We start from the raw sequence: 72,089 nt of genomic DNA, 5'->3' as shown, positions 1-72,089 counted from the left end.
GGAGACACACAAGCTGTCTTGGGTGATGACAAGCTTGAAGATTTGATCAACATGACCATTGCTTCACTGTCAGACACTTTACAGTATCTGAGGAGTTGGAAACCTTTAACGTATATATTGTGATATTAGCTGACACCTCTCCTTCCAGTTTCAATGCTGAGACCCTGAGAACATTTAAAGAGCTTGCACTCTAGGTTCGTTGTCTCAGAGCTCTCTGGGCCTTCTCTGATGAAGGGACCTTTCTGTCCTCATGAGAGACTTTTGTTTCATTTTGCCTTTGTTGTGCAATGGGCTTTACAGCATCCTTTCCCACAGGTTAGAAATGTTTCCCCAAGTTACAGGGAAGTGGGGATCCTAGCCTGGGGCCTGAGGAAATCTTGGAGTCCTGGCTTCTGAACTTGTTCCCTGTCCGAGTGGCACTTGAGGCCACCCATCTTATAATCTCTTCTCAAGGCAGATGTAAGGCACCTCAGAAGGGAGAACTGTACCGCTTCCTCTTTTCCATGAAGCTCTCATCTCAATCTTTGACTGATGAGTGTGAAATTCTACCGGAACTATGCAAACACGTCCACCTTGGGCATCTCCAAGGAACTTGTGGGGTCTGCAGCATACTTGGCTACCTACCAGCCTGCCATGAGTCATATTTCTTTTCCAGAAGGTGGACTTGCTTCCTGGTATGTTTTAAAGGAGCCTGCAGGAGCTCTGCTTAGCCAATCATGATGGATTTTTGCCCCAGCTGGACTCTGCATGTCCAAGGAGAATCCAGGTACAGCCTCCATTCCGGGAAAGACATCCAGCCCAGCAGTTGTCATGTGGGTAACCTCAGGAACCCCTAACCCTGTCCTGGAAAAAGGACAAGCCCCTCCAGAACTCTGCCCAAAATAGCAGGTACTTGATGGTTCTGAATTTGGAAAGGGATGGGGGGTGATAAGTACTATCTGTGGCTCTGGAAAACCAGCTGCTACATTCAAATCTATTTTCCTTAATGATTTCTTTCTGAGGTTGCTTCGTGGCCTCAGAGAATCCCAGAGGATGTTTTGAAATAGCCTCTCTACCCTTCAGGAGCGTGGTAGTTTACAGGAACCAACTGACTTCTGGAACTGTCTATGGAGGGAGAACAGGCCAGGTGTAGGTTACTAATGTCCTACATGAATAGCTTGGTTTTATAAGCTGCTGTTTGGTATTATGTTGGGGCAGTCTTTTTAATATATTGTATTTTTGTACGCATTTTGCAAAGTGTTTAACTGTTTTGTAAAAGAAAAAAACGAAACCCTTGGGTGCTTCTTCTGTTTCAAGGGTCTGATTTATTTGGAAAGGCAAGTTTATCTGAAATTTTGTATTATTGATTGCCCAATTTTAAAATGTTGCCTTCTGGGACATCTTGACAAAAAATATTTCTCAAACATGAAGAAAATAAATATAATAAAAAAGAAATGTCTGTGGGATCAGATGACTGTTCTTGATTTTACCGTTTCCATTTCATAAGCCAAGCTTATTGACCCCTTCCTACCTGCTAGTCATTGAGTCTGAGTTGACCAACTCAAAGATGGAAATATCGAGCCAGATGGTAACAAATTCTCCATGAATCGATTGTTCAGTTTTGACAGAATCCCAATTGCAAGCCATTAGCTGCTTTTCAAAAGGGATGTACCCTGTAGCCATATCAGGGAGGCAACAAGTCCAGTTCCCCAAGGGATCTCTCTGGGTGTTGACTGCTTCCCCTTGCCAGGTGCCCCCATCGGCAAAATCATCAGTTACACAGATTTGTCCTGTATGTAATATTCAAGGAGTTGATTGAGGTTCTGAGCCTCTTTTTCGGTGGCAGGTTGTATGAAGAGACGTCAATTTTTTCCTGTTAGAGGGATCTAATGTTGTGAATTTGCCTGCTTAGTCCCAAGAGATTACTTGGCAAGCAGGCCCCTGTATTTGGGAGCATAAATCAGCCACCCTTGCTGACAGATATGTAATAACACTGCATTGAGGACCCTTGAGACTGAGACTTCTAGCCGGCCAGCTGACACAATTATTATGTATATAGTGAAAATATTGAACATTAGAAGGTAGAGACACTAATGCTAAATCCTGAGCCAACCACTGGTGACAAATCTCATTGGAGTTTGTTCCACTAACACTTCCCTCTACCTCTGTCTCTCTGTGTTGGGGATGACTTTATATGAGACCTGTAGAATGAGAAATTACAAGCATATGACCCATCAAATCCTGCCACTTATAAGTAGAAGCAACAAGAACAGTTTATTCAACTTTCCCAAAGGCGTCCCTGTACAAAGTCATATTGGCTTCCAAACCCCACTGTGAACCATGCCCAAACCCCAACAATTGCTTTTCTGGACTTTTTTCCCTTAAATGAACTCAGACCTAGAGTTCACTACAGGAATTTCAGGGGTTACAGCAAGAGCTGTTAGGGGATTTCCCTATGTCCAGGCCAGAATGTAGGGATTGCAGGGGAGTCTTGGGATGAGGCGGGGGGTGGGGACTGTAAGTCTTTTTTGTAATCCCTCTGGCTCTTTGCCCCAGCTTGTATGCTAAATCCTCTCCTGTGTACCTCCATTTGTGCAGAACTGTAAGGGCTCAGGGATTCTTCCATTCTGTCCCTTGATTTCCCCAGCAGCTCTGCTCCACAGTCTTGGTGCTTTCATCTACCTCATACCTATTACCCCTTCCCTCCACTCCCCAGAAAATCAGATAAGATAGTGTCATGGGAGTTTGTATGTAATAGTTCTGTGAACATGTGAGTCCCTCCCTTTCCTGAAGTACCCTACCATGCATATGCCTTTTAGTCTGTCTTGAGGACAGACAGACTTCTGGCTCACCACTAATCATCTTTCTTCTTATAGCACCTGAAGTGAGAAAAGGAAGAGAACCAGGAGTTAGGAAATGCAGAGAGAGAGAGAGAAAAGACTCTGTCTATACTAGTAAGCAAGGCATGTTTGCATTTGGTTTCCAGTAGCCAGCAGTGTGGTTCAACCAAACAAACTTCAGATGGTTTTTTTTCCACTGAAAACTCTATATCTTCACTGCTGACACCACTTATTCAGGTTTGGCAAGTCATTGACTCAGCACCATGACATCATCCCTTCTTCGTCCCATGCAGAGGAGAGTGAACAACAACCAAACCATGATTCAAACAGCTTGGTTTAATTCTGCATCCGGCCCCTCAGCTTCATTAATAGGTAGGAGAGTGAGTGGGGAAGGGCCTTTAATGCACTTAGTGCCAATCCATTCGGGAAAAAGCATTTGCTCTCCAATCCTGAGGAGTCTTCTCATATCCCCTAACCAGGCCAGTGAAGCACCCTTGTTTTATCACTTTCCAGAATGCTATGTTTCATCTTCATTACCAAAATTGGCAAGAAACGTGAAGAGTTTGAGACTGTACCCTACTTGCAAGCTCACAAACTAGCATACCTCAGTTTCACAGATGTTGGCAGAATATATGAGATTCTTGGGTCAGAGTTTGTTTTGGTTCATGTTTGCATTAATTCCCCTTGCCCTCTGCCCCAAATCACACAGGAGAAATGAGGAGCAGCCAGTCAAATGTTGACATACAAGTATTCTTCAAACTATAGTTAGAGACAAAAGCTGTTACAATAAATGTAGAAAGGCCATGGACAATTATCTCAACAATATCTGACCATTGTTTCTCCACTATCTTGACTTCTGACAAAGTTTGCCATTAAGTATGTGTGTTGATTTTCTGGATATCAGGGCTGAGCAAGGAAAAAGTCATGACCATTAGATGGCAGTAGCACACAACATGCTTTATTTGGGTGGCCCTTTGAAAGGTTTCAGGAGAGTGGAACTTCCCTCACAGCAGGAGACCTTCCAGAGGCAGCAGCAAGAGGCCACCACCCAGAAGAGGAAGAGTTCAAGGCAACTTCCAAAGGAGAGAAGAATTGGACAGGAGGCTTATGTGTCTATGGGATGTTACTCAGCAGCCAGGTGTGGAGTCTCTGTGTCAGAGAGTTCCCATGGGCATCAGAGGCTTGGGGCTTTTGTCCAGCCCCAGAGTATGTCCTATCTACGGCTAGCAGATGGTGTGTCTGGTTTTACAGAGGGTGCAATGTGGGTGGGTTCTAAAGGGCCAAAAATGTGCTTACTGGGGGCCATATTTAAAGCAATTGGATGTGTAAACATTTGATTTTAGTTCCAATGAGCTTTGAGCTAATGGTCTTAGCTGTCTCTGAATATAGGGAACAAGATACAAGGCACCATCTAAAGATATTAATCCACTTATTTAACAGTCCATGCCTTGGCCCCATGTTGTTTTACAATCTAAGTTGTATGCTATTTCATGGAGTCTCAGTTGGGAGCCAGCGATGAAGCATCCTCAAGACCCAGAATGCTATAAGGCTACAAATTAGGATTTTAAAAGCCAGTTCTCAGCCAATCTGCCCACTTGGGCAGCCAGTAGAATAAATATGAAAGGAGACAATTTTGTTTTGACCAGTCCGTTTAGTCAATAGAGTGGCATTTATATCCCCTTTGGTACATGACCCCAGCTATCTGTAAAACTTGGTGTTATCTACGCACATGCAGCAAGATAATTTTAGCAAGCACACAGCCCCTGTGCCCTGTGACCCCTCCAGCAGCCTGACCTAGGGCTATGCAGTTATCTCACACCATGGCCACTAAAGTACAGTGAGATTCAGCAAAGAGTTTCAGTCCTTGGGCTGTTTATCTAATTTCTGTGGGTAATTCCTGCAACATGGCTATGTGTTTCTCTTAATTGTGGTGTGCTGTTCAACACATATGCTGTTCCTACTGCCTCCAAAATTAGTGATCCTAGGGAAGTTAGTACCATGAGGAACTATTTGGAAAGCTCATTTGTGACATTGGGGAGTCGCAGCTAGTGTGGTTTGGTGGCAGCAAGTACTTGAGGGAGGGGGTTCCACTGTTGAATAAAATTCTACTGGAATTTTGCACCAATCCCAAGTGCAGGAAATATTCTTCAGGGTTGGATGAGAAGATTGTGATAGGGAAGCCATCTGATTCCTTTACAGGACCTCCAGGCTCCCTCTGCTGCCTGAATTCTCTGTTCCACTGAAGGGAAGTTCACATGGCTTCGTGAAGTTCCAGAAGTTTCAGGTTGTGTTAATAGGAGCAGAAAATGGTATAGTCAAACAAGCTTGTGTTATTCACCTTGCATTCAGCACCTGGGTTAACTAAATTTGTCGTGGGCTCAGCCCACCATTGTCTATACATTTACGTGAGATAAGCCTCTGGATAAGGTTATTGAATGTCAACGGTTAGGAGAATCGGCTCATCTAAATAAGTGAGGTATATGATGCAGCGTTGCCAGGGAAGAAGTATTACACTATATTTTCTAAAATCAGGTTGGCAGAAGCAAGCCCTGCATTAGGTTAGATTTACCATTTTATATGTTGCTGTGGCTAAGGCTATAGGCACGTTTGGTGTAGTCGGCAATTGCATGTTCCTCCTTGCTGTGACTGTTGTGCATTGTGCTTGAGTTTCCTGTTGATTGCCAATAATAAATAGCACTGATGTGTTCCCATGAGCGTGGGATAGGTTTTGCAGGTGTTATTGGCAGTCCAAGAAGAACGTTGTTAGTCTAGCCACACACCAAATTAGATTCTGAATTATGAGGCACTCGCATGTGAGTGAACAAAACAGGTAAACCAAGTATTTTTTAAAAAAATAGATATCAGCTGGGCACGGTGGCTCATGCCTGAAATCCCAGCACTTTGGGAGGCCGAAGTGGGCAGATCACGAGGTCAGGAGTTCCAGACCAGCCTGGCCAATATGGTGAAACCCCGTCTCTACTAAAAATACGAAAAAAAAAAAGATTACCCAGGTGTGGTGGCACGCTCCTGTAGTCCCAGCTACTTGGGGGCTGAGGCAGGAGAATCACTTGAACCCAGGAGGCAGAGGTTTCAGTGAGCCGAGATCACGTTACTGCACTCCAGCCTGGGCGACAGATCCAGACTCTGTCTCAAAAAAAAAAAAAAAAAAAAAAATATCAATTGTATCAAGGCATAGGTCCCTTTTATGTTCCCTTGTATTGCAACATTATTGTGTTTCAGTGGGGGACCAAAAGCTTTATGGACTCCATTTTAGCGGAAACTTTCATAGGGAAGAGGTTTGTATACCTTTAACAACCTCAGGAGTGGCCCCTTGGGAGGTGGCAGTGTGACTACACCAATAAATTTCCTCCCAAGTACTCATGGACATAAAGTGTCTACTGAGACACTGGAGACTACTAGAGGGGGACGGGGGAGGGGAGCAAGGGTTGAAAAACAAACTGTTGGGTACTATGCTCAATACCTGGGTGATGGGATCATTTGTACCCCAAACCTCAGCATCATGCAATATACCCAGGTAACAAACCTGCACATGTGCCCACTGAATCTAAAATAAAAGTTGAAAAAGAAATGACAAGGCATAAAAATGTTTTAATGAAGATGAAAACATTCCTCCCAAGTTAGTTTCATTACATGTCTTCTCATTATCGTTTATGTCTTCTGTAGGTTTGGAGTGTGTATGGATTTTTAAGTAGCCCTCAGAAAAGTAACATTGGGCAACAACTGCCCTCAAATAGTTTCTAAGTTTTTAATAACTGTGGTTTTGGACAAATTTCACAATAGCTATAAGCAAATAGTTATCAATGTGGGTGGAGAAACTCCCATGCAAACAGTAGTTAGATTTCTCCCTGAGATCAAATATGTTTCTTGTAAGAACTGTCTGTGCTGTGACACCACGAGCTATGAGTTGTTCACTGTGGGTAGCCAGCATTGCAATTGCTGTAGAGTTCACTTCCATTGAGTGTTATGTAAAACTTGCAGTTAGTATATTGAGATTAGGTTAGGGAAGAATTCCCAAGCTGGTTGTTTTGTGTGCGTGTGTGTGTGTGTGTGTGTGTGTGTGTGTGTGTGTGTGTGTGTGATTTTTTTTTTAAGAAATGTCTTGGCCCAGGTAATGTCATGTAGTATGCATTGCCTTAGAAGCCAATAATTGTAAAGGTATACACTGTGGGTGTCGATTGCACTTATTATAATTCCAGGGATAAGAAAAAGCTATCATTTTATCTATGCAATCCCGTAATGGCTTGTGGGTATTGTATCTGGATTATAGTATTAATAACAACACCAATCACAAGCATCCTGGTTGTAATATTTGGTGCATACTATCTCTGGGCATTCCTTAAACGAGGCTCAATAGATAGTGGCCCATTGCTCCATTTGTTTAATGGCACATGAGTTAATAATAGTGGGTTTCATCTGATGTGAAGGAAAAGGCGGCCCACAGAGCTTAGAAGGCATCTATGAGTCACAAGTGAAATTGTACAATCTGACTTAGCTGGAAGGATGTTACTAAGTGGTAGTAGAGAGAGGAGGAGAAGTGCTAACCTCAGTGCTGATGTCTGTGGACTGACCCAGTGAAATGGGAGCATGGTTCCCTTTGTTCCCAGTCTGACCTATGTTGGGTGTCCCTGTGGTGTGTATGAGGCATGCTGTTTCCATACATACTCTGCCAGCAGTAGGGTGTGGATTACCAGGGATAGGGTGATCCACCAATCGAGGTATAATTGACATTGGTGAAGGTAGGAACTTTCTCAGGTAAGGAAAGGGCAGAACAACAACATAGGCATAAATGTTGGAGGTCATTTGCAGCCAGCAGTAGGGAATCTGATTGTCCTCTGGGAGTCACCCAAATGGTGTTACCGGATACAAGGGTTGTTGGTTCAATCTCCTGGGTGTCTGGAGCAGGTCAAAGTTTGTTCCATAGTGCCCTTAGTGGAGCAAAGTACATGGGCAGAAAATGAGGTTGCTTCCCTCTCCAGATAGTGGTGGGTGGTTTACTAGGTTTATTCTGGGTAATGAACAGACTAAGACTGAGAATGCACCCAGAGTGAGTGGTCCATGCCAGATCCTTGTCAGGATTGAGGGGAAAAGAAATGACCAGGCTCTGGATTTTCTATGAGGAAGAAGCAAGAGGTGAAAGAGCCAAGTTCCTTTGCTGTGGGCAGTCACTTCAGGGCCCCCATGTTCGTGAATACTAGTAAATCATGTTGTGTCCAGTGGGTACATACATCACCAGAGGTTGCAGCATCTCTGTTGGTGGTCTCCTCATTTTCTGTGAATTAAAATACAGTGCGGTTATGCCAGAGAGGTATGGATTTAATGTAAGCATGACTATGGGCAGTATTTTTGGTTACTGGGAATGCTATTGTCCTACATGTTCTTTCAATATCCCTTGTTTTAAAAAGCCCATTCTGTCATTCTGTGACACCTGCTACTGTAGGACCAGAGAATAAATGAGAAATCCAAGCAGTGTTCTTTGGTAATGCCTATGGTTGAATCTTCTTTGCAGAGAAGTGAGAGTCTTGATCTGACTGGATAACTTTGTGTAACTTTTGTACTCCCAAAGGCCATACAAACTATTTTATCAGTTCCTCAATAACATTAGCAGAGCTTGGTGCCTTTCGTGGGTAAGCCAAGAGTAAGCCTGTGTAGGAATTACTACATTGTTGTGGCATATGTAATAGTTCCTGCTGCTTCAGAGAGAGGCCCAATGAAATTGACTGGATTTGCCAGCTCTGATATAGCCCTTCTCCTGTGCAGTAGGTCCAAGTCTCTAGATTTCTGGTCTATGGTACAGTCCCTAACGGCTTCATGTAAATGTCTCTCTGCTGGGTCTATTTCTCATTAACAGTTGATTTTCATGGTCTCATGATGCCCAAATGCCCTGACCTCTCCTTTATAGGGTGTAGGGTATCTCTTACCAAAGTTCTGCTGTCTCCCCTCTTTTCAAAAGGATTAACTACTTTGGTACTTTAGCTAGTTTGTCAGCTTCCAGGTTGTATTGTTTACTGTGAGCTGAGGTATGGTGTACAAAGATGCACAGAGTGGAGGCCAATGTGCTGATATTTTCCCCCACATCTCCTTACCCCAAATGTGTCAGCCTTGTATGTTCCAGCCCTGATTTTGTCCAAGTCCCAACCCAATAGCCTATTAGCCACTGACCAGGAGTTGCCAAAAATGTGAAGCTTAGTAAAATGTTTGTCGAAGGCCTTCTCTATTTCTAGGGGTGTTGCACACAGCCTGGCCCATTGGGCACTTTGGCCCGTCCCCATATGGAAGTTGGAGTATTTGAATAAGGGTAGTAGGCTGTTGCTGTCCTTTATCTGACTCCCTTATACCCTGTGCTCACTCCATTGGTAAAGAAAAACATTAATTTTCTTGTTATGAAAGTGCTGGCCATACTCCCTCCATTCCCCAATGAGCAAGAGCCAGGGGCATTTCCAGGGGTTTTGGCAAGTTAACCTCACTGACAGAATATGTGGCCGTTTCCTCACACAGTAGTGACACTCCAGGAGGGCCAGGTGTAGTTCAATCCTGTAGATACCATTTTCATTTTAATAAAGAAGCTTCTGTTGCTGATCCAATTTTATGGGCAGCTCTGTCCATTACCCAGGGCATAACAGGAATCTCGGTCCATAGAGTAATTTTCTCTGCCCCACCAGGGCTTCAGTTTTGATAAGTGCCCCATATGCTGCCAGTGGGTGTCTGTCTAGTGAATACTTTAGGCTGAGGCTGAGAGCTACTTACACCAAAAGCCCATGGGTAGGCATTTACCTGTCCATTTGGTCTAGAGGCTCCAGGAAGCAAATTTGGGAGCAGTGGAAACTTATAATTGCAAGTCTTGTCCTTGGGAGCACTAGAGGGAGAGCCAAAGTATTAGCCTCCTTTAGCTCACCCAGTGACTGTAGATGTTCAGGTCCCTACTGAAAAAAAGAAGCTTTACAGGTGTCTCGATAGACAATTCAGCAAGGGTCAGCAAATATTGGAGGTGAGGAAGGCATTGTGCTATAATTCCTAATGAATGTTGGGGGTTCTTTACTGATGTGAGCGGTTTAAGCATGAGGAGCTTGTCTTTTATCAGATTGGAAATAGTCTGAACACTATTTCTGTCCTGTCAAAGTGTAGAGATCTTATTCCTAGATTTAGACTGCCCTTAGGAATCGGCTCAGATAATGGGCCAGCGTTTGTGGCTGACTTGGTACAGAAAACAGCAAAGGTATTGAGGATCACATGGAAACTGCATGCTGCCTACCGACCGCAAAGTTCTGGAAAGGTGACCGAATGTGGATCAAAGACTGAAACATAGCCCCTTTGCATGCACGGTGGGAAGGACCCCAGCCCATCATCCTGACCACTCTCACTGCTGTGAAGGTAGAAGGAATCCCAGCCTGGATCCACCACAGCCGTGTAAAACCTGCAGCGCCTGAAACTTAGGAGGCAAGACCAAGACCGGATAACTCAGGCCGTGCTCCCCCTGTCAGATAGTAAATCCCAGGTGATGTACCTGCTGTCAGCAGATCTAGGCTTTCTTCTTGGACATCTTATACCCACAGTCCTCCAGGTGCCAAAGTAGGGCATCCGTTCCCTTGGCAAACCCGACTGCTGTGGGGTGTCCTAGCAGAAGGTCCTCGACGTACTGGAGCAACACGCACCCTGGGTCTCTGGCAGGAAACTTCTGGAAGTCCCGAACCAATGTTTCCTCGAAGAGATGGTGGGGGAGTTCTTGAACCTTTGGGGAAGGCAGGTTCAACTGTACTGAGTGGTGACACCCGACCCCAGATCTTCCCACTGAAAGGCAAACAGTTTCTGGCTCTCAGGGGCTAGTCTGATGCTAAAGAAAGAGTCTTTCAGGTCCAAGCAGGTGAACGAGCTGTCCTCAGCTGACAGCAACCCTAACAACATGTACAGTTAGGCACTATTGGATGTAAACTCACTGTAGCTTGATTAACCAAGCACAAGTCCTGTACTGGCCTGTAGTCCTTGGTCCTTGGCTTGGGAACAGGCAGGAGGAAAGTGTAGTATTCTGAGGTCTGAACAGGCAGGAGTGGAAAAACACCCTTCCGAGTTCCTAGTGTAGCCTTCAAATTTTACAGACTTATAACTTACATGGTGTAATTGCCAATCCACTCTCAGTGAGAGGTGGTTTACTGAGGGTTGTGATCAACTGTGAAACAGAGTCTTGGTCAGGTTCTGCGAGGAGGATGTCACCGATATAATGCCAAATCATAGTTTCTGGTGAAATTGAGGGGCAGGTGTCTATGTCCTGTTGGCAATGACTGTGCAATTGGAGGGCTATTAAGTATCCCCCAAAAAGCTAGCATCACAATGAAGATGAGGGGAAACAAATACCCCAAAAGCAAGTGGGTAAAGGCGTACTATTGACTCTCAAAGGTGGAAGTGAAATGTGTTTGACTCAACTGTGAAATTTTTACTAAACAGAACATGTTAGCCAAGTCTACAACTCCAGATTCAAATTCTGGGGGCCTTAGATGCCCTGGATTAATATAAACTTACCACTGATGTTTTGAATGACACCCATTAAGGCAACAATGTCCTATAGAGGTGCTCTAATAAAGGAAACAGCCCTGTTGAACTCTCTATGGTCTATAGTCTCCACTGATTAGTAGTGTCTTTTAGGGCAGGCCATATGGGGAATTGATAGGTGAGGTAGTAGGAGTCAGTGTTCCTTGTTTATCTATGTCACCTGTGACAGGCCATAATCCTTCAGTGTCCTGCTTCAGCTTGCAGGTTAACTGGTTCCCTCCGGGAAGTGCCCACCAGTAGCATAAAAACCTTAGTCTTATGTCATGAGTTTATCTGCGGCCTCAGGAGGTCTCTTCCAATAATGGGGAAATGGATAATCTTGGAGGGGAGGCAAGCAGGACAGAAGCATATTTTTAGCAAAACTGAGCCAATTTTAATAGTTAAGAGGGGAATTATCCCTTTAATTAATCCCTTTAATTAACCCCCTTCCAAGCAGGTAACCTACTTGCCAGGAGGGGGGTCCTTTTAAAGCATGTGTGTGTGTTGGCATTAGGGAGATTTGGGCACCCCTGACTGACAGAGTTAGCTAGTGTTGTTTGTCGGTGCCCAAGCCACAGTTAATATAGTGAAAGGGCAACTGTCTGTCAGAAGGGGCCTTCCGACACTGCAGGATCCCTGTGTGAGAGAAGATTCTTAGCCATTTGGCAGGCATCAGAGACAGGTGTGGAAGATAAGGTTACCTCCAAAGGGAAAGCCAGCTGGGGTGGGAGGGGGTCGTAATCTAACCCTAGTAAGTATTGCAATTGCTCCAAACATTCACCAGAGATCATCCAATTTGGGACCTTCTTGTGCCTTAGGGTCTAACATAACCTCTTTTCGTCATCTCATGGTTGATGCATACATGGGAGCCTGGCCACAGGTGGTTTGTTTGGCCCAGGAGGGGGCAGCCTGAGTGGTGATAGTAACTTTGATTTAGGCCAGGTAGGGTATTATAGTGTTAGCAGGCAGCACCTGACTCTGAGTTTGTCTTTCATGAGTTTCTATTAAATCCAGTGCAGCTATGGCCTCTTGAATTGTTTTAGCAGTAGCCACCATGCCCAGTAAAGAAGATTTTCCCAGGAGCCCCGCCCCCCGAGGAACAATTGAGTGGACTCAGGACTCAATTCAGACTCCTCCAGTCTTGTCAAGTCATCCTGCCCCACCTCATTTGTTGCCTCCACTCCAACATGTCCAACTGGTGGAGGAGATGTTTGGCCTTGGCTAACCTTTTCCCTGGACAGTCTTCCCAGGCCATTATGAGGTCTAATGGTGGGCAGTCTTCTAATCCACAAAAATACACATCAGCAATAAAGATGTGAACAGAGGTCCAATGCCTCTGTGTGGCTTCTTCCCAAATTCTGCTCTAATTATACAGGTTCCTTTAGTGGGGACACAATTTTTCCATCATGTACTATCGCTCCTAATTGTTTAATTTCATTCCCCATTAGGTGGAATCAGTTCCCTGCCAGATGCATTCTGTAGAGCCAGGCAGCCCCTTGTTTATTTGGTTCTTGGCCTGGGTACTTAAGGAGAGACTGGGGCTCGGGTAAGAGAGAGGATAGGACTCCTCCTCCAAGCAGGAACAGACCCTTCCTTCTTGGCTCTCCCTTTTTTTCTTTTCCATTTTTATTACTTTCTGGGTGGCTACAGGCAAAGCAGAGGGTAAGTTTTCCCAGTCCCTACCGTGGTGACACTGTGCTGCCTTTTCTTCTGGAGAGCACCTATTCTCCTCTCCAGGGACCTCTTGTCCAAACTGTCTCTCCCAAGACTTTGGGCTCTTACCTCTTCTCCAGGTGGCATCCTGGTGATAAATTTCTGCCAGCAAGGTCAGCACATGCCTCATGGTTAGGAATGCTTGTTTGACCTGACAGCAACCTCCTGTAGAGTTCCAGGAGGGGCAGGAATATAAACTTTTTTGCCTTCAGTCACTTTAAGTATCACTCTAGATAGCTCAGCCCAAAGGTCGAGATATTAATATCCCTCTGGAGAGGGGATAGCATGATGACAACTGCAACATCATAATTGAGTGTAACAACAGTAGAGGCATGCTACCTGCTTTCAAAGGCCTCTCTACCAGCTGCCCTTAGGATACCAGCCTTGGCCTGATGTCTCTGCCTTATTGGCTCATTTGCTTGCCTATCTGTCTCTGGGGAGGAGGACATCCTCACATCTCAGACTACCCCAAATCCTCAACCCAGCCAAAGAGAACACTTCCCACCATAGCCTGTTATGCAGTCCAGGGTGGTTCACCCTTATTCCAGAGGCATGCACTCCCTCTTTTTCTATTCAGGTGCACAGGTGCACAATGTCCAATGTCAACTGAGGGGGGGGGGACCCAGGTAAGTGGGCTGACCTCCTTCCCAAGTACCTTGGCATCTCAGACCCCAAAAGCCAGTTCTAGTGGTGTGGGTTCACTCAACTACTGGTACTACCTCTGGGCCAGGTCAATGAGGTATAGAAGGAGACTGCAAAAAGTATATTGTTGCAGTACAGCAATGAGCGATGCTGCGCAAAACTGCTACAGAGGCATTCTAAATGTAGAGTCTGAGCACTTAAGGCTGCCTAGGACTGATTTTTCAATTGATTGTCCTACTGACTGGGTAGACGCTATGCCAATTTCTTCTTCACGAAAATCCCATCCGCCTCACCACTTGCGGTGAGTTCCAAGATTTCTGGGCTGATCAATGAAGAAGACATGACCACGAGGTGGCAGTAGCGCCCAAAAACATTTTTTTTTTTTTTTTTTGAGAAGGGAGAAGGAGTCTCACTCTGTTGTCCAAGCTGGAATACAGTGGCGCAACCTCTGCTCACTGCAACCTCCGCCTCCCGGGTTCAAGTGATTCTCCAGCCTCAGCCTCCGAAGTAGCTGGGATTACAGGCACCCGCCACAATGGCGGGCTAATTTTTGTATTTCTTAGTAGAGACGAGGTTTCACCCTGTTGGCCAGGCTGGTCTCAAACAGCTGACCTCAGGTGATCCACCCGCCTCGGCCTCCCAAAGTGCTGAGATTACAGGTATGAGCCACCGCGCCCAGCCAAGAAGCTTTTTATTTCGGCGGTGCTTTGACAGGTTGCCAGAAAGGGGAGGTCTCTCACATCAGACCTTCCAGAGGCAGCAGCAGAGGGCCACTGAGCAGAAGGGGAAGAGGGCAAGGTAACTCCTGGGGTAGAGGAGAATAGGAGAGGGCCTTATGTGTCTAGGCGATATGACTCAGCAGCAGGAGAGGGAGTCTCTGGGTCAGAGGGTTCTGGAGGCAAGCAGTGGCATGGGGTCTTTTATAGCCCCTGTGTTTGCCTTAAATGTGGCTAGCAGATGTCAGTGCAGTTTTGTGGGGCATGCAAGGCAGGCAAGCCCTAAGTGGCTACACATATGCTTACTTGAGCTATATTTAAAGCAATTGCATATGTGAAAAATTCGAGTTTGGCGTTGGCAGGCTTTCAGCCTGCTGTGAGGAAGTATAATGGCAATATAAAGGCTAATATATGGAGGTCATCTTTAACCCACTGATATAATAACATGCCACTTAGTCAGCCACTCTGATTAATCCGACTAGCATGGTCTGAGATAAAATCCATTCAATCTGTACTGTCAACAGTACTCTAAGCAGCAAGGTGAGATCAATCTGCAACGTTAACCCGAACTTAAAACGTTAAGCGCACACGTACAATACTACTGCTCCTGAGTTTTTATCTAAGAGAAATGAAAGCATAGGTCCACATAAAGACTTGTATGTGAATGTTTATAGCAGCTTCAATTGTACTAGTGAAAAACTGGAAACAATCCAAATTACCATACAATGAAATACTATACTATGACAAATAGTAATGAACTATTGATAGAAATAACAGCATGGGTGAATCTGAAAATAACTATGCTGATTTTAAGAAGACAAAAAAGAGTATACAGTGTATAATTCTATTTATATAAAATTCTATAAAGCACAAACTAATCTATAGTGAGAGAAAGTAGATCAGTGGTTGCCTAGGGACAGGGATGGGGATGGGTAGGGAGGGAAGCAACATAAAGGGGCATGAGAAAGCCTTAGGAGGTGATGAAAATGATTGTCATTTTGAATGTGGTAAGGGCTTATGATTATTGGTAAGGAGTTATGCTCATAAAATATAAATAATTTGTATTTTATAAATTATATAAATTACATATAATTTCTTTTAGTTTTAAATTTAAGGAATGGCAACATGTCTTGCGTCAAAGAACCCTCAAGGCAACACCTAAGTACTGCAAAATCTTTGACGATGTATTTGCCAGTTAACTTATCTTTAAACATCAATAATAAATAAAAATGGTCAAGACTTATTTGTTTCTATGTGTTTATTTTAGTGTGCTATTGCTTTTTCACATTCTGGGTCATATTTTCAAAGTATTGTTTCACATCGTGTAAATGTATGTTTTTTTTCACTATTAGTAAAGAGCATCTCAAGAAAGGTCCTACTTTCTACTTTGATGGTATAGGAGCATGTTTGACTCAGATATGAACCACTTGTGGGCAGAGTTATGGGTGAGAAATCTGATATTTAAGGAACACTCTGGATTAGTTTCCACTGGTGAGAAAATTAAAAAGTGATGAGCACTTTTTCCAAATACCACGTGATGAATCAAGTACTCAAACATGCTAACTGCATTTAGACTATTCTATTACCAAAATATTCCAATCAATGCCTGTGGACAGTTTGTAAACTGTCATTCCCAATGCCTCCTCATTCTTCAAGTTCCCACTGAAAGGTCTCATAGCTTGTCAGACCTTCGGGGGAAGTGCTTTTTTTTTTTTTTTAATTAAAAGTTAAGTCATGTGCAGGGCAGAGTGAGGCAAAATGCAGCCAGTGGTTAGGACCTAAAGACCTCTCCTTCACCTGGGCCTTGAGAGTTTGGGAGAAGCTCAGGAAGAAAAGCCAACCATCTGAGTCCAGTGGGCTTTGAAGCAGTGGTCTTGCATCTGTACATGTGGGATAAATGATGTGAAAACCATTAACTCTGCTGCTGATCCAGCTGCAGGGAAAAGCATTTCCTCTGTTTAAGGTGAACATCTGGCTGGTGGACCTCATTTTGCACCAGGTCCTGATCAATGAGCTGAGCCTGAGTCCACAGTTCACCTGATGGAGAACTCAGAGTCAAAGCCCAGGCCCAAGTGAGGCTGTCTGACTGCTGCTTGAGGGCCTAGGGACCACACCCCTGGAGTCAGGAGGGCAGAGGTGAGGTTGACAGTGGAATGGCCAGAAGGTAAAGATACACGTGAATATTCTATCTCCATTAGGTCACATGGATGAAAGGCAAGAGAAAAGTAGCATATACATTTTTGAGAAGTTAAAGCTGATAGGACACAAAGATGGTTGATTGTTCTACAGACGTGGAAGGCAGGGGCTTAGGTCCTGTAAAGTCCCCCAAATAACTGAGACAGTACTTCCTAGTGATGCATTCTGCTGTCAAACATTGTGAAATTTTCCTGGAGAAGGCTCAGGCCATCAGTCCCTGGTCCATCTTCTGGCCCCACAGAGATGCTGATCGAACACCCTCCACAGGGAGAGCATTGCACAAGTGGTTCCCTTTTTAGAAATTCTTCTAAGCCAGTCAGAAGAAGACAAGCTTGCAGATGGAAGGGAATCAGAACCTGGGCAATATCTTGTAGTGGCCGAGCTATCCCTGTGTGTGGTTTGGAGTGTTTTCACTAAGACAAAACAGTGGGAGAAAGAAAAACCCTACACCCATACAAACTTTGAGGGAATACTGGAGCTTAATGTAACAGACACTGGTCATGCTAGGAAATTTTATTACCTTTTCTGGAGGGGTCGCAGGGCTTTGTGTTTGGGCTGCTTTCCGTGGTGCAGTAATTGTCAAGCTCGCCAAAAGTGTGACAGAATCACGGAATTACCCTTGGCAGAAACGCAGAATTACTCCTAACCTCTACTCTCATCCTCCACCTGGACCAGACAGAGAAACAACTTCTTGAGTTTTCAGAAACTACCAAATCTTGGCTCTAGCTCCGCATCCTTGGCCAGAGCATGGAAGGTTGGGGTGAGGGACACGGTGAACAAAAACTGCATCCTGGAGCTGCTCGCACTTCCTCTTTCCCTCTTTGGTCTTGTGTGTGGGGTCAGAGGTTACCAGGCAGGGGTCACTAAGGTTGTCAGTGGGAGGATATGAGCCCTAGTGGGTTCCTCCCAGGCAGCTCAACATGGGAGGCTCCCAATTCCCCTTTCTCCTGCAAGGAAAGATACCACAGCTGTGTCACTCTCCTTCAGAGACTGCAGATTGGAGGTCTGTTTTTCCACAAAACCTAGTTCTAAGCCATTTCTAGCAAGTGAGAGTGACTGATTGGAAGTCTAGTGGTGACAGCTACCCATGGGGCAGGCTTAAATAGCGACTCCTCCTGGTAGTGAACGAATTTCAGATTTCACACAAGAAGGGCAAAACCATGGGCTATTTTCTCCCATGAATTTTTGCCTATTTTGGGCCCTAAATCAAATTGAGAAAAGTGTGACTAAAACACTCAAACTGCCAATATAGTTAGAGATATACACTTTGTGAGACTAACTCGGGAATCTACTGCCCTGCTTCTGCAAGGATAAGGCTCTGTAAGGCATGACTTGAAATGAAATCCAAGCACCTTTTATCTGTTTAACTCTGGTGCAGGAGAACAGAGCAGCATTTAAGGTATAAATTAAATTAGTCTATTCCTGAAGAGAACATTTGCTACTCACATTTATGGTGGAAGAAGCAATCTCACAACACAACAAAGCTCTCCTTGTGAGTGGAGCAGGCCAATACTGGGTAGGGCTAGACTATAGGGCTCACAGGCTCTATGCCCTAAGCTACTGATGCCCCTTTGTGCCAGAGGCTGGGTTTTGCAGCAAACTCAGTTCAGGTCTGGGAACACTGGGCCCACCGAGAATCCTAAACAGTCAACTAAAATCCCTGAAATACCCAGGCCTGTTTCTTTAATCATTAGTATTGTTTGCATACCTTTAGGAGGTACATGCGCAGTTTTGTTACATGGTTATATTACCCACTGGTGAAGTGTAGGCTTACCAAAGCAAAAACAGGGTGGTAGATAATCTCCCTTGTGCAATCAACAACTATAACCCTGGCAGGTAGGGTGCCTACTATTCATACCGACTACAGAGAGCCTGGACTCCTCTAACCTGATAAAGGATATGAAGCCAGTTATCTATTTATTACCTCTTAGCTCCAAATTCACCAGTCAATATATATTCTTCGATAATAGAGGGATTCTTTAAGCATCTCTCCTTTAAAGTAGCATCAAAGAGCACGATGTTACACTTACTTAATAGAGGGCTCTGGAGGGACAGACATTGAAAAAGGAAGGGTACTTCTATGATTTCTGGCTCTCAGAGGTGTGGAGGTAAGGACATTCAGGATGCTTTGTCCCAGGCCTGGGCCCAGAACAACTGTCCCTCAGCAAACCTGCAGTCCTGGTGTGCCCTGATGATCAGCTTCTTGTGGCCCTCTTGATAGGGACATCCTGTACTCCAAGTCATCTGCCCACTGCTTCCCTCTGCTCACTTGCTCCGCAGCCACACACACACACACACACACACACACACACACACACACACGACCAGGTTCATGTAGTCCTTTCAATACTGCAGCCCTCTCAACACCGAGCCCCCACCCTGATCCTGTGCAAGGGGCATTGTTTACTCCAGGCCTCCAACTGAGACAGGACTCCCAACCCCTACTTCACACCACATACTAGCCACCAGCTATGGCTTGTCCACACTACCATGCTCCAAAGGGTGCCTTCTTGCTTCCTCTGCGACCGTAGGCCAGTTCTGCCTCTGTAAACCAGCTTAGGTACTGGCAAACCAGTGGAACTTCTCTGCCATCCAGTAGGTTCTTCTCCAATTAGGTATAAAATCCATCCTTGGGGAGAAGCTTTCATTCTAAGCTTGTCTTTCCTTGGGTACTCTCTCCCAGTCCCAGAAAACCCCACATAGAGTTGTCTTGTATCCTATACAAGATCTTTTATCATCGCTTAATGATTCTTTATATTAAATTTTCCCCTTCTAGATCACTGTGTGCTTTCTATCTCCTGATTGGATCCATATTGCTGCAGAACACAACATCTACAGCAAGCATCATTCTTAATGGAGAATCACTGAAAGCTTTCTCTTCAAGAGCTACATCAAGTAAGGATGTCCACTATCACCATTTCTATGCAATAGTTTACTGGGGGTAGGGGTGGGGTCCCAGGCAGAGCAGTAGGGCAAGAAAAAGGAATAAGATATTTGGAAAGGAAGAAGAAAGACTGGAACTATTTTCAGATGATATGACAGTGCATATAAAATTCTACAAAGTATTACAGACAAATTATTAGAATCGATAGAAGAGTTTATATGCTTATAGGATAAAATCTGAATGAACAAAAGCCAATTGTATGCTATTTAGAGCTATAAATTTAGACAATAAAAATTTCAAACATATGATTTGCAAAATATTAAATGCCTAGGATAAAAAAGTTGCCTTGTGGGAAAAATATAAAATAATATTTGGGCAAATTAAAGGTGATCTTATTAACAGAAGAGATAGACCACAACCACGAATCGAACATTCAATATTGGGAAGTCAAATCTAAAATATCAGCACAATTCAAATTAGAACCCCAAACTAGCTGTTGGTTGAAGTTTTTACGATTAGTTTATAATTTAAATGGAATTGAAATGGACCAAAAGTAGCCAAGACACTTTTGAAGAGCAAGGTGGAATTGATTTGCCTAATCCAAATATCAGAATTGACTATGGATCTGTAGTAATTAAGACAGTGTGGTATTTCAAACAGACAAGTGCTTAATAGAGAGTATAGAACTAGCCCACATATATGTAGATACTTGATTTATGGCACTGTAAATCAACTGGCAAAAGGCAGACTTTTCAATAAGTGGTTCACTGAGAAAACTGGATATTCACTTACTTACATACATATATACATAAATGGAACTCTACTTAACACAATACACAAACATCAATTGCAGGTGGATTAAGACCTGACTATGAAGGACAATAGCAGACATATTTTAGAAGAAAATATAGAGAATGCTTTCATGGTCCAGGGTTTCTTAAAACAGAAAAGATTTCTTAAAACAAAAAAGCACTAACCATCAGGAAAAGAATGATGAAATTGACTATATTATAATTAATAGCTTCTGCTCACAAAACGGAGCACAAAGCAAGTGAATATACAAACAGAGCAAGGGAGTATTTTGGCCGCAGGTATGGAAGAGTATTTAAAATATTTAACAGACTCATTAAGTCAGTATCAGATGAACAATAAAATAGAAACGTGGGTTAAAAGAGGTAAATTTGAATAGGCCTTCCTCAAAATAGAAACTCCAAAAGGCTCATTAACACAAAAATGTGCTAAAGCTTAATAGTAATTTGGATATTGCCCACCAGTAGACCGGCAAAATTTAAATTTGGGCAATACTTGGTGTAGGTGAACATGTGGATCAGTAAGGACTCTCTATGCTGCTGGTGGGATTGACAACTCTCCCAATCACTACAGAGAACAATTTGGCATCATCTAGTAAAGCTGAGGATATCCATTCCCTATGGCCCTGTGATTCTATTCTTGGATATATACACTAGAGAGATTTTTACACGTGTCCCATTAGAAATGTGCAAGAATGTTCACAATAATCATTGAAAAGTAGAAGCAATCCTAATCTCCATCTGCTGTAGAATGGAGTGGAAGCATATGCTGGAAAGACAGTCGATGGAGACAAAGGATCTACTTACTTATAGCTATTATGAACAACATGGACGAGTCTCTCAAGTATAATACAGAGTGAAAAAAGCAAGGTATAAAAGAAAGTGTGCCGTATGATTCCACTTATACAACTTCATATCAACTCTATTGTTTAGGGATGCGTACAAAAGTGATAAAGCTATAAAGGAAAGCAGTGAAATGATTATTACAAAGTCGGAGCAATTACTATATCTATATAGGAGAGTGTGGGTTGTGACTGGAAGGAGTACAGCAGCTGTATTCTGGGAGGTTGACAGTGGTCTATTGCTTGACCTTGGTCCTGGTTACATAGGTGTCTGCTTTTGTAAAATAATCTAAACTATACAGATACGTTATATGCACTCTTCTAATTTCAGATTTGAAAAATGCTTCCTCCAGAAAAAGTAATAGAAAGAAAAGTATGTGGAGTAGAAATTTTGATGAGGTTCGAATAGTTATGGTTGAAAAACTTGATTTTCAAGAGACCAAGTGTCCACTGTTATTAAAAGAGGGCGAGAGAGCTGGGAGTATTTAAACAACAGGTTACACCCCCCCACCCCCCCCACCACCAATCTGTTCATCACTCTAAGCCTTCTCATCTCAGATATTTCACCCTATATTTGTGTCAATTCCAAACTCAATCGTGACAGACAAATTGGAGGATTGTCGTCATCATTAATAAGGACATTAGGCACCAAAGGCCCAGCAAGACTGGGCCACCACACTTAAATGTGAGCAGGTACACCGGGGCGATTGGACAAGATCGTCTGTGCACATTACTTGGCAGAGTCCATTGAGTGACTGAGGGTTTAACCTTAACACATTTAACTGGAACTCCTGCCCAGAGAATGTGCTGGAGAATGCAGAATAAACTGAGCAATGCCCTCATTGTGCTATGAGAGTGGACATGAAATTTATCATGGTACAACCGATCGTCGAAGGGCAAAGAGTTGGTTTAGGTTGTGCACTGTATAGGGAGAAGCCAGGAGCGGGTTGGGTTTTTTCCCAGATTTCAGTATAAATTGTTTCATCCTCCAGACTTTGCATTTGTAGGCTGAAGAGTGCTAATCTGTTTTGGCCGCATCTCTCACTCATTCTAATCTCTGTATCAGCAGACAAAAATTGAACTATGTGGCAAATTGTACCGAGCACTTTGCTCAAGACAATTGTGAGTATGGAAGTTGTCCCGCGCAGAGGTGGGAAGGGGAAGGGCAATTTCGGCAGAAATGCCAGCACTATGGTGGTTTAATGCTGACACAGAGACAGTTTATTCTCTCAGGAATTGTCTTTCATCCATCAATCCAGCCAGGTAGCCAGCCAATAAACAAATTTTAACACACAAAAAGTATGAAGCAACATGTCTAACACTGGGAGGGGCTGGCGTGTGTTTATTTGGGTATATACAATGAGTCACGGATTAAAATTGCTTTTACCAGATAGATACCTAGGTGTTCCACAGCATTATTGAACAAAATGTCGTCATTTCCCCATTACTTCAGAAGACCTCCTTAATTACTTATATTAATTGTAGAATATATTTATGCATACCAGGCTCTACCTCTGGGCTTTCTATTCCGTTCCAGAGACCCAGTACCAGAATATTTAAATCACTGTGGCATTGAATACATTTTAATATCTGATAGGGCCAGTTTCCGCGCATTGCACTTTTTTCCCCCCCTTTCAGGAACATGTTCAGGCCCGCGGCAGGGGGCGGGGTGGCGCCTCCTCCTAGGCTCTGGTTCCAGCCCAGCCTCACGCACGCAGAGATGGAAATCCCAAAGCTGCTCCCGGCTCGCGGGACACTACAGGGCGGCGCCGGCGGTATCCCCGCGGGTGGCGGCCGGGTCCACCGAGGCCCTGACCCGCCGGCTGGCCAGGTCCCCACGCGCCGCCTCCTGCTGCTCCGGGGCCCCCAAGATGGCGGGCCCGGGCGGCGGCGCGAGGAGGCCCGCAGGGCTTCACCGAGCCCTGGCCCAAGCCTGTTCGCGCCGAGGCCCCATCAACCTAGCGGCGGCGGCGACGACTTCTTCCTGGTGCTGCTTGACCCGGTGGGTGGCGACGTGGAGACCGCGGGCTCCGGTCAGGCCGCAGGGCCTGTGTTGAGGGAGGAGGCCAAGGCGGGCCCGGGGCTCCAGGGGGACGAGAGCGGCGCGAACCCCGCGGGCTGCTCTGCGCAGGGCCCCCGCTGCCTGTCCGCGGTTCCCACTCCGGCCCCGATCTCTGCCCCAAGCCCCGCCGCGGCCTTCGCGGGCACAGTCACTATCCACAACCAGGACCTGCTGTTGCGCTTTGAGAACGCCGTCCTCACCCTGGCCACGCCCCCACCACACGCCTGGGAGCCAGGGGCCGCTCCTGCCCAGCAGCCCAGGTGTCTGATCGCCCCCCAAGCTGGGTTCCCGCAAGCCGCGCACCCGGGTGACTGCCCAGAGCTGCGGTCCGACCTCCTGCTAGCCGAGCCCGCAGAACCCGCGCCTGCTCCGGCGCCCCAGGAGGAGGCGGAGGGCCTGGCCGCCGCCCTGGGCCCCCGCGGACTGCTGGGCTCTGGTCCAGGCGTGGTGCTGTACCTGTGCCCCGAGGCGCTGTGCGGGCAAACCTTCGCCAAGAAGCACCAGCTGAAGATGCACCTGCTGACGCACAGCAGCAGCCAGGGCCAGAGGCCCTTCAAATGCCCCCTGGGTGGCTGCGGCTGGACCTTCACCACCTCTTACAAGCTCAAGAGGCACCTGCAGTCGCACGATAAACTGCGGCCCTTCGGCTGCCCTGCGGAGGGCTGTGGCAAGAGCTTCACCACCGTGTACAACCTCAAGGCGCACATGAAGGGCCATGAGCAGGAGAACTCGTTCAAATGTGAGGTGTGCGAGGAGAGCTTCCCCACGCAGGCCAAACTCGGCGCCCACCAGCGCAGCCACTTCGAACCCGAGAGGCCTTACCAGTGCGCGTTTTCTGGCTGCAAGAAGACATTTATCACAGTGAGTGCTCTGTTTTCCCATAACCGCGCCCATTTCAGGGAACAGGAACTGTTTTCCTGCTCTTTCCCTGGCTGCAGCAAGCAATATGACAAGGCTTGTAGGCTGAAAATTCACCTGCGGAGTCACACCGGCGAGAGACCTTTCCTTTGTGACTTTGATGGCTGTGGCTGGAACTTCACCAGCATGTCCAAACTCTTAAGGCACAAAAGGAAGCACGACGATGACCGGAGGTTCATGTGCCCTGTGGAAGGCTGTGGGAAATCTTTCACGAGGGCGGAACATCTGAAAGGCCACAGCATTACCCACCTGGGCACAAAGCCTTTCGTGTGTCCTGTGGAAGGCTGCTGTGCCAGGTTCTCTGCTCGCAGTAGCCTCTACATTCACTCCAAGAAACACCTGCAGGATGTGGACACTTGGAAAAGCCGTTGCCCGATCTCCTCTTGTAATAAACTCTTCACATCCAAGCACAGCATGAAGACGCACATGGTTAAAAGGCATAAGGTGGGCCAGGATCTCTTAGCTCAGCTAGAAGCAGCAAATTCTCTTACACCCAGCAGTGAACTTACCAGCCAGAGACAGAATGATCTCAGTGATGCAGAGATAGTGTCTCTCTTCTCTGATGTACCTGACAGTACTTCTGCTGCATTGCTGGACACAGCATTGGTGAACTCTGGAATCTTGACTATTGATGTGGCTTCTGTGAGCTCGACTCTGGCAGGGCACCTCCCTGCTAATAATAATAATTCCGTAGGGCAGGCTGTGGACCCTCCGTCCTTGATGGCCACCAGCGACCCTCCTCAAAGTCTGGATACCTCTCTCTTTTTTGGAACGGCGGCCACTGGTTTTCAGCAGAGCTCCTTAAATATGGATGAGGTCTCAAGTGTAAGTGTGGGGCCATTGGGATCTCTGGACTCTTTGGCCATGAAAAACTCCAGTCCAGAGCCTCAGGCTTTGACACCCAGCAGTAAGCTAACAGTGGACACAGATACTCTGACTCCTTCGAGCACCCTTTGTGAAAACAGTGTCTCAGAACTACTGACACCAGCCAAAGCGGAGTGGAGCGTACATCCTAACTCTGACTTCTTTGGACAGGAGGGAGAAACCCAGTTTGGATTCCCCAATGCAGCAGGAAACCATGGTTCTCAGAAAGAAAGAAATCTTATCACTGTGACTGGCAGCTCATTTTTGGTATGAAGCAACTCTATTCATTCCTTGCCATGTGGCTAACTTTTATTACAGTCAATTTTGAGGATATTCTGGACTAAATATTTAAGTGCAGTCATTTCTTTTTGGTTTGCAAAAAGAGCACAGCCCTGGACTATGAGTTTGGAGATCTAAATTCTGATCTTGAGTCTGGAACTGACAAGTTGTGTGACCCTCAGCAAGTCACTTAACCTATCTGAGCCTTAATTTCCTTATTTATAAATTGTGGTGGTTTGAACACATTGCTCATAAGGTCTTTTCAGTTTTGTTTTGTTTTGTTTTGTGATTTTGTGCTTTTTCTTGAAAATTTTTGGGCATTTTGCAATTATTATTGTTTGTACTTGTAATGAGAAGCGGTTTGAGCCCTGTAGCACTAAATAATGAAAGATTGAGGAACTGGTGTTTTACATTAAAAATTTAATGGAAATTTTACACAGTACGAAAATCTAATGATAGAGCTCAAAAAAAAGAGCTAAAAATAGGAGTTGGTTCTTCTTAGCTGTTTATCCTTCTAACCTTTTTTTTAAATGATGAAGGTATGTTTTTGTTGTGGAAAATACAAGGGCTTTTGTTATCACTCAGACCCAGAGTGAAATGTTTGCTTTGTGGTTTTGAATAAGTTGGCCTTTAATAAGTTATTTAGTCTCTCTTAGCCTCAGTTTTCTATCTGTAAAATGGTCATAGCAATGTGAACATATGTGTTACATCCTAGACTTATTTTTCTACCCCAGTAGGTTGTATTGAAAGGAAAATGTTATATGTGTTTCAGCATGTTTTGGTGAATCTTCATTCCCTTTCCTGCCCCTTGTTTTCCCTCCTCAAAGGGGAGAAATTAGCACAAATTAGTATCAGGATTGTGCAGGAAATAAACATTTGTGAAGGTTAAGAAAGAGGAAAAGGAAGTTATTTCTTCAACAGATTAAGGATTTTTCTACACACAGTTCTTTTGTGGCATTGGCCACATGTCCATTAGACCAATTTGATAGTATCTTCGGTCTGCATTCAAAGCCAGCTCATGCAATGAGTATTCAGCCTATTCTTCCAAGACAATCTGGACATAGACCAGAGGGAGATTTTTCTCCCCTCCGTGCCCTAGAGAGCTCATTGCTGGCTTACTCTGAGAGTTGAAATGAGAGAGTTTTGTCTGCATTTTGAGTAGATACCATCTGTCTTATGTGAGTATAGCATTTTACAATTTAGCACTTTCACAACTATTATATTTGATCCTCACAATCCTGTGAGGTAATTATGGCAAAGTCAGATCTACAATTCATATTAAAATTTACCTAGCTCAGATTACAAATGTATTTCACTTAGTAACGTGTGTGTGTGTGTGTGTGTGTGTGTAGCTCAAAACAAAGAGGAAATATTTCCCACTCTCCCATTCGACTCTTGAGTTTCATGACTATTTTGTTTATAACTGTTTGCTGCCTCCCACCTTAATTGATTTCTCTTACATTCTTTGTACTCCACGCTATTTCCTTGTAGGTGTACACCAGTCCTTGCCATGAATCTCTTTTACTTACATTTAAATTAGACACGTCTCTTTCATGGTCACCATCTCTCAGCCATTCTTCTTATGGCCCATTTTTCAGTCACAGTATTACTGCAAGTATGTGTGTACCTTGAGAAGTAATTTTCTGGATTTAGATGGCAATGTGTTTATACATGAATCAGATAATAATGGAGACATTTTATATAAGGCGTTAGTGAGAAGTAGTTCTACTTTTCCTTTTTTACAATGTGGTCCTGGTAGCAAACACTATTAGTTGCTTTCGACTATTGTAACCCAGTATTGTTTACATGTGGATACTTGGGGATAACAATTATTATGGCACTTTAACAGTGCACTTTAATATATACCACCTTGATATACATCTTTACTGTCTTTATAATTTTTAAGTTGGTTGTACTTATTCAATGAAAAAGCAAAAAATACACATAAATTTGTAATTCAAAGAAATAGAATTTTGTGTCTAACCATTTAACAGTTCTCCCTTAGTATTTTAGAAAGATTTTAAGCCATTTTAGAAATGTGTTGTCATTAGTTAAGTCCTCTTAAATAGATTATTATTATTTTCCTATAGAAAATGCAGAGGCCTGAGGTGAACGCAAGGGTCATAGGCATCCATTAAGATACATAACTATATAGATATTTTAAAACTCTGTCACATTGTTTCCTTAATCCCTTAGACCTATTTCCTCCCATGAAAACTATCATAAGCTATGCTTTTGTTATGGTCTATAGAATTTTCAAAGGACAAATTTTTTTTTTTAAGATAAAGATCTTGTGATTGTCCGTGGGCTCACATGGTTTCTTTTGTTCAATTTTTTCAAAAGATTTCTTTTTCAATACTGTTGTCCCACCATGATAGTTGACATGGCATGTAATTACAGACAGAAGTGTGACTGTAAACATATTAGTGTTTCTGTTAGTGTTGGCATAAGCTTGCCTTTTTGTTTAAACAATGGAACATGATTTAATTTTATCTCATTTGCCTTTTGTTTATCTTCAGTCCTTGATTTATTAACATTTTGCCAATTGAAAACACAATAAAAAATGCCTTGCAGGAAGGTTTGATTCTGGGGGATCCTGATGAGCATATTTATCATGAGTTTAAATATGTTAATCTTGACATTTTTACCAGTTATCTCATTATAGTGTTACATAATTGAAAGCCTTGAATAGTAAAAGTGAAACTTGTTGAAATACGAGGATCATCTTTCTCTGTGGATTAAATGCTTCATATTCTCATCCAAGAAAAATAAGATAAGGCATTAGTATAACAGGATATTTTTGACTGTTCCTTGATTCCACATAAAGCAATGATTAACTCCCTGATGGGAATATTCATAATCCCTTGGTAATTATTGGTATCAAACAGATCCACTTGATAACTTCATGATGATATAAACTAAACTAAATGCAACTCACTCAAAATATGTGACAATTGAAATGTAAGGCCGAACTGAAATTTATATATATATATAAAAAACTGAAATTTGTATATATTATATATGTAATTGAAATTTATATATATATTATATATAAATTTATATATAATATATAATATTTTTATATTTATTATCTATATAATAATTATATATATAAATTTATATATATATATAGCTTTTTTGAAAAATAGATTTGCTTAACAATTTTTTAAAAAACAAGTTGTATGCTAGGGTTTAAAGCAGGAGTCCCCAGCCCCCAGGCCATGGACAGGTACTAGTCCATGGCGTATTAGAAACTGTTCTGCATAGCAGGAGGTGAGTGGCCGCCAGGGAGCAAAACTGAGCTCCACCTCTCAGTTCAGCAGTGGCATTAGATTCTCTCACTGCTCAGATCAGCAGTGGCATTAGATTCTCATATAGGAGCACAAACTCTGTTGTGAACTGCGCATGGGAGGGAGCTAGATTGCACACTGCTTATGAGAATCTAATGCGTAATGATATGTCGCTGTATCCCATTGCCCCAAAATGGGACCATCTAGTTGCAGGAAAACAAGCTCAGGGCTCCCACTGATTCTACATTATGGTGAATATGTAATAATAATATAAAGTGCACAATAAATGTCATGTGCTTGAATCATTCCAGAACTATCCCCCCATCCGTGGAAAAATTGTCTTCCACTAAACTGGTCTCTGGTGCCAAAATGGCTAGGGACCAAGGGTTTAGATAACAGATTGTTTAAGCACAAAAAAAACTATAAAAAACAAAGCAATCATTAAAAATGAATTTTATATGTTTATGAAATCTAAATAGATGGGGCCTCTGGTAACAATTTTTAAGCTATGGTCCCCTCTGCATATTTCAAGTTAATTTACTGACTCCTTACAGAATGCAAGGTAGAATACTAGGGATATAGATAAGAAGAGTAAAATATGAGCCATATCTTAATTTTGGAGAGGACATAGAAATTCACCTATTAGCCATTTTACAACTAAACAAAATCAACAAACATGTTTTCAGGCACCAAATGAATGGCTTGGAGTGAAAGGAGGGGCAGGAGCTAGAGTTTAATGGGTGGTTACATTTAGTTATATAAAGAAGAGTGTTGGTGAATTCCAGCCTGGGAGAAAAGCACAAAGAACTCAAAATGGAATTAGCCACACAACACTGTGAAAAACAGCCTAACTCAAATTCAGGGCTCATATTTGGTAAGTGCTGGGTGTTAGGGTTAGACTGCCAGTATGGAGCCAAATTCTGGAAGGCAATACAAACCAGTCAGAGTAGATAGGACTTTATTCTGGATATGATGGAAAGCCAGTGAAGATATTTGAGAAGGGAAGTCAAATATGATTATATAAAAATATTAATATAGTGGACATGTATAATGTGGATACGATGGGGGAAATAGTGCCGTCACTTAGGAGTCTGTTGTAATAATTCCGGAGTGTTGTGATGAAGGCTTGGACTGAAGTGGTGACGAGAAGAGACAGAGATATAGATGATGTGTCCTAATTGAGGAAATGAATATAATTTGGTGACTTATTGAATGTATAGGACAACCATCAGAAAGAGAAAGGAAGATTAAAAATGTCCCTAAGGATTTCTTGGATACTATAAAAATTACACTTGATTAATATGAACAAAGTTGTGTAATAAAATATTTTCAGGAATATTTATGCAAAGACTATTAGGACATGCTTAATTTATCAGGAAGTGATAAACTATGGCTATCTCTGAATAAATCATGCATAGTCTAGATTATCCACACTGTTAGACGACTTTATCTTGTTTGGCTCCCTCATGTGTTCTTAGATTCACATTTGATGTTTATAATGTTATTTCCCTTTGAGAATCTTCAGGACTCTTCAACCTTGTACAATATAAGCCCAGACTACTCTGTATCAAAATGAGCTATGTCGTCGCTGGCTTCCATTTCTTTCTTACTACTGCCTTCTGCTACTACAGATATTCAGCAGGTATTTTTTATTTGGTGCTTATTAATATAACAAATCAGATCTCCATAATTTGGAGGATACTGCTTAGTCATTAATTTCAATAGTTTCTCATGCTAAACTGTGTTAGATTGAGTTTTAACTGCATTTCTCTTAAATTGGAAGAGATAGGACTAGGATTGCCCAAAAACCAACTTCGATGTGATACTTGGGCTTCTTACTCATAATCCTCTCTTTCATTAGCTAACATGGCAAGTGATGATGTATGGAAACTCAATTACAGAAGTCACATCCTCTTTTCTCTTTACACCCTAATGTAACACATTTTATAGTTACCCTGACTACTAATGGTGATAACTCAGTGAGCATGGAGTGCAAAAAAAGAGAGAGTAAATAAATAGTATAATTACCTAGCAATTACATTTTGTTCGGTGGTGACTTTGCTGTCCTGCATTGTCAACAGAACAATACATTTCATTCTAGTTTTCTGCTGACATTTATGCACATGCAAAACACATTAACCATCATTCTGCCTATGGAAAATACCTTAACTCAGTATTTTAAACAAAGGAGATAATTATTCTTATGAGCACTAACTGTGAATCCTTAGACTACCTCTTATCATTACCAGCTTATTAAGCAGCTGGTGGTTATTGAGTGCCTACTCTGTGTGAGGCACTATGAAGTATAACACAAAAGTATGTTGCATTACTTTATTCAAACAAACATTTTTAGCACATATTTGACAAATTCTGCCCTTTACCCATGCATATTACAAGCTAGATAGAAACAAAAATTCAGCAAGCAATGAAAAATAATATATAATCAATTTCTAGATGGTTATGTATTAGAATTATACAGATTCAAATAGAATGGCAGTTGTTATTTTCACGATATGGACAGAAAATTATGAGGAATATTTCAATGTGCAGATTATCAAAAGTTTTTTCAAAAAGTTCTAAGAATCTAAAATTTAAACTGCAATACAGCAATTAGGATAAACTGTCCTAAATTAAAATTTAAACAGAATTGTGACTGGTAGCTTTAATTATAGCAAAATACTATGGGAAATAACTTGTAAATTATGCTATATTTTGATTTGTTCTAGATTGGAATCCCGGATATATTAAGTATAAAACCTGAGAGTGATCTTTTGGAAATTATATAAAACAAACATTTTGTTTCCAAATGAGAAAACCATAGCATATAAATAAATGATTTTACACCTGTAATTTTTGAAATAATTTTTACTTTCCTTATATTGGACACACAAGCAAATTTTAATTTTCTGAAACAAAAAAACAAGACTTTAATTAGAAAGTAGTTATTTTATATAGGTATGCTAGCTGAAAATAAGGCTATAAAGACTTCATTTGATACTTGGAAATGACAACTACTGGAGTTTAACATGGAGAATCCTGAAACTTCACCAATCATGTGATGAGGGGTAGTGTTAATCATCAAGCAAGTCTCTCACATTCTGAATAAAGTATAACTAACTGAATACATTTGGAAAGGAAACAAAGCCCATTATAAAAAAAATAAAGCTCACTATAGTGATACATAATATTTTATGTTCTCACCACAAAAAGTAAGTATATGAGGTAATGCATGTGTTAATTAGCTCTATCTAGTCATTCCACAGTGTTATATATATTTTCAAACATATTGTATATGATAAATATACATAATTTTTGTCAGTTTAAAAAATAAATGCATTTAACAATAAAAATTGCAAATGGTAGCCAAAATGAAAACATTTCAATTCTAAGCCAGTCTTTCCTTGGAATAAAGTCAAGAAATGATTCATCTTTGTCAAGACTTATTTCCCTTTCCTGTGTACACAGTAGAGGGATATAACTGCAGTGTGAAATAACATAATACTGCATGTGGAAGAAGGAAGCTTCTCTCATGTCTATTTGTGGGGAAATTAGCCAAATTAGAGAGCTAAAATGGAAATTCCACAGGCAATGACTCAGTGAATAGAAGTTCATTCCAGGCGAGGTCCAATTTTAGAATGTGCTGCTAGGCAGAGTGAGAACTATTTTTCCTCCCGATTTGTGTTGGCATTAGTTCGTTAATGCTAAACTTGACCGTTGATATTTCCAAAGAGATGCAACAGCTTTCCCTTTAAAGTCATTTTATGTTCTTCTGCTTTCTGGAACTTGTTTTATTTTAAATTATTAATAATAATAGGAATTGCATCAAATGTTATGACATGCTAGTAGAAGAGGGAATAAGCCAATATTATTTTTGCCTCACTTTCTAAAATAGCGTTGATTAAGTAAAACTTGCTTTTCTATTTTTTATGTGAGAGCTCATTTTGCCATTTGGGTATGTCACTTTCATTTATGTACTTAGGAAGCATTAGGATTTAAGAACATTGTTAAAATAAGTCTTTATAACTTTAGAAATGTGGTTACTTTGAAAATGGAAAAACCTAGACTAGTCTTACTACTTTTTTAGATAACAGGGAAGACTTATGGAAATGAATGAAAGGCAAATTCAATTGGAAAAAAGAGATTAATTTCTTATTAAATCAAATTCTCTGTATTTATAAATTTTGCTGATAAATCCACTCTTGTATATTATTCAGCATATTTCTATTCAGTTCATTTTTAGAATAGTTTATCTACAGCAGTAAGTCTATGTGAAATCTAAAAATTTGACTAACTTATATTTCATTTTTACAGTAGGCAGTGGATAGTCATTTTCACTGCTAAATCTATGTACCAAATCTACTGAGTATTGCAAAAACACACTGGATAGAATATTATTTGCAAAGTGATTCTTGTTGTCATTCACCATAGATTCTTTTGGGACAAAAAAATTCTTAAAGATAAAATGTTGCTTGTATTTATAAAAATCATTGAGGATTCTTCCCAAAAATAGAAATGAGAAAATAGAATTTAAACAATCAAATGATTAAGTTTGCTCTATAGCCAAGTGTTTTGGTCTAAGTGTCTTTGGTTGAAAACATCTGGATAAAAGCATAGTGACAATTTTGAAGCATGTCCAGAATTTTCCAGTTACAGTTAGACATAAAAAAAATCAAAGAGCCATTATTGCAACATTGGTAATCTGTCTGTCTAATACAATCTATCTTTTGAAAGTTTCTTGAAGACAGTAATAAGTAAAGAGAAAAGTTACAGATTTGGGCCCTGACTATGAAATGCCAAAATGTTATGAAATTGGAGGCTATTGATTATTTTACATGATAATTTTAGTAGTTGGTGTTTTTAAGTATTTCCACTCCAAGTATTTTTAAGAGTATTTTTAAACTAAATGTGAATCTTTGATTCATGCCTTTAAAATTGCTAATTGATTTTTATTTTATTTTTATTTTCAAGATTGTTGGATTATTCAATTCAATAAGCTTCCAGATACCAACCTATAGATTGTTAGTTGTGAGGCTATATTGTGTATTTTAATTATTTCTTGATATAATTTTAAGTTACCATGTATTGAATTATAACTGGCCCTAAAACATTTTTAAATTTGTAAATTTTATTTTTATAACTTTTATTGAAATATACTTTAAAAATATAACATACATTACAAAATTGCTTTGTTAATTTTCAAAAAATGAATACACCTATAAAACCACTACTCAGATGAAAGGATTACCAGAACCTCAAAGCTCCCTCATATTCTCTGCTAGTCACTACCATCCTGTACCAAAATAAATAACTTGATTTTCAAAACCAAAAGTTAGATGTTTTTTATTTGCTTGTTTCTCTTCATTTATTATTATTATTGAGATAAAATTCACATAATGTAAAATTCACCATTTTAAAATATACAATTCAGTCATTTTTAAAACATTCATAATGTTGCTGAGTCATCACAACTGGGTAATTCCAGAACACTTCTGCCACTCTGAAAAGAAATCCCATAATCATTCTCCATTCCCTCATCTCCAGGAAACCACTAATTTACTTTCTGTCTCTATGGATTTGTCTATTATGCATATTTCATATGAATGGAATTGTACAATATATGCTTTTGTGTCTGGCTTTTCTTAGTATGATGTTATTAAAGTTCATCCATGTTTTAGCACATATCAGTACTTCACTCTTTTCATGGCTGAAATGTATCGCATTGTATAGCTATACTGCATTTTATTTGTTAATTAATTAATGGACATTTGAGTTGTTTCCACCTTTAGGTATTATTAGTTTTTGCTATCAATATTTGTGTACAAGTTTTTGTGTGAATATATTAAAACTACAGATTAGTTTTATTTTTAAACTTTATGGAAAGTTTATATTCTTTTTGACTTCTTTTACTCAACATTTTGTTTGTGAAATTCAGCCATGGTTTAGCATGTATAAACAATTCATTTATTCATTTTTATTTTAAGAGAGAAGGTCTCTCTTTGTCATCCAGGCTGGAGTGCAATGGCACTATCATAGCTCATTGCAGCCTTGATCTTCTGGGCTCAAGGTATTCTCTCACCTCAGCCTCCCTAGTATCTGGGACTACAGGCATAGGACACCACATGTGGCTTGTTCATTTATTTTTGTTGTAGAATTATAGTGTATCCCTCACCCATAATTTTTTTAGTTTCTGCTTATAGGCATTTATATTGTTTCCAGTTATTGGCAAGTGCTAATTATGCTGCTATGAACAATCAAATAAATAAATGGGAGTGTAGCTAGGTATGTTAAATTTTAGTAAGTACTGCCAAACAGTTTTCCAAGGTGTTTGTACTAATTTACACATTCACCATCAGATATGGGAGTTCTTATGAGTGAGAACGTGAAATATTTGTCTTTCTGTGTCTGACTTGTTTCACTTAAGATAATGACATCCAGTTCCATCCATGTTGCTACAAAAAATGTGATTTCATTCTTTTTATGGCTGAATAGTATTTCATTGTGTATACATACCACATTTTCTTTATCCAATCATCTATTGATGAACACTTAGGTTTATTCCATATTTTTGCTATTGTGACTAGAGCTGAAATAAACAGATAAGTGCAGCTATCTTTTTAATATAATGATTTTTTTTTTTCCTTTGGGTAGATACCCAGCAGTGGGATTGCTGGATCAAGTGGTAGTTCTATTTTTAGTTCTTCGGGAAATCTCCATACTTAGTTTTTCATAAAGGTTGTACTAATTTAAATTCTCACCAACAATGTATAAAAGTTCCCTTTTCTCCACATCCTTGTCAACATGTGTTATTCTTTGACTTTTTAATTATACCATTCTGACTGGGGTAAGATAATATCTCATCATGGTTTTAATTTGCATTTTTTTCTGATGACTAGTGATGTTGAATACTTTTTTCACATATCTGTGGGGCATTTGTAGGTCGTTTGAAAAATCTCCATACATGTCATTTTTCCATTTTTTAATGGGATTTTCTTTCTTTGTTGAGTTGGCTGAGTTCCTTGTATACTCTGAATACTAGTGCCCTGTTGGATGTATACTTTACACATATTTTCTCCCATTCTACAGGTTGTCTGTTCACTTTGTTTATTATTTCCTGTGCTGTGCAGAAGCTTTTTAGTTGAAGTCTCATTTGTCTATGTCAGTTTTTGTTGCCTGTGCCTTTGAGATCTTAGTCATAAATTATTGGCCTAAACCGAGGCCCAAAAAAGTTTTCCCTAGGTTTTGTTCTAGAATATTTGTTTCAGCCTTACATTTAAATCTTTAATCCATCTTGAGTTGATTTTTGTGTATGGTAAGACATAGCAGTTACATTCCCGTGCTTGTGAAAATCAAATTTTCCCAGCACCATTTGCTGAAAGTGTTCTTTCTCCAATGTATGTTCTTTTTGACATTTTCAAAGATAAATTGGCTGTAAATGTATGGCTTTTTGTTTTGGGTTCTCTATCCTGTCCCATTGATCCATGTTACTATTTTAATAAGAGTACCATGCTGTTTAGGTTACTATAGCCTTCTAGTATAATTTTAAGTAAGGTAAAGTGATGTCTCCAGCTTCGTTCTTTTTGCTAGAACTGCTTTTGCTATTCAGATTTTTTGGGGGGTTTCATATGAAATTTGGGATTCTTTTTGCTAATTCTGTTAAAAATGGTGTCATTTTGATAGGGATTGCATTGAATCTGCAGACTGTTTTAGGCAGTATGGTAATTTTAATGCTATTAGTTCTTCAGATCTGTGAGCATGGAGTGTTTTTCTATTTGTGTCATTTTCAATTTCTTTCATCAGTGTTTTGTAGGGTTTTTTTTCTTTTTGTAGAGATCATTTGCCTCTTTTTAAAATGTATTCCTAGGTACTTTTTTGTAGCTATTGGAAATGGGATTGCCTTATTGTTTTTTTTCTCAGCTAGATCATTATTGATGTATAGAAAAGTCACTGATTTTTGTATGTTGATTTTGCATCCTGCAATTCTACTAAATTCATTTATAAAATGTAAGAGTTTTTGGGGTAGAATCTTTAGGTTTGCCTAGATATGCGATCATGTCATCACAAAACAGGGATCATTTAACTTCCTCTTTTCCAATTTGGCTGCCTTTTATTTCTTTCCCTTGCCTGATTGCTCTGTCTAGGGCTTCCAGTACTATGCTGAATAGGAGTGTTGAGAGTAGGAGGCATCCTTCTCTTGTTCCAGTTCCAGATGAAATGTTTCAAATTTTCCCCATTCAGTATGATGTTGGCTATGGGTTTGTCACATATGGCCATTATTATTATTTTGAAGTATGTTCCTTCTATGCCTGGTTCATTAACAGTTTTTTTATCATGAAGGGATGCTGAATTTTATTGAATGCTTTTTTTGACTCTGTTGAGATGATTATAGGGATTTTGTCCTTAATTATATTTATGTGATATATCACATCTATTGATTTGCATAAGTTGAACCATCCTTGCATCCCTGGTATAAAGCCCATTTTTAAAATGGTGTTTCATCTTAATGATGTGCTGTTGGATTCAGTTTGCTATTATTTTGTTGATAATTTGTGTGTCTATGTTAATCAGTGATATTGGTCTGCAGTTTAATCTTTTTTTCTTGTGTTCTTGTCTGATTTTGGTGTCAGGGTGATACAGGCCTTGCAGAATGAGTTAAGGAGAATTTTTTGGAACTGTTTCAGGATGATTGGTATTGATTCTTCTTTGTATATTTGGTAGTATTCAGCTGTTAATCCATACAGTCTTTGGCTTTTCTTTGGTGGGATATGTTTTATTGGAGATTCATTCTTCCTAGTTTTTATTGGTCTGTTCAGGCTTTTTATCCTTCATTCTTGGAAGGTTGTATGTGTCCAGAAATGTATCCATTTCATCTAGATTTTCTAGTTTGTGAGTATATAGATAGTATTTCATAATAGTCTCTAATGACCTATTTTATTTCTATGTTATCAGTTGTAATGTCTTCTTTGTCATATCAGACTTTATTTATTTGGATATTCTCTCTTCTTTTCATGGCCATTCTAGATAGTGGTTTATCAGTTTTATCTTTTTGAAGACCCAACTATTCATATCGTTGATCTTCTCTTTTTTGTTTGTTTGTTTGTTTGTTTTTGTCTCTAATTTGGTTCTGCTTTGATCTTCATTATTCCTTTTCTTCTGCTTATTTTGGTTTTGGTTTGGTCTTGCTTTTCTCATTCTTTGTGGTGTGATGTTAGGTTGTTGATTTGAGATATTTCTATATTTTTGATATAGACATTTAATGCTATAAACTTTCATCTTAACACTGCCTTTTCTATATCCCACAGGTTTTGTTATCTTAGGTTTCCATATTCATTTGTTTCAAAAAGTTTTAATTTTTTTCTTCATTTCTTCATGGTCAAATGACCATTCAGGAACGCTTTGTTTAATTTCTATGACTTGTATAATTCCTCTTGGTATTTTTATTTTATTTTTATTTTACTGTGGTCTGAAAAGATAGTTGATATTATTTTAGTACTTTAAAATTTGTTGAGATGTGTTTTGTGGCCTAACATGATCTATCTTGGAGAATGTTCTGTGTGCTAATGAAAAAAATGTATATTCTGCAGGTGTTGGGTAGAATGTCCTGTAAGTGTCTGTTAGGTCCATTTGGTCAAAAGTCTGATTTAAGTCCAATGTTTCTTCATTAATTTTCGGTCTGGGTGATCTGTCTAATGCTGAAAATAAAGTGTTGAAGTCCCAGTATTATTGTATTGCTGTGTATATCTCTCCTTATGTCTAGTAATATTTGTTTTATGAATCTGGGTGGTCCAGTGTTGGATATGTTTAGAATTGTTATATCTTCTTGCTGAACTGATCCATTTATCATTTATGATGACATTCTTTGTCTTTCTTTTTTTACCATTTTTCATTCAAAGTCTGTTTTAACCTAAGAAAGTATAACTATTTCTGCTTACTTTTGGTTTCTGTTTGTGTTGAATATTTTATCCACTTCTTTATTTTCAGTCTATATATGTCTTTATAGGTAAGGCAAGTTTCTTTTAGGCAGCATTTTTTAAATTCATTCTGCTGATCTGTATCTTTTACGCAAAGGACATAATCCATTTACATTCAAGGTTAAAATTGATGTGTAAGGCTTTGTTCCCACCATGTTGTTGTTTTCAAATACTTGTTTTTTAAATTTTTCTCTGTCTTTTTGTCTTGGTGATTTGATGAAATTCTGTCACGTTGCCATTTGATTCCTTTGTCTTCTTCCTTTGTGTGGTTGTTTTATAAGACGTGAGTTTTATGTTTCCATTTATTTTCATGATAGACTACTGAACTTTCATTTGTGTGTTTAATATTCCTTTCAGCATTTGCTGTAGGGCTGATCCAGTGGTGACGGATTCCCTCAGCTATTGCTTGTCTGGGAATGTCTTTATTACTCTCTTATTTATGAAGTCTATTCTGCGAAGACGTAAACATTTTTGCTGACTTTTTTTTTCTTCCAGCACTTTGTAAATGCCATCTTATTCTCTTCTGGCTCATAAGGTTTCTGCTTTAAAGTCCACTGTTAGTCTGATGGGGTTTCCTTTATAGGTGATTACATTCTTTTATCTTGCTAATTTTAAACTTCCTTCTTTCACATTGGCTTTAGACATTCTGAATATAATATGCCATGGTGAAATACTTTTTGCAATATATTTGCCTTAGGGGATCACTTGGTCTCCTATAGCTTCATGTCTAACTCCCTTGCTAGACTTGGGACATTTTTATCCATTATTAACCTAAATATATTTTCTAAAGTTTTAATTTTTCTTCTCCCTTGGGAATACAGATAATTTGCAAGCTTGGCCATTTTATGTAGTTTCAAACATCTTAAAAGCTTTGTTTATTATTTTTTAGTCTTTTTTAAAAAAAAATGTTGTCTAACTGCATTATTTCAAAAGGCCTGTCTTCAAGCTCTGAGATTCCTCTGCTTGGTTCAGTCTGTTTTTGAAGCTGAATACATTGAAGTTTTTAATACATTAAAAAAATGGATTTTGTATTTTCTTCAATTAATTTTTGTTTCCAGAATTTCTGCTTGTTTTTTTTTTAAGATCTCTGTCTCCTTGGTAAATTTCTCATTTATATCCTAAATTTTATGTCTGATTTCTTTATATTTGTTTTCAGATTTCTCTTGCATCTTATTGAGCTTCTTTAAAATCACTATTTTGAATTCTTTACCTGGCATTTTGAAGAATTATTTTTTATTGGTATCTATTGCTAGGCAATTATTGTGTTTCTTTGGGGTGTGTTTCTTTCCTTGCTTTTTCATGGTTTTTTGTGTGGCCTTCCATTGATATCTATGTATTTGTTTTAGCAGTTTTTTATTCTAATTTTTTGAAATTGCTTTTGTAGAGAAAAATTATTTCCTGAAAATTTATGTATGTTGTTGGTTGGGTAGGATACTTTGGCTTTGATTTGGGGTGCCTGAAGTAGTGTGATCTTTGTATGACTTCAGAAGTATACAGTATAAGTGATAATCTGTGATTTTCTCAGTGGCTTGGGGTACAATTATTAGTTGAGGTTGTGGTGAAGTTTTGCTGGCGACTTGGTTGACAACTGAGCCAGTTTCTGGGCCTCGGTAGTGGCTGCGGTGGTGTGAGTTTGCCTGTTTTTAGGCCCCAGAGCAGCTTACACTTGCTCTGGTGTTAGTAAGTCCTGGAGGGCTGATTTTTGGACCTCCAGGTAGCTTGCTCAGAAGCTAGTAGTGAGGACAGTGAGCCAAGTGTGTGGGCAGGTTTTCAGGCCCCTAGGCATCAGGTGTGATGTGGCTGATGGCAGTATTCGTGGTGGAGCAACCTACTGCAACCCAAGCAGTCCATGTTGGTATTGCTGGTAGTGCAATGGGTTGGGCATACGAGTCCCTAGTACCACAACTGCCTGTAGCAAGGCAGTGCATATTGTTCTATGTGTGCTTAGGAGAGCTTGTTTTCTCCTCTTTCTCCCTTGGCTGGGTGGCAGCTGTAGCTGCATTACCTCAAATGTGACCTGAGGATGGGGCACAACCTAGTATTAAACTCTCAAAATGGCACCTTGGGCCTACAGCAAGGGAGAGTGGTGCCCCTGTTAGGCAGACAGCATGGGCAAGAAGCTGTGGGGACTGTGGTTCCCTTGCATTTCAGCCTCACAGCAGCCTGTTGCAGGGCAATGGGTATTGTCCTAGACATGCATAGGAAAGCCTGGTTTCACTTTTCCTCCTTGGCTGGTAAGTGGCTCTAGCGGTGCCAGCTAGAACTCACCATGAGGGCAGGGTGCAGCCCAGCATTAAACTTTCAAAATGTTGCCTTGGGCCTGGGACAAGAGAAGGAGGAGCGCCCCCCCACCGCCCCCCACCGCCCCGCCACCCCACCTTCACGCAACCAGCATGGGCAAGAAACTTTGGGGAGTTTGGTTCACTCATGTCTCAGTCTCACAGAATCCCATTGCAGGGTAGTGGCTATTGTCTTAGATATATGAGTAGAAAAGCTGATTCTTCTTAACCTTCTTTGGCCCGATGGCAGTTGCAGCCACATCAGCCTGAACTCAGCATGAGGACAGGGCACCTCTCAGGCTAGCAGCATGGCCAAGAAGCTGTGGGAAGTGCAGTCTTCTCATGTCTCAGTCTCAACAGCAGCCCACAGCAGAGCAGTAGGGACCCTCCCAGGGGTGCTTGGGAGCACTTGCTCTTCCCTTTTCCCCCTTGGAGCAACACAGCAGCAGTAACTGTGTCTGTAGATCCCCAGTATTAGGGCTCTCAAAATGGCACTCAGCTGAGTCTATTTAGGTTTAGATACCTGTGGGATTCCATATTGGTTCCCTTTCTGGAGTAATGTCTTTGTCCAGTTTTCAGGCAGCTCTGTATGTCAGGCCTGAGGCCCTAGTAGGTCAGAGGTTTCTCCTATAACCAACGTTGTAAAAGCCCATTACAAAGTGTGGAACCCTGAGTGTTTCTCTCTTACTGTTTTCCATGTCCAGGAGCCTCTCCCATCTCTCAGCTAATTCCCAGCCAGGCAAGCTGCTTCGAACCCTCTCCTTCTGGTGCTTTCTTTCACTTCTTCAGTGAATCCTAGCATTCTCTGCTAAACGATCTGTTCAAAATGTGCGTATCCATTTAACTATTCTAATTCCTCTCTGTGGAGGAAGCACAGACTACCAGCATCTCATCAGATATTTTGATCCCTAACATTTTAAATATTTTTCTATATATAAGATTGTGTTCTGTGTAAAGATGGATATGAATTCCTCTTGTTCAATTTAGATGTCTTCTATTTCCTTGTCTTGCCTTATTGTTCTAGATAAGACTTCCAGTACCATAGTGAGTTAGAGTGGTGAACGTGGGCTTCTAGGTCTTGTCCCAGTTCTTAGAGGAAAGGGTTCATCTTTTCCCCATGCAGTATGATGTTAGCTCTGTGCAGGTTGTAGAAAACCTTAATTATGTTGAGTTACCTTCTTTCTCTGTTTAATTTCTGAGTCTTCATCATGAAGAGATGTTGAATTTTATCAAATGTTTTTGCTGCATCTATTGAGATGATTATATGGTTTTAGTATTTCATTGTATTCATGTTATATATCACATTTACTGATTTGCATATGTGAAACCATCCTTGTATTACTGGAATAACTACCAACAGATCAGGATGTTTCTTTTTATGTGCTGTTAGATTCAGTTTGATAGTATTTTGTTGAGGATTTTTGCATCTATATTTATCAGGAATATTGACCTATACTTTTTTTTAGTTATGTCTTTGTGGTGATTTGGGTATCAGGATAATACTGGCTTCATAGAATGAGTTAGAGTTACCTTCTCTTAATTTTTTTTGGAATAGTTTGAGAATTGGTGTTAATTCTTTATATCAGGCAGACAGCATGGGCAAGAAGAGAACTCAGCAGTAAAGATATCTGACCCTAGGCTTTTCTCTGCCAAGGGACATTTCATTGTTGATTCAATTAGTGTCCTCAGGTTTTCTATTTCTTTGTGACCCAGTATTGGTAGGTTGTATGTGTCTAGGAATTTATTGATTTTCTGTAGGTTTTCTAATTTTTTAGTGTATAGTTGATATGGTTTGGCTGTGTCCTCACCCAAAATTTCATCTTGAATTGTAATAATCCCCATATGTCAAGGGTGGGACCAGGTGGAGATAATTGAATCATGGGGGTGTTTTCCCCCATCCTTTTCTTGTGATAGTGAGTTAGTTCTCACAAGATCTGATGGTTTTATAAGGGGCTTCCCCCTTTGCTGGGTACTCATTCTTCCCCTTCCTACCGCATGAGAAGAAGGATGCGTTTGCTTCCCCTTCGGCCATGATTGTAAGTTTTCTGAGGCCTCCCCAGCCCTGTGAAACTGTGAGTCAATTAAACCTCTTTCCTTTATAAATTACCCAGTCTCAGGCAGTTTTTTTATAGCAGTGTGAGGATGGACTAATACAATAAATTGGTACCAGTAGATTGGGGTTGTCACTACAAGGCTACCCAAAAATGTGCAAGCTACTTTGGACCTGTGTAATAGGCAGAAGTTGGAACAGTTTTTAGGACTCAGAAGAAGACAGGAAAATGTGAGAAAGTGTGGAACTTCCTAGAGACTTGGCAGGCTCAGAAGACAGAAAGATGTGGGAAAGTTTGGAATTTCCTAGGGATCTGTTGAATGGCTTTGACCAAAATGCTGAGAGTGATATAGACAATGAAGTCCAGGCTGAGGTGGTCTCAGATGGAGATGAGAAACTTTTTGGGAACTGGAATAAATGTGACTCTTGCTATGTTTTAGCAAAGAGACTAGAAGCATTTTGCCCCTGCCCTAGAGATCTTGAACTTGAGAGAGATGATTTAGGGCATCTGGCAGAAGAAATTTCTAAACAGCAAAGCATTCAAGATGTGCCTTGGGTGCTGTTAAAAGCATTCAGTTTTATGTATTCACAAAGATATGGTTTGGAATTGGAGCTTATGTTAAAAGGGAAGCAGATCATAAAAGTTCAGAAAATTTGCAGCCTGATGATGTGATAGAAAAGAGAAACCCATTTTCTGGGGAGTAATTCAAGCTGGCTGCAGAAATTTGCATAAGTAATGAAGAGCCAAGGGTAAATCTCCAAAACAATGGGGAAATGGTCTCCAGGGCATATCAGAGGTCTTCATGGCAGTACCTCCCATCACAGGCCCAGAGGCCTGGCCTCCTAGTCTTACTGCTTTGTGCAGTCTCAAGACTTGGTGCCCTGTGTCCCAGCCATGGCTAAAAGGGGCCAAGGTACAGCTCGGGCCATGGCTTCAGAGGGTACAAGCCCCAAGCCTTGACAGCTTTCACATGATGTTGAGCCTGTGGGTAGACAGAAGTCAATAATTGAGGTTTTAGAACCTCCCCCTAGATGTCAGAGGATGTATGGGAATGCCTCAATGTCCAGGCAGAAGTGTGATACAGGGGCAGAGCCCTCATGAAAAACCTCTGCTAAGGTAGTGTGGAAGGGAAATGTGGGGTTGAAGCCCCCACACAGAATCTCCACTGGAGCACTGCCTAATGGAGCTATGAGAAGAGGGCCACCATCCTCCAGACTCCAGAATTGTGGAGCCACTGACAGCTTGCACAGTGCACCTGGAAAAGCCACAGACACTCAAAACCAGCCAGTGAAAGCAGCCAGGAGTGGGGCTGTGCCTTCAAAGCAACAGGGATGGAGCTGCCCAAGACCATGGGAGCCCACCTCTTGCATCAGCATGACCTGGATGTGAGACATGGAATCAAAGGAGATTATTTTGGAACTTTAAGGTTTAATGATTACATGGGGGCTCTAACCCCTTTGTTTTGGCCAGTTTCTCCCGTTTGGAACAGATGTATTTATCCAATGCCTGTACCCATTTTATATAGGAAGTAACCACTTGCTTTTGATTTTACAGGCTCATAGGTGGAATGGACTTGCCTTGTCTCAGATGAGACTTTGGACTTGGACTTTTGAGTTAATACTGGAATGAGTTAATATTTTAGGGGACTGTTGGAAGGGTGTGATTGTGTTTTGAATTGTGAGGACATGAGATTTGGGAGGGCCTAGTGGTAGAATATTATGGTTTGGCTGTGTCCCCACCCAGAATTTCATCTTGAATTGCAATAATCCCCATGTGTCAAGGGATGACCACGTGGAGATAATTGAATCATGGGGGTGGTTCTCCCCATCCTGTTCTTGTGATAGTGAGTTAGTTCTCACGAGATCTGATGGTTTTATAAGAGGCCCTTTGGTGGGCACTCATTCTTCCCCATTCTACTGCCATAAGAAGAAGGACATATTTGCTTCTCCTTCTGCCATGATTGTTAATTTCCTGAGGCCTCTGCAGCTCTGCAGAACGGTGAGTCAATTAAACATCTTTTCATTGTAAATTACTCATTCTCAGGCAATTGTTTATAGCGGCATGAAGATGGACTAGTACAATAGTTTGAATTGTCTCTAATGACCTATTATATTTCCATACTATTAGTTGTCATGTCTTTGTTTTATTTTTCATTTCTAATTTTATTTGAGTTTTCTTTTATTATTGTTTATTAGAGCTAGGAGTTCATAATTTTTTTATTTTTTTTGTAGAACCAACTTTTTAATTCTTCTATCCTTTGCATTGTTTATTTAGTCCTTATTTTGTTTACTTCTGTTCTGATATTTCTACCTTCTACTAATTTTAGGTTTGGATTATTATTTTATTTTCATTCCTTGAGCTTCATTATTAGGTTGAATACTTGAAATCTTTCCACATTTTGGATGTAGGTATATACTCCTATAAACTTTCCTCTTCATACTTCTTTTCTGTGTCACATATTTTTTGTTGTATTTTTAATTTGTTTCAAGATTGTTTTTTCTTAATTTCTTTATTTATCCAATGATTGTTTGGGAGCACGTTTTTTTTTTTATTTCTGTAGTTTCCAAATTTTTTCTTTTTGACTTTTTATTTCAATGTGTTCTGAGAAGATACTTGATATGATTTTTGTTTTTAACACTTTGTTGAAACTTGCTTTGTGGCCTCACATATGGTCTGTCCTGGAGAGTGTTCAATGAGCTAATGAGAAGAATGTGTATTTTGTATTTGTTGTATGAAATGTTCTGTAAATGTTTGTTATGTTCATTTTGTCTATAGTGCTGATTAATCCTAGTGAGTCTCTGCTATTTTCTGTCTAGACAATCTTTCCAATGATATGTCAGGTGTTAAACTCCCAAACTATTACTGTATTGGGATGTATGTCTTTCTTTAGCTCTAATTATCTTTGCTTTATATATCTGGGTATTTCAGTGTTTGGTGTATACATATTTACAATTGTTATATTATCTTGCTGAGTTGATCCTTTTATCGTTATATGATAATATTCTTTGTGTCTTTTTATATTTTTTGACTTAATGTTTATTTTGTTTGATAGAAGTATAACTACCTCTGCACACTTGTGGTTATCATTTGCATGGAATATTCTTTTTTTCATCCTTTCACTTTCAGTCCATATGTGTCTTTACAGGTGAAGTGAGCCTCCTGTAGGCAACACGTATTTGAGTCTTTTTTTTCAATCCATTCAGTCAGTTTATGAGTTTTAATTGGGGCATTTAAACTGTTTACATTCAAGGCTATTATTGATAGGTGATGTCTTACTCCTGCAATTTTACTAATGGTTTTCAAATTGTTTTGTATATCTTTGGTTTTCTCCCTCTTTTATTGTTTATGTTACAATGTAGTAGATTTTGTAATGATAACATTTGTCTCCATTTTATTTCTCATTTGTGTGTCTGCTCTACAAGTAAGTTTTACACGTTTATGTGTTTTCATGATGATAGATATCATACTTTTGTGTAGAGATGTAGAACTTCCTTAACTGTTTCCTCTTGGACTGGTCTGAGGGTGATCATTTTTCAAAGCTTTTGCCTGTCTGAGAAATAATTTATTCCTTCATCATTTCTGGAGGGATAGCAAGGCTGGGTATAGTGTTATTGGTTGGTAAGTTTTCTTCTTTTGGTCCTTTGAATATATCATTCCATTCTCTTTTAGCCTTGATATACTTGGATATTTGACCCCACGCAAATCTGATGTTGAAATGTATTCCCCAATATTGGAGGTAGGGCCTGGTGGGAGGTGATTGGGTCTTGGTGGCAGATCCCTCATGAATGACTTAGTGCTGTCCTTTTAATAGTGAGTGAGTTTGCATGAGATCTTGTATTTAGAAGTATCTGGCACCTACCCACTTCCTCTTGCTCCTGCTTTTGCCATGTAATGTGTCTTCTCCTGATTCACCTTCTGCCATGAATAAAAGCTTCCTGAGGCCTCCCTAGAAGCCAAACAGATGCTGGTGCCATGCTTTCTGTATAGCCTGCAGAACCATGAGCCAATTAAATTTCTATCATTTATATATTACCCAGTGTCAGGCATTTTTTATAGCAATGTAAGAATGGCCTAACACAGAAAATTGGTACTAAGGGGTGAAGCATTACTATAGAGAGACCTGAAAATATGGAAGCAGCTTTAGAATTAGGTGACAGGCAGATATTGGATGAGTTTGGGAGCCTCAGAAGAAGACAGGAAGATGAGGGAAAGTTTGGAACTTCTTAGAAACTGGTTAAATGGTTGTGACCAAATGCTGATAGTGAAATGGACAGTGAAGTCTAGGCTGCCAAGGTCTTAGATGGAAATGAGGAACTTATTGGGAACTGGAGCAAAGGTCACCCATGTTATGCCTTAGTCAAGGGCTTGGCTGCATTGTGTTCATGCTCTAGGAATATTTGGAAGATTGAACTGGAGTATGATGACAGAGTATCTGGCAGAAGAAATTTCAAAGCAGCAAAGCATTAAAGATGTGGCCTGGCTGCTTCTAACAGCATATTCTCATGTGTGGGAGCAAATAAATTACTTAAAGTTGGAATTTATATTTAAACAGGAAGCAGAGCATAAAAGTTTGGACAATTTGCAGGCAAGTCATATAGCAAAGAAAGAAAAAGTGTTTTTTGGAAGAGGAATTTAAGCAGGCTGTGAAACAACCACTTGCTATAGATATTTGTATAACTAAAAGGGAGCCAAGTGCTAATATCCAAAAAGATTTTGAAGGAATTTCAGAGACCTTTATGGCAGCTCCTCCCATCACCATCCCAGAGGCCTAGGAGGAATAATGGTTTCATAGGCCAGACCCAGGGCTCTACTGCCCTGCACAGCTTCAGGACACTGCTTTCCATATTTTTTCTACTTCAGCTCAAGCCAGGGATCAAAGAGGCCCAGGTACAGTTTGAACTGCCACTTTGGAGAATGCAAGTCTTGAGTCTTGGTATATTCCATGTGGTATTACACCAGTGGGCATGCAGAGTGCAACAGTGAAGGCTTGACAGCCTCTACCTTGATTTCAGAGGATGTATGAGAAAGCCTGGGTGCCCAGACAGAAGCCTGCTTCCAGGGCACAGCCCTCACAGCAAATCTCTGTGAGGATAGTGCCAAGAGAAAATATGTGGTTGGATACCCCACACAGAGTCCCCTGTGGGGCACTGCCTAATGGAGCTGTGGGAAGGGGCCTGCCACACTCCAGCCTCTGGAATGGTAGATCCACTGGCAGCTTGCAAACTTAATGTGGGAAAGCCACATGGGCAGAGCTGCCCAAGACCTTGGGAGCCCACTCCCTTGTACCAATGTGCCCTGGATGCAAGATATGGAGTCAAAGGAGACTATTTTGGAGGTTTAAGATTTAATGACTCTCCTTCTTGGTTTCAGACATACATGGGGCCCATTGCCCCTTTCTTTTGGCCGTTTCTTTCTTTGGAATGGGAATGTTTACCTAATGACTGCATCTCCATTGCAACTTGGAAGTAAATAACTTTTTTTTTATTTTATTTTACAGGCTCATGAGTGAAAGGAGATGAGTCTCAGATGAGACTTTGGACTTGGACCTGGAACATTTAAGTTAATGCTAGAATGAGCTAAGACTTTGGGGAACTATTTGGAAGGCATGATTGTATTTTTCAATGGGAGAGAAACATGATATTTGAGGGGCCAGGGGCAGAGTAATATAGTTGGATATTTGTTCTTACCCAAATCTCGTGTTGAAATGTTATCCCCAATGTTGGACGTGGGGTTTGGTGGGAGGTGATTGGATTACGGGAGCAGATCCCTTATGAATGTCTTAGTTCTTATAATAGTGAGTGAGTTATCATCAGAAATGTTATTTAACAGTGTAACACCTCCCCCCATCTTGCTACTGCTTTTGCCATGTGATGTGCCCTATCCTGCTTCACCTTTTGCCATGAGTAAAAACTCCCTGAGGCCTCTTAAGAAGCTGAGCAGATACCAGTCCATGCTTTCTGTACAGCCTGCAGAACTGTAAGCCAATTAAACTTCTTTTCTTTATAAATTACACAGTCTCTGGTATTTCTTTATAGTGGTGCAAGAATGGCCTAACACAGGCCTATTGGGTTTCTGATGATAAATTCACTCTTTGTCTGATGGAGATTTCCTTACATGTTACTTGACACTTTTTTCTTGCTGCTTTTAGGAGTGTTTTTTACTTTTGATAGTTTATCTATAATGCACCTTGGAGAAAACTTTTTAGGTTGAATATATTTGGGGATTGTTGAGCTTCCTATATCTGGATGTCTGCATCTCTTGCAAGAGTTGGGAAGTTTTCAGCTATTATTTTGTTAAATAGTTTTTCTCTGCCTTTGCTCATCTCTTCTCTTTCTAGAACTCAGAAAATGAATATTTCACCACTTTATTATATCTCATATGTCACATTGGCTTTTTTTCTTCTTTTTAAAAATTGTCTGACAGGGTTATTTCAAAAGATCTGTCTTCTCCTTTTCAAAAATTATTTCTTCAGTTGTTCTTGTCTATTATTGAAGCTCTTGATTGTACTTTCATTTCATTCATGGAATTCTTTAGTAACAGGGATTCTGTTTTTTATGGAATTTATCTATCTTTGGCATTTTCTATTCAGATCAGGAATTTTTTTCTTATGTCTTTATATTGTTCATGTGTATTCTCTTTTATTTAACTGAACTGTTTGAAGACTATTATTTTGAATTAGTTTTGAGGAATTTCATAGATTGTCTTTTATTTGAAACCCATTACTGGAAAATTATTGTGTTGCTTTGCAGGTGTCATGTTTTCACTTTTTTATGTTTCTTTTGTCTTTATGTAGATATCTGCACTACTGGTATTGGTTGTTCGTTTCAATCTTATGAATTATCTTTTTTTAAAAGATTTATCTATAGTCTTGGTTGGGTAGGATTCTTTGGCGCTGATTTTGGGTGAGCACAGAATTGTAGTTTTCATATGATTTCTTTGGGATGAGATGTGGTTGTTAGTGGAGACTATGGCAAAGCTTTGTTTGGTATCGTCATGCCAAGCAGGATGGTTCTGGGTCACTAGTAGTGGTGACAACAGGCTAGGCATGCCAATCCTTAATCCCTAGGGCTGTGTATGTGGGGTACCATCAATGGTGGTTATGGGTGTAGATGAGCCTGTCCTTAGTATCCAGGATGGGGTGTAGGGTGTGGTGAGTCATTTCCCAGGTCACTAGACACTGTGTGGGGGCACGAGTTTCTGTACCAGCTGTGGTAGGTGGAGAGGGCCTGCCCTCAGGCCCCTCAATGGAGGGTACCCATAGACAGAATGGGTTAGCCTCCAGCCCCTGGATAATGTATGTGGGCATTATTAGTGGCAGTGGCAGGAGGGAAGAGCCTGTCTGTGTGTGTGCTGAATGTGACAGGCAGAGCATGCACTTCTGTAGTCCTTCAGACAGCATGCTTATGTGCCAGAGGCAGTAGCAATGAATGGGGCAGGCTTTTTCTTACCCCACAATGGCATGCCTGAGTGCCAGTGGTGGTCAGTGATGTAGGCCTTTCTTCAGGCCTCAGTAAGTGCATCAGTGGGCCAGTCCTCAGGTTCCCTGAATTTGCATGCAGGTGTGTAGTGGCCCAGATGCTGGAAGGGATAGGATTGCTGTCATTAGCAGTAACCACCCAAGGGCAGCTGTAAGGCTATGGGAAGTGCAAGTTTTGGCTCCTTTTGTCCTATGGGCAGATTTTCTAGTGCGTTACACTGCCTATTATCTGGAATGTTGGACACTGTGTAGGCTAGACTGCTGAGAAACCATCCTCACCACTGGGTCCAGCTGATGTTGTGTTGCTGTAGACCTCCATTTGAACATAGGGGAATATCAACAGGGCTCCAGGGATGTGGAGATGCAGGGGATGTTGGGTTCCAGGGCAGGATGTAGTCTAGCAGGGGCTGGGCTCTCATAATTGTACTTGAATCTCAGTGTGTTTATGGAACCCAACATGAACTCTTTCTGGACAAGTGCCATCATATGTACACCAGGCACCTTCTTATATGGTCCTCAGGGCCCATGTAGGCCAAGTTTTTCTTCTGTGGCTATGATTGTAGGAGTCCACATTGAGAATGTGGACCACTGGGTATCCCTCTATTTTCCTTGCAAAAGGGAATTCTTCCTGGCTCTGAGTCAATCCCAGCCAGGCCAGCTACTTTGCTTTCTTCTGCTTTTATACCTCATAGGTTACCTGTCACTTCTATATGGAATTCTAGTGTTCCGAAGCTCTAATCAACATGTGGTTATCTACTTGCTGTTTGGGTCCATCTTTGTGGAAAAAGTGAGCCCTGACACCTTCAGCCAGCCATCTTGAAGCCTGCTTTTTAAAATTGATACATAGTAATTGCACATATTTTCAGAGTACATGTGATACTTTGATACATCCATACACTATGTAATGATCAAATAAGGGCAATTGGGGTACCTATCACCTCAAACAATTATCATTCTTTTATGTGGAGAACATTTCAAAGGTTCTCTTCTAGCCATTTTGAAATATGCAATACATTATTGTTAGGTATAGTTGCCCTACTGTGCTATTGAACAACATAACTTATTCCTTCTACTTACCTGATTTTTTTACCCATAAACCAACCATTCTTTATTCCTCCTCCGCCACTACCCTTCCCCACCTCTGACATTCGCCATTCTACTCTTTACTTCCATTAGATCAGTTTTTTCGCTCCCACATACGAGTGAAAACGTGATATTTGTATTGCTGTGCTTGGCTTGTTTTGGTTAACATACTATACTCCAGTTCCATCTGTGTTCCTGCAAATGCTTGGATTTTATTTTTTAAAGATGAATAATAATCCATTGTGTACATATGCCATATTTTTTAATCCATTTTACTGTTGATGGACACTTAGGTTGATTCTGTATCTAGGCTGTTGTGAATAGGGCTGCAAATAAACATGGGTGTGCAAATGTCTCTTTGCTAGACTAAATTTCTTGCTTTTGGATATATACCCAGCAGTAGAATTTATGGATTGTATGGTAGTTTTAATTTTTTTAAGGAACCTCCATACTGTTTTTCATAGTGACTGTGCTAATTTACATCCCTACCAACAGTGTAGGTGCGTTCCCCTTTCTCTGCATCCTTGCCAGCATCTCTTATTTGCTATCTTTTTAATAGTATCATTTTAACTGGGGTAGATGATATTGATTTTGTTTTTTATTTTCATTTTCCTCATAATTAGTAATATCAAACAGGTTTTATATACCTGTTGGCTGTTTGTCTTTTACTTTAACTGATACATAACAATTGTACATATTTATGTGGTACATTGTGATTTATTGATGCATACATCTGATGTGTAATTATTAAATCAGGGTAATTAGAATATTTATTATGTCAAATGTATCTTTTCTTGGTTGGGGATATTTCAAATCTTTTGTAGCTATTTGGAAATATACAATAAATTATTGTTAACTATAATCATCTTACTGTGCTATCTAACACTAGCAGTTATTCCTTCTACCTAGATGTATTTTCGTACCCATTAATAAGCCTCTCAATATTAACCCCCATCCATTCCCAACCTATAGTATCTATCTTTCTACCTTCATGAGATTTACATATTTGGTTCCCAAATATGAGTAAGAACATGCAATATTTGTCTTTCTGTGACAAGCTTATTCAATTAGCATAATGGCCTCCTGTTCCAACCATGCTGCTGCAAATGACAGGATTTTACTTTTTATGGTTGAATAGTATTCCTCTGTGTATGTATAGCACATGTTCTTTACCAATTCATTGATAGATAGACACTTACATTGATTCCATATTTTGGCTATTTTAAATAGTGCTGCAATACACATGGCCATGCAAATTTATTTTTTATTTTATTTTTTAACATTTATTTTAGATAGAGGGGTACATGTGCAGATTTGTCCCATGGAAATACCATGTGATGGTGGATGCTGAGGTTTGGAGTATGCATCCCATCACCCTGGTAGTGAGAATAGTACCCAATAAGTAGTTTTTTAACCGACCCCCTCCCTCCACTGTCCAGTTGTCCACAGTGACTATTGTTCCCATATTTATGTCCATGTGTGCTCAATGCTTACCTCCCACTTATAAGTGAGAAAATGAATAATTTGGTTTTCTGTTCTTCAGTTAATTTGCTTAAGATTATGGCCTCCAGCTCCATCCACGTTACTAGAAAGTACATGATTTCATTCTTTTTCATGGCTGCACAGTGCTCCATAGTGTATATGTCCCATATTTTCTTTATCTAATCTACCATTTATGGGCACCTGGGTTGATTCCATGTTTTTGCTATTGTGCCTAGTGCAGCTATGAACATATGAGCCCCTGTGTTTTTTTGGTAGACTGTTTTCTTCTGAGTATATACATGTTAATAGGATTGCTGGGTTGAATGGCAGCTCTGTTTTAGGTTTTTTGAGAAATCTCCAAACTACTTTTCACAGTGGCTGAACGAATTTACATTTCCACTATCCCTTTTCTCTGCAGCCTCTCCATTATCTGTTGGTTTTTTGAATTTTTAATAATAGTCATTCTGACTGGTGTTGTATGGTATCTCATTGTGATATTGATTTGCATTTCTCTGATGATTAGTGATGCTGAGCATTTTTTAATATGTTTGTTGGCCACTTTTATATCTTCTTTTGAGAACTGACCATTAATATAATTTGCCCACTTTTTCATGGGGTTATTTGGTTTTTGCTTGCTGATTTAAGTTTCATATAGATTTGGGATATTAGGCCTTTGTTGGATGCAGAGTTTGCAGATATCTCCTCCTATTATGTACATTGTCTGTTTGCTCTATTGATACTTTCTTTGGCTGTGCAGAAGCTCTTTAGTTTAATTACATCCCACTTGTCTATTTTTGTTTTTGTTGCAATTGTTTTTGAGGTTTTAGCCAAAAAATTTTGCCAAAGCCAATGTTGAGAATAGTATTTCCTAGGTTGTCTTCTAGGATTTTTATAGTTTGAGATCTTAAGTTTAAATTTTTTTTTTGTATATGGTGAAAGGTAGGGGTCCAGCATCGATCTGCATGTCACCAGCCAGCTATCCCAGCACCATTTATTGAATAGTGACTTCTTTCCCCATTGCTTGTTTTTGTCAGTGTTGCTGAAGTTCAGATGGTTGTTGGTGTATGGCTTTATTTCTGAGTTTTATATTCTGTTCTATTGGTCTATGTGTCTGCTTTTGTACAGTACCAAGCTATTTTGCTTAATGCGGCTTTATAGTATTTTTTGAAGTCAAGTAGTGTGATTCTTCCACCTTTGTTCTTTTTTGCTTTGGGTTGCTTTGGCTATTTGGGCCATTTTTTTGGCTCCATATATATTTTAGTTTTTTTCTAATTCTCTGAAGAATTATGTTTGTAGTTTGATAGGAATAGCATCAAATCTGTACATTGCTTTGGGCTTTTTGGCCGTTTATATAATATTGCTTCTTCCAGTTCATGAGCATGGAGTGTTTTTCCACTTCTTTGTGTCATCTCTGATATCTTTCAGCAGTGTTTTGTAGTTATTTTTCTGGACATCTTTCACCTTTTTGGCTAGCTGTATAGCTTATTTTCTGCTTTGTTTGTATACTCAGCAGTGGGATTGCTGGATCATATGGTAGATCTATTTTTAGTGTTTTGAGGAACCTGCATACTATTTTCCATAGTTGATTTATTAGTGTACTGCGGGGGTCTGACCTGCAGACCCTGACCCAGCGACAGATGAATGAAGTACAGTGATACCCAGATATTCTGCTTTGCCAGTCTAGCTGAGTGTTCTAGCCGCTTACAGACTCCCTGGAGAGTACTGTAAACAGTTGCCACTGTGGCCTCGATCAGTGAGTGAGACTTGCATTTATTTAGTAAAGATTAAGTGACAAAGGTCGTGAGTAAATACCATTAGAGGGTAATTGATATTGTGGACTTCCTGAGTAGAAAGCAATGAAGCACCCACGGTACATCAAAGGGTGGTCTTAGGAAAACAAGTTAGTTAGATAAACTACTCTACATTCTTTTGTATTTGCACCTTAAGCTCTCTGGCTACTGCAAAGAGACTCTGGCTGCCTTCAGCCAGACAATCTGAAGCTATGCAAACTCTCAGGCTTTCCAAAACATATTGTGGCTATTACTATAACTATCTTTAATATTTTTCCCACCAGCCTGATTGAACCCCCAAATCTCCCCATTTTTTGTTTTCTGCATCAGGTTTTTTTTTGATTGGAGAGCATAGATATGTGCAGCAACAGGTCAGGTGTGGCAGTCATTATGCTTATTCTGGCTTTGCATCCTAGAATTAGCAAATAACATAAAACAAAATGAGTATGATTAGCAACATTCTTTCCCAAAGAGTGACCCTGAGGAGCAGGGGTCTAAGCAGGAGAGATGATCTTGTATACCCTTCCATATGGCCTATGTTGGGTGTGTAGATCTATGGCGTGAAGGGATTCTAAAATTTTAGTTTTAAGTTGCTTTCCATCTGCTGTTAAATTGTCATGAAAGGTTCCCCAGAGGTGCTTTTCAACCTCATCCCAACTATGTATTGATTGATTCCATGGTAGAGAAGTGATGCAGATATGTTTATGTTCCTAGTCACAGTTTAATTGTTGCTGGAATGCTAGTGCATCTTGTTGCTCTCCCACATATTCTAAAGCAGTCTCGATGGCTTGCAGACATGCAAGAATTTTTTGATCTATACTTTGCTGTAAGAGAAGTTCATTAAACACATTTTTGGCCAGATTATCTGCAAAAGCAGCTGTTTGTACTGATTCAGTAACAGATGCCACAGCAATGCTAGCAGTTGCCAGGATGACTATGGCTAAGACTATAAAGACCATAAGTGTAAATATGAATCTTTTGTGTCTGACCTGGGACAGGGCACATTCTAAGGTGGCAAGGGCAGAGGAACCTTGCCAGTCGCGTGTCAAATTGACTGGTAGAAATGTCTCAGATTGTCTCCTTAATACCATGACACTAGAATTTTTAAATTAGATACATTGTGATTAGTGACACATGAGGCAAACCAAGCCTGTCCTTGCACCTGTGTCACAAACATGGCGTTTCAGAGTGTAATGGAAATGTTAGTTCCCATAAGGAAAACATATGGATGGTCAGTGCAAATCAGGCACTGATCAGTGTGATTATGAATAATTGCCCGGTTTGAGACTACCTGCAGCTAAAATTGTTAAGGCATTTTCTTTGCCATGATGTAGCCATACTTGTCTTTGGGCAGGTACACAGTAAGGGTTAGAGCCTTTATAACTTACACGCAGTGGGAGGATAGTGAAATGATATGTAGTGTTATCTTGTAGTGGGATTTTTAAGGAATCAGAGAGACAAATGGGGTTCAGGAGGATATTTATTATTTAGGTGCACCAGCCCAGTCAGATTAACATCCGAAGGACTGAGCCCTGAATAAAGAGCTAAGTTACCTTTTAAGCATTCTGTGGGGCAAGGGGAGATCTGTACAGGGGGAGGCATATTACAGAAGCGAGAAACAAAGACAGTTATTCAATTAATTGAGATATGCATTACATCATTTCTTACTTTTCAAGGAAAAACATGTTTTATGACTTGATTTTGTCTGTCTAGTGACCTTGCAGCTGCACAGCTAGAGAAACAGGGTCTTCACAATGCCTGGGAAAGGAGAAGAGATAAGACTCACTAGCCACAGAAAAACAGGCAGTTAATTTTTAAAGGACTCCAGCTCTTTCTCTTTCTCAGGGGGAATTGGGTTTTCTTACATACAACTGAGTTTCTGCTTACACATCTTTAAATTTCATTTAATTCCTGTTCCAATCTGGCACCTTAGTCCAATGTGTGCCATTACTGAGAGACCACACTGGGAGTAAATCTATCCATCCTATCCAAGCAGTCACGTTATTATAGGCTGGGAAGGGAGTGTCTACCCAGGTAACAGGGCGAAAGAAAGGCAGGTCTAAGATATGAGCCCAATAGAAGGTAGCAGGTACAGGTTGCAGACAAAATGAGAGCATAAAAAGGATTAATAACCTACGTGAGATGCAATGTACAACAGAAAGCATAGCAAGAAACAAATTATCTGGAGTAAATGGGACTGTGTCCGGAACCGGATTTGTTCAGCCTCCTGAGTTGTCCTTTTTAGCATCCCCCAGGTAACGTCCGGGGTTTGTGTCATCCACAGAAGTCACATCGTTCGGGGCTGTGGGTCTTGCAGGGTTAACTCCTTCATTTCTGGTACCGGGTTGGGTCCTAGCCACACCATGGAATACTATAATGGCCTGTGTCACTTGACCTCCAGCCAGGAGGTGGCAACGGCAAAAGAACAACAGATGCAGTAGTACCAGTGAGATTTGTGCTTGCCCTATGTTGCCAGGGGAGATATTCTGGTTTCTCAGGTGATGGGTGAGGCCATAATGCTCTCACAAGTTTCTGTCTCTTACGTTAAGCTACCAGGTCAGGTGGAGGGGCACAGCAAGGTGGCAGCTGGGTCAGGTGGGTCTATGCTATGACTCTCCAAGTGCAGGGCAATCTGTGGCCTCTCTGGGGGCTGGGAGGTGGTCCCCAGGCTACTGGAGTAATGTTTCAGAGGTTAGTGTAACTGTCTCTCTTGGACAGAAGAGTTCATGCAGGGAGTGAGGAGTAGCAAGCAACAGTAAGCCCCATGCAGATCCCATGCAATTGGTAAGGTGAGTCTCACTCCTGCAGTGCTCACCTAGATGCAGCAAACTAAGTGCCAGTCAACCTTTGCTCAGAACTCAAACCTGCCTCAGGCCATAAGCTTTCCCTGCAATGACAACTTTTAGGCCATGCCCCTCCCTGTCTGCCTGCAAAGCCAGGTGCCTGGCTTCTGTGCTCCTGGCTGCAGCACTCTTCCCACTCATCTTTCGGGTTCTGACCAGGGGAGTTTGCCTTCACTTGAGGTTATCCTGTGAAATTCTGTTGGGAGCTTCTTTCAGCCTGTGATCACTGCTTGAGCTCGTTTTTAGAATTACACGAGGTCCCCTGTGAGATATAACAAGGAATGGCTTTCCCTCATGAGCACTGGAGACTGGGAATGCATGCAAGGCACTTTCCACCACTGCTTCTATTTTTATATTTCTTACTGCACCCTAAATCCCTTCTAGACTTGTCTAGCGTTAAGACCTTTTCCCATGGTCTGGATTTTCAGGTTGTCTCATGGGGGTGTGTATCCTGAAGGCAGTCTGTCCACCCTCACACTTTGGGGACTTACAGATATTTGCCTGGCATGTAGTGTAGGTTGTAGCCTGCTGCTTCTTTCAAAGGGTCTGTGTATTCTTTCAGTTTTCCCAAGTTCCTGCATTGCTTCAAGAAAAAAATTACAATGCGAACTTCTACATACTATTACATCCTCCTAGGTGGTAGAGGCATATAACACTGCCTCCAGTCCACCATCTTGGAAAACAAGCCATTATAGATTGGAGTATTAGGCCTTTGTTGGCTGCATAGTTTGTGAATATTTTCTCCCATTCTGTAGGTTATCTGTTTACTCTAGTGGTAGTTTCTCTTTCTGTGCAGAAGCTCTTTCATTTAATTAGGTCCCACTTGTCTATTTTTGGGTTGTGTTGCAATTGCTTTTGGGGACTTAGCCAAAAATTCTCTGCTAAGGTCGATGTTGAGAAGGGTATTTCCTAAGTTTTCTTTTAGTATTGTTAGAGTTTCAGGTCTTACATCTAAGGCTTTTATCCATTGAGTTAAGTTTTCATTAAAGACCAGTTTCATTCTTCTACATATGGCTAGCCAGTTATCCAAGCACCATTTATTGAAAAGCAAGTTCTTTCCCCACTGCTTATATTTGTCAACTTGTTTAAGGTCAAATGATTGTAGGTGTGTGGCTTTGTTTCTGGGTTCTCTATTTTGTCTCGTTGGTCTCTGTGTCTATTTCTGTAGCACAAATTGAGGTATTGTCTTGTATGCTTCAAATTATACTTGAAGTATAGTATGGCCTTGTATTATAGTTTGAAGCTGAGTGAAATGATGCCTCCAGCTTTGTTTTTGTTTGTTTTTTAACTTATGATTACTTTGGCTATTGAGACTCTTTTAAATTCCATATGAATTTTAGAATAATTGTGTCTAATTCTGTGAAAAATTACATTGGTAGTTTCATAGGAATTGTGTTGAATATGTAAATTGCTTTTGGAAGTATGGTAATTTTCACGATGTTGATTTTTCCAGTTTATTCACATGGAATGTTTTTCCATCAGTTTGTGTCATTTCTGAATTTTTTTCAGCAGAGTTATATAATTCTTCTTGTAGAGATCTTTGTTTCCTTGTTTGGATTTATTCCTAGGTATTTTATCTATTTTGTGTCTATTGTACATGGGGTTGGGTTCTTGATTTGACTCTCAGCTTGAATGTTATTGGTATATGGAAATCCCACTGATTTTTGCACATTCATTTTTACTGAATTCCTTGTCAGTTTTAGGAGTCATTTAGCAGAATCTTCAGGGTTTTCTGGGTATAGAATAATATTATCAGCAAAAAGAGATAGTTTGACTTCTTTTCCTATTTGGACACCTTTTTATTTGTCTTGTCTGGTTGCTGTGGCTTGGACTTCCAATACTATGTTAAATAGAAGTGGTGAGAAGGGGCATTCTTATCTTGTTTTAGTTCTCAAAGGGATGCTTCCAGCTTTTGCCCATTCGGTATGCTATTGGCTATAGTTTTGCCACAGATAACACTTATTATTTTGGGGTATGTTTCTTTGGTGCCTAGTTTTTGATGGTTTTTATCATGAAGGGATTTTGGATTGTATTGAAAGATTTTTTGAATCTATCGAGATGATTGTATAGTAGTTGTTTTTAATTCTGTTTATGGGATGGATTACATTTATTTGTTTGCATTTATCGACCCAATCTTGCATTCCAGGAATGAAACCTACATGATCATGGTGAATTAACTTTTTGATGTGCTGAGCAATTCAATTTGCTAGTATTTTGTTGAGGATTTTCCTGTCTAAATTCATTGGTCATATTGGTCCATATTTTTTATCATTTTCATTATATTTCTCCCAGATTTTGCCATCAGGATGATGCTGGCTTAGTAGAATGAGTTAGAGAGGAGTTCCTCCTCCTTGAACTTTTGCAAAAATTCAGTAAGGTTGGTACCAGCTCTCTTATTGTTGTTGTATCAATCTTGCCCAGGGCTTTTTTTGTTGGTTGTGGATTTATTACTAATTTAATTTTGGAACTGATTATTGGTCTATTCTGAGTTTCAATAACTTTCTGGTTTGAACTTCAAAGTTTCTGTGTTTACAGGAATTTAATAATTTTTTCCTAGATTTTCTAGTTCGTGAGCATACACATATTCATAATAGTCTCTGAGGACCTTTTATATTTCCTTGTCTTTGATTATAATGTCATAGTTGTCATTTCTGATTATGCTTATTTGGATCTTCTCTTTTTTCATTGTTATTCTAGCTAATGGTCTATCAATACTGTTTATTTTTTCAAATAGCTTTTGGTTTCATTGATCATTTGTATGGATGTGTGAGTCTTAATTTCATTCAGTTATGCTCTGATTTTAGTTATTTCTTTTCTCTGCTAGCATTACGGTTACATTTTCTTGTTTTTCTAGTTCCTCTGGGTGCAATGTTAGATTGTGAGTTGGAAATCATTCTAGGGAGGGGCCAAGATGACCAAGTAGAAGAAGCTGTGTTGTGTGTTCCTCATGGAGAGGAACGAAAGGCATGAAAAATCCATGTACTCCCATTGGGACTGATCAGGAAAACAACTACAGCCATGGAGAATGAAGAAAAGCAAGGCAGGGTGATGGCCCACCTGGTAGTGACACGGAGGCAATGGAACACCTACCCACAGCCAAGGGAAGTGGTGAGTGAATGTGCGACACTGGAAAACCATGCTTCTCCCATGGCTTTTTGCAACCCTCAGATCTAGAGATCCCCTCATGAACTCATGCCACCAGGGCCTTGGGTGTGACACACAGAACTGTGTGGAGTGTCAGCAGAGCAGCTGCTCATGCATGCACAGAGACCTGGGAACTTTACATACTCTGGCCCTGGGATGCTTGGCAAGGCAGGAGGTCTCTATATACCCCTCGGAAGGGGTCTGAATCTAAGTGAGTGAGCAACATTGGTCTGCAGGCCTCACTTCTATCACACCTCACAAGATAAGACCAACTGGCTTGGAATTCCAGCCAGCCACCAACAACAGGGAAGGGCCTGCCTGAGATTGAACAAAGCCCCCAGAGGGAGGGGTGGGCCATCTTTGCTGCTTGGTCAACTCAGTCATTCAAGCCTGTGGGCTTTGGCGCATCCAAATGGTCTGGGTGAGGAAGGGTCCTCCCAGCACAGCACAGCTGCTTTGCCAGAACATGGCCAGAGTGCTGCTTTAAGTGGGACCCTGATCCATTTCTCCTCATGGGGTGGGACTTCTCAGCTGGGGCCTCCAGCTACCCCTGCCTTCCCATATTTTACAGACAGAGCTTAGATCTCTCCTCGGGATGGAGTGCCTGGATGGAGGGTCTGGCCACCACCATGGTTGTTTGGATGACTCAACTGTTCCAGCCTGCAGGCTTTGGAGAGTCCAAGCCAACAAGGGAAGAGGGAGTTCCCCAACACAGCAGGGCTGTTTTGTCGAGGCATGGCGAGACTGTTTCTTTAAGCAGAGCCTTGATCCATTCCTTCACACTGGGCAGACGCTCTCAGCTGGGGCCTCTAGCCACCCCTACCCACCCATATTCTACAGACAGAGCTTTGATCACTCCCTAGGACAGAGTCCCTGCGGGAAGGGGTGGGCTGCAACCTTAGTTGTTTGGATGACTCAGCAGTTCCAGCCTGTGGGCTTTGGAGAATTCAAGCCGACCTGGGCGGAGATGGTTCCCCAGAACAGCATGGCTTTTCACTGAGGTATGGCCAGACTGCTTCTTTAAATGGGATTCCAATCCATTCCTCCTTGTGGGGTGGCTCCTCCCAGCTAAGGACTCTGGCTACCCCCACCCGTATCCTATGGACAGACTTCTAATTTCTCTCTGAGATGGAGTGCTCAGGGAGAGAGATAGGCCACCATCTTTGCTGTTTGGGTGATTCAGCCATTCCAGTCTGCAGGCTCTGGAGAGTCCAAACTGATTGGGGACTGAAGGGATCCTCAACACAGCAAAGATACTCTATGTAAACACTGCCAGACTGCTTCTTTAAGTGGGTTTCTAATCCCATTCTTCCTGACTAGGTGAGACCTCCCAACTGGGGTCTCCAGCCACCACATACAGGCAAGTTTGGGCTGGCAACAGGTCAGTAGCTCCCTGAGATAGAGCTTTCAGAGGAATGGGCAGGCTGCCATACTTGTTGTTTCACAGACTTCACTTGTGATATCTCCAGGTACTAGAAAAACCAAGGCACTAGGGTCCGGAGGGGAAGCCCAGCAAACCACAGCAGCCCCACAGAAAAGTGGCCAGACTGTTAAAAGAAAAACAAACAACAAAAACAACAACACACCCACAAAAACGTCACCCAAAGGTCAGCAACCTCAAAGATCGAAGGTAGATAAACCCACAAAGATGAGAAAGTATCAGCGGAAAAATGCTGAAAACTCAAAAAGCCCAAGTGCCTATGTTTTTCCAAATGACTGCAACACTTCTCCAGCAAGGGCTCAGAGCTAGGCTGAGGCAGAGATGAGTGAAATGACAGAAGTAGACTTAAGAACGTAGATAAAAGCAAACTTTGCTGAGCTAGAGGAGCACATTGCAACCCAATGCAAAGAAGCTAAGGATCATGATAAAACAATGCAGGAGCAGAAGCCAGAATAGTCAGAATAGAGAGGAGCCTAAGTGACCTGATAGAGCTGAAGAATGCAGTACAAGAACCTCACAATGCAGTTACCAGTATTGATACCAGAATAGACCAAGCAGAGGAAAGAGTCTCAGAGCTTGAAGACTGTCTTTTTGAAATAAGAAAGGCAGACAAGAATAGAGAAAAAACAATGAAAAGGGATCAACAAAAGCTCCAAGAAATATGGGATTATGTAAAGAGACAAAATCTAAGACTGACTGCGGTACCTGAAAAGATGGGGAGAATGGAACCAATTTGGACAATGTATTTCAGGATATTATCCAGGAGAACTTTTTCAACTTAGCTAGACAGGCCAGCATTCAAATTCAGGAAAGGCAGAGAATCCCAGTAAGATACTCCAAGAGGAGATCATCACCGAGACACATAATTGTCAGATTCTCCAAGGTCCAAATGAAAGAAAAAATGTAAAGGACAGCCAGAGAGAAAGCCCAGGTAACCTACAAAGGGAAGCCCATCATAGTAACAGCGAATCACAAATGATCTTCCATTAATAATTGCTACAAAAAAGGATAAAACACCTAGGAATACAGCTAACAAGGGAAGTAAAGGACCTTTTCAAGGAGAACTACAAACCACTGCTCAAAGAAAACAGAGATTACACAAACAAATGGAAAAACATTCCATGCTCACAGATAGGAAGAAACAATATCATTACAATGGTCATACTGCCAAAAGTAATTTATAGATTCAATGTGATTCCCATTAAATTACCATCAATATTCTTCACAGAATTAGAAAAACCTATGTTAAAATTTATATGGAACCAAAGAAGAGCCCGAATAGCCAAGAAAATACTAAGCAAGCTGAACAAGCTTCATGCATCATGCTAGTCGACTTCAAACTATACTCCAGGGCTACAGTAACCAAAACAGCATGGTACTGGTGGAAAAACAGACGAAACGAACAGAATACAGAACCCAGAAATAAGACTGTACACCTACAGCCATCTGAACTTTGATAAAGCTGACAAAAACAAGCAACAGGGAAAGGATTCCCTATTTAATAAACAATGCTGGGAGAACTGGCTAGGAATATGCAGAAAATTGAAACTAGAACCTTTAGAATGTAGGCATGGACAAAGACTTCATGATGAAGACACCAAAAGCAATTTCAACAAAAGAAAAGCAGTTAACAAATGTGATCTAATTAAACTAAAAGCTACTGCAAAAGAACTCTCAAAAGAGTAAACAGACAACCTACAGAATGGGAGAAAATATTTGTAAACTCTGCATCTGACAAAGCTCTAATATTTAGCATCTGTAAGGAACTTTAACAAACTTACAAGAAAAAACACCATTGAAAAGTGGGCAAAGGACATGAACAGACATTTTTCTTTTTTTATTTTTTAATTATACTTCAAGTTCTAGGGTACATGTGCACAACGTGCAGGATTGTTACATATGTATACATGTGTCATGTTGGTGTGCTGCACCCATTAACTCGTCATTTACATTAGGCATATCTCTTAATGCTATCTCTCCCCTCTCCCCCTGCCCCACAACAGGCCCCGGTGTGTGATGTTCCCCTTCCTATGTCCAAGTGTTCTCATTGTTCAATTCCCACCTATGAGTGAGAACATGCGGTGCTTGGTTTTTTGTCCTTGCTATAGTTTGCTGAGAATGATGGTTTCCAGCTTCATCCATGTCCCTACAAAGGACATGAGCTCATCCTTTTTATGGCTGCATAGTATTCCGTGGTGTATATGTGCCACATTTTCTTAATCCAGTCTTATCATTGATGGACATTTGGGTTGGTTCCAAGTCTTTGCTATTGAGAATAGTGATGCAATAAACATACGTGGGCATGTGTCTTTATAGCAGCATGATTTATAATCCTTTGGGTATATACCCAGTAATGGCATGGCTGGGTCAAATGGTGTTTCTAGTTCTAGATCCTTGCAAAATCGCCAAACTGTCTTCCACAATGGTTGAACTAGTTTACAGTCCCACCTACAGTGTAAAACTGTTCCTATTTCTCCACATCCTCTCTAGCACCTGTTGTTTCCTGACTTTTTAATGGTCACCATTCTAACTGGTGTGAGATGGTATCTCATTGTGGTTTTGATTTGCATTTCTCTGATGGCCAGTGATGATGAGCATTTCTTCATCTGTCTATTGGCTGCATAAATGTCTTCTTTTGAGAAGTGTCTGTTCATATCCTTTGCCCACTTTTTGATGGGGTTGCTTGTTTTTTTCTTGTAAATTTGTTTGAGTTCATTGTAGATTCTGGATATTAGCCCTTTGTCAGATGAGTAGATTGCAAAAGTTTTCTCCCATTCTGTAGGTTGCCTGTTCATTCTGAGGATAGTTTCTTTTGCCGTGCAGAAGCTCTTTAGTTTAATTAGATCCCATTTGTCAATTTTGGATTTTCTTGCCATTGCTTTTGGTGTTTTAGTCATGAAGTCCTTGCCCATGCCTATGTCCTGAATGGTATTGCCTAGGTTTTCTTCTAGGGTTTTTATGGTTTTAGGTCTAATATTTAAGTCTTTGATCCATCTTGAATTAATTTTTGTATAATGTGTAAGGAAGGGATCCAGTCTCAGCTTTCTACATATGGCTGGCCAGTTTTCCCAGCACCATTTATTAAATATGGAATCCTTTCCCCATTTCTTGTTTTTGTCAGGTTTGTCAAAGATCAGAAGGTTGTAGATGGGTGGTATTATTTCTGAGGGCTCTGTTCTGTTCCATTGGTCTATATCTCTGTTTTGGTACCAGTACCATGCTGCTTTGGTTACTGTAACCTTGTAGTATAGTTTGAAGTCAGGTAGCATGATGCCTCCAGCTTTGTTCTTTTGGCTTAGGATTGACTTGGCAATGTGGGCTCTTTTTTGGTTCCATATGAACTTTAAAGTTGTTTTTTCCAATTCTGTGAAGAAAGTCATTTGTAACTTGATGGGGATGGCATTGAATCTATAAATTACCTTGGAGAGTATGGCCATTTTCACCATATTGATTCTTCCTATCCATGACCATGGAATGTTCTTCCATTTGTTTGTGTCCTCTTATATTTCTTTGAGCAGTGATTTGTAGTTCTGCTTGAAGAGGTCCTTCACAACTCTAGTAAGTTGGATTCCTATTTATTTTGTTCTCTTTGAAGCAATTGTGAATGGGAGTTCACTCATGATGTGGCTCTCTGTTTCTCTGTTATTGGTGTATAAGAATGCTTGTGATTTTTGCACATTGATTTTGTATCCTGAGACTTTGCTGAAGTTGCTTATCAGCTTAAGGAGATTTCGGGCTGAGATGATGGGGTTTTCTAAATATACAATCATGCCATCTGCAAACAGGGACAATTTGACTTCCTCTTTTCCTAATTGAATACCCTTTATTTCTTTCTCCTGTCTGATTGCCCTGGCCAGAACTTCCAACACTATGTTGAATAGGAATGGTGAGAGAGGGCCTCCCTGTCTGGTGCCGGTTTTCAAAGGAAATGCTTCCAGTTTGTGCCCATTCACTGTGATATTGGCTGTGGGTTCGTCATAAATAGCTCTTATAATTTTGACATACGTCCCATCAATACATAATTTATTGAGAGTTTTTAGCATGAAGGGTTGTTGAATTTTGTCAAAGGCCTTTTCTGTATCTATTGAGATAATCATGTGGTTTTTGTCTTTGGTTCTGTTTATATGCTGGATTACATTTATCGATTTGTGTATGTTGAAACAGCCTTGCATCCCAGGGATGAAGCCCACTTGATCATTGTGGATAAGCCTTTTGCTGTGCTGCTAGATTCAGTTTGCCAGCATTTTGTTGAGGATTTTTGCATTGATGTTCATCAGGGATATTGGTCTAAAATTCTCTTTTTTTGTTGTGTCTCTGCCAGGCTTTGGTATCAGGATGTTGCTGGTCTCATAAAATGAGTTAGGAAGGACTCCCTCTTTTTCTATTGATTGGAATAGTTTCAGAAGGAATGGTACCAGCTCCTCCTTGTACCTCTGGTAGAATCTGGCTGTGAATCCGCCTGGTCCTGGACTTTTTTTTGGTTGGTAGGCTATTAATTATTGCCTCAATTTCAGAGCCTGTTATTGGTCTATTCAGGGATTCAACTTCTTCCTATTTTAGTCTTACCAGGTTGTATGTGTCCAGAAATTTATCGATTTCTTCTAGATTTTCTAGGTTATTTGCATAGAGATGTTTGTAGTATTCTCTGATGGCAGTTTGTATTTCTGTGGGATCGGTGGTGATATCCCCTTTATCATATTTTATTGCATCTATTTGGTTCTTCTCTCTTTTCTTCTTTATTAGTCTTGCTAGTGGTCTATCAATTTTGTTGATCTTTTCAAAAAACCAGCTGCTGGATTCACTGATTGTTTTGAAGGGTTTTTTGTGTCTCTATCTCCTTCGCTTCTGCTCTGATCTTAGTTATTTCTTGCCTTCTGCTAGATTTTGAATGTGTTTGCTCTTGCTTCTCTAGTTCTTTTAATTGTGATGTTAGGGTGTCAGTTTTAGATCTTTCCTACTTTCTCTTCTGGGCATTTAGTGCTATAAATTTCCCTCTACACACTGCTTTAAATGTGACCCAGAGATTCTGGTATTTTGTGTCTTTGTTCTCATTGGTTTCAAAGAAGTTATTTATTTCTGCCTTCATTTAGTTATGTACCCAGTAGTCATTCAGGAGCAGGTTGTTCAGTTTCCATGTAGTTGAGCAGTTTTGAATGAGTTTCTTAATCCTGAGTTCTAATTTGATGGCACTGTGGTCTGAGAGACAGTTTGTTATAATTTCATTGTTTTACATTTGCTGAGGAGTGCTTTACTTCCAAATATGTGGTCAATTTTGGAATAAGTGCGATTTGGTGCTGAGAAGAATGTGTATTCTGTTGATTTGTGGTTAAGAGTTCTGTAGATGTCTATTAGGTCCACTTGGTGCAGAGCTGAGTTCAATTCCTGGATATCCTTGTTAACTTTCTGTCTCGTTGATCTGTCTAATGTTGACAGTGGTGTGTTAAAGTCTCCCATTATTATTGTGTTGGAGTCTAAGTCTCTTTGTAGGTCTCTAAGGACTTGCTTTATGAGTCTAGGTTCTCCTGTTTTGGGGTGCATATATATTTAGTATAGTTAGCACTTCTTGTTGAATTGATCCCTTTACCCTTATGTAATGGCCTTGTCTCTTTTGATCTTTGTTGGTTGAATGTCTGTTTTATCAGAGACTAGGATTGTGACCCACGCCTTTTTTTAATTTTCCATTTGCTTGGTGGATCTTCCTCCATCCCTTTATTTTGAGCCTATTTGTGTCTCTGCACATGAGATGGGTCTCCTGAATACACCACACTGATGGGTCTTGAATGTTTATCCAATTTGCCAGTCTGTGTCTTAATTGGAGCATTTAGCCCATTTACATTTAAGGTTAATATTGTTATGTGTGAATTTGATTCTTTCATTATGATGTTAGCTGGTTATTTTGATCGTTATTTGATGCAGTTTCTTCCTAACCTCGATGATCTTTAAAATTTGGCATGTTTTTGCAGTGGTTGGTACTGGTTGTTCCTATGTTTAGTGCTTCCTTCAGGAGCTCTTGTAGGGCAGACCTGGTGATGACAGAATCTTTCAGCATTTGCTTATCTGTAAGGATTTTATTTCTCCTTCACTTACAAAGCTTAGTTTGGCTGGATATGAAATCCTGAGTTGAAAATTATTTTCTTTAAGAATGTTGAGTATTGGCCCCCACTCTCTTCTGGCTTGTAGAGTTTCTGCCGAGAGATCTGCTGTTAGTCTGATGGGCTTCCCTTTGTGGGTAACCCGACCTTTCTTTCTGGCTGCCCTTAACATTTTCTCCTTCATTTCAACTTTGGTGAATCTGACAATTATGTGTCTTGGAGTTGCTCTTCTTGAGGAATATCTTTGTGACATTCTCTGTATTTCCTGAATTTGAATGTTGGCATGCCTTGCTAAGTTGGAGAAGTTCTCCTGGACAATATCCTGCAGAGTGTTTTCCAACTTGGTTCCATTCTCCCCATCACTTTCAAGTACACAAATGAGATGTAGATTTGGTCTTTTCACATAGTCCCATATTTCTTGGAGGCTTCGTTCATTTCTTTTTACTCTTTTTTATCTAAACTTCTCTTCTCGCTTCATTTGATCTTCAATCACTGATGCCCTTTCTTCCAGTTGATCAAATCAGCTACTGAAGCTTGTGCATTCGTCACATAGTTCTCGTGCCGTGGTTTTCAGCTCCATAAGGTCATTTAAGGACTTCTCTACACTGGTTTTTCTAGTTAGCCATTCGTCTGATCTTTTTTCAAGGTTTTTAGCTGCTTTGCGATGGGTGCGAACTTCCTCCTTTATCTCAGAGAAGTTTAATCATCTGAAGCCTTCTTCTCTCAACTTGTCAGAGTCATTCTCCATCCAGTTTTGTTCCATTGCTGGTGAGGAGCTGTGTTCCTTTGGAGGGGGAGAGGCACTCTGATTTTTAGAATTTTCAGTTTTTCTTTTCTGTTTTTTCCCCATCTTTGTGGTTTTATCTACCTTTGGTCTTTGATGATTGTGATGTACAGATAGGATTTTGGTGTGGATGTCCTTTCTGTTTGTTAGTTTTCCTTCTAACCATCAGGGCCCTCAGCTGCAGGTCTGTTGGAGTTTGCTGGAGGTGCAATCCAGACACTGTTTGCCTGGGTATCAGCAGCAGAGGCTGCAGAACAGCGAATATTGCTGAACAGCAAATGTTGCTACCTGATCATTCCTTTGGAAGCTTCATCTCGGAGGGGTACCCAGCCGTGTGAGGTGTCAGTCTGCCCCTACTGGGGAGTGTCTCTCAGTTAGGCTACTCGGGTGTCAGGGACCCACTTGAGGAGGCAGCCTGTCTGTTCTCAGATCTAAAACTCCATGCTGGGAGAACCACTGCTCTCTTCAAAGCTGTGAGATAGGGACATTTAGGTCTGCAGAGGATTTTGCTGCCTTTTGTTCGGCTATGCCCTGCCCCCAGAGGTGGAGTCTACAGAGGCAGGCAGGCCTCCTTGAGTTGCAGTGGGCTCTACCCAGTTCAAGCATCCCGGCTGCTTTGTTTACCTACTCAAGCCTCAGCAATGGCAGGCACCCCTCCCCCAGCCTCACTGCCACCTTGCAGTTGGATCTCAGACTGCTATGCTAGCAACGAGTGAGGCTCTGTGGGTGTGGGACCCTCCTAGCCATGCGCAGGATATAATCTCCTGGTGTGCCATTTGCTAAGACCATTGGAAAAGCACAGTATTAGGGTGGGAGTGAGCTGATTTTCCAGGTGTCACCTGCCACAGCTTCCCTTGGCTAGGAAAGGGAATTCCCTGACCCCTTTGCCTCACCCTGCTTTGGCTCACGCTCAGTGAGCTGCACCCACTGTCCTGCACCCACTGTCCAACAAGCCCCAGTGAGATGAACCTGGTACCTCAGTTGGAAATGCAGAAATCACCTGTCTTCTGCATCGCTAATGCTGGGAGCTGTAGACTGGAGCTGTTCCCATTCGGCCATCTTGGAACCGCCCTTCGATACTTATAATTGTAATAATCTATTGCTGGATTGATGACTTTTTTATTACGTAGTGATCTACTTTGTCTCTTTTTACAGTCTTTCACTTGTGGTATATTTTATCTTATATAAGTATAGCTACACCTGCTCTTTTTGGTTTCCATTTACATGGAATAGCTTTTTTCCATTTCTTCATTTTCTGTTTATGTGTGCATCTATAAGTGAAGTGAGTTTCTTGTAGGCAGTTGTGTCTTAGTTTTCTTTTTTTTTTTAAGCCCATGCAGCCACTCTATGGCTGTTAATGGAGATATTCATTTACATTCAATGTCATTATTGATAGGTAAGGACTTAATTCTGCCATTTTATTACTTTACTCTGTTCATTTTGGAGATTTTCTATTGATTTCTTCCTTTCTTACTGACTTGTGATTAAATTTTATTTTGGATTTGGGACTACATGTGCACATTTGACATAGAAAGATATTGCATGATGTTTGTGGTACCCCAAATCTCATCACCCAGATAGTGTGCATAGTACCCAACAGGTAGTTTTTCAACCCATGCTCACATCTGTCCCTCCCCCTATAGTAATCCCTAGTGTTTTTTGTTCCCATTTTTGTGTCCATTTGTACTCAGTGTTTAGCTCCCACTTGTAAGTGAGAACATGCACTATATTATTTTCTGTTCCTGAATAATTTGCTTAGGATAATCACCTCCAGCATGATCTATGTTGCTGCAAAGGATGTGATTTATTCTTTTTTATGGCTGTGATGTATTTCATGGTGTATAAGTACCACAATTTCTTTATCCAGTCCACCATTTATGGTCACCTAGATTGGTTTCGTATTATTCCTATTATGAATAACACTGCAATAAACATAGGAGTGTACGTACCTTTTGGGAAGAACAATTTACTTTCCTTTGGTTGTATACCCAGTCATGGGATTGTTAGGTTGAATTCTAGCTCCGTTTTAAGTTGAGAAATCTCCAAACTGCTTTTGCAGTGGCTGGACTAGTTTACATCTTTACCAACAGTGTGTAAGCATGTTTTTGTTTGCAGCCTTGCCAGCATCTGTAATTTTTTGACTTTTTAATATTAGCCATCTGACTGGTTGGAGCTAGTATCTCATTATAGTTTTTATTTGCATTTCTCTGATGATTGATGATGATAAGCATTTTTTTGTGTTTGTTGGCTGCTTGTATGTCTACTTTTGAGAAATTTCTTTTCATATCTTTTGTCCATTTTTTAAAAGGGGTTGTTTTTTTGCTTGTTGATTTGTTTATGTTCCTTATAAATTCCGAATATTAGTCCATCTTCAGATGCATAGTTTGAAAGTATTTTCTCCCATTTTGTTTTCTGTTTACTCTGTTGATTATTTCTTTTGCTGAATGCTCTTTAGTTTAATGAAATCTCACTTGTCAGTTTTTGTTTTGGTGCAATTACTTTTGAGAATTAGCTAAAAATTCTTTGCCAAGGCTGATGTTGAGAGGTTATTTTTTTTTATCATACTTTAAGTTTTAGGGTACATGTGCACAATGTGCAGGTTTGTTACATATGTATACATGTGCCATGTTGGTGTGCTGCACCCATTAACTCGTCATTTAACATTAGATATATCTCCTAATGCGATCACTCCCCCTTCCCCCCACCCCACAACAGGCCCCGGAGTGTGATGTTCCCCTTCCTGTGTCCATGTGTTCTCATTGTTCAATTCCCACCTATGAGTGAGAACATGTGGTGTTTGAGAGGTTATTGCATAGGTTTTATTCTTGGATTTTTATAGTACGTGGTCTTACATTTAAATATTTTATCCATTTTGCATTAATTTTTGTACGTGGTGAAATATATGAGTCCAGTTTATTTCTTCTGGATATTGCTAGCCCGTTATTTCAACACCATTTATTGAATAGCCAGTTCTTGCCCCATTGCTTTTTTTTTTTTTTTTGGTCAGACTTCTTGAAAATCAGGTGTTGGTAGGTGTATGGCATTCTTTCTGGGTTCTCTATTTTGTTCCATTGGTCTAT

General features: G+C 40.6%; 1 protein-coding gene across 1 annotated transcript; it reads left to right on the top strand.

Annotated features, from left to right (window-relative positions):
* The first annotated feature begins 22,483 nt into the window (after positions 1 to 22,483).
* Positions 22,484 to 48,883, top strand: ZXDA (zinc finger X-linked duplicated A). The gene is made up of 2 exons (XM_529007.8): positions 22,484 to 25,273; positions 48,371 to 48,883. Exons 1-2 carry the CDS (start codon positions 22,805 to 22,807, stop codon positions 48,380 to 48,382), a joined length of 2,481 nt encoding a protein of 826 aa, XP_529007.4. The 5' UTR covers positions 22,484 to 22,804; the 3' UTR covers positions 48,383 to 48,883.
* The last annotated feature ends 23,206 nt before the right edge of the window (positions 48,884 to 72,089 follow it).

The sequence above is a fragment of the Pan troglodytes genome, chromosome X (assembly GCF_028858775.2).
Source record: "Pan troglodytes isolate AG18354 chromosome X, NHGRI_mPanTro3-v2.0_pri, whole genome shotgun sequence".
NCBI lineage: Eukaryota > Metazoa > Chordata > Mammalia > Primates > Hominidae > Pan > Pan troglodytes.
The sequence above is the reverse complement of the archived record's forward strand: the minus strand, read 5'-3'. Positions and strand labels throughout refer to the sequence as shown.

What these genes read in the sequence shown, in the direction of transcription:
- ZXDA (XM_529007.8), top strand. Translation starts at nt 22,805, where the DNA reads ATGTTCAGGCCCGCGGCAGGGGGCGGGGTGGCGCCTCCTCCTAGGCTC.